General features: G+C 37.4%; 3 protein-coding genes across 7 annotated transcripts; all 3 read left to right on the top strand.

Moving 5' to 3' along the window:
- Window positions 1-33,612: 33,612 nt before the first annotated feature.
- Window positions 33,613-36,849, top strand: LOC138871156 (uncharacterized). The gene is made up of 3 exons (XM_070149016.1): window positions 33,613-34,315; window positions 34,715-34,852; window positions 36,770-36,849. Exons 1-3 carry the CDS (start codon window positions 33,613-33,615, stop codon window positions 36,847-36,849), a joined length of 921 nt encoding a protein of 306 aa, XP_070005117.1.
- Window positions 36,850-47,336: 10,487 nt separating this feature from the next.
- On the top strand, window positions 47,337-52,718 carry LOC104230817 (AP2-like ethylene-responsive transcription factor TOE3). Of its 5 annotated transcripts, none has more exons than XM_070147495.1 (11): window positions 47,357-48,120; window positions 48,572-48,597; window positions 48,723-48,753; window positions 48,857-48,944; window positions 49,096-49,241; window positions 49,399-49,443; window positions 49,556-49,659; window positions 49,748-49,866; window positions 50,136-50,252; window positions 51,197-51,446; window positions 52,690-52,718. In XM_070147495.1, the coding sequence occupies exons 1-10, from the start codon at window positions 47,633-47,635 to the stop codon at window positions 51,431-51,433; spliced, it is 1,401 nt and encodes a 466-aa protein (XP_070003596.1). In that variant the 5' UTR covers window positions 47,357-47,632; the 3' UTR covers window positions 51,434-51,446; window positions 52,690-52,718. The 5 variants fall into 5 exon arrangements, with proteins under 5 accessions (XP_009782007.1, XP_070003596.1, XP_070003595.1 ...); XM_070147494.1 differs by lacking the exon at window positions 52,690-52,718 and adding an exon at window positions 52,621-52,639; XM_009783707.2 differs by lacking the exon at window positions 52,690-52,718 and adding an exon at window positions 52,091-52,571.
- Window positions 52,719-60,257: 7,539 nt separating this feature from the next.
- LOC138871155 (uncharacterized) lies at window positions 60,258-61,593 on the top strand. Its single transcript, XM_070149015.1, has 3 exons — window positions 60,258-60,386; window positions 60,496-60,537; window positions 61,120-61,593. Exons 1-3 carry the CDS (start codon window positions 60,258-60,260, stop codon window positions 61,591-61,593), a joined length of 645 nt encoding a protein of 214 aa, XP_070005116.1.
- The last annotated feature ends 10,496 nt before the right edge of the window (window positions 61,594-72,089 follow it).

Genomic DNA, 72,089 nt, shown 5'->3' with positions numbered 1-72,089 from the left:
TGATTAGGGTGCATTAGGACACCAAAAGAGTTCGATTTGAATAACCAGAGATAAGGTAAGGGCTTGAAACAATTCTAAGAAGAAGGTGTTAGGCACCCTTCAGAATCCACTAGTGTGGTTCGCGGTCAGTCAATTATTATGAATTGAGGTGCAATTAACGTATAAGCAAATAAGGCTCAAATAATAGGGGATTTCAACACATAATGGTTTGAAAGTAAACAAGTTTTGAAAGAACAATTAGAAAAGCTGATTTTTTATAATAAGGAGTTAAATTGCTAAAAGAATAAAGAATAAAGGAAAGGGGGTCCTAGGTTTATTGAAAATATGGATCACCCCACACAACGTCCGGTAATCACTCCTCAATGAGGTGCTACATGTGACAATATCGCGTGGTCATCATATCCATATCTACCCTTCCCAACCCGTTAAGGTATTAAAGCGCGGATTGGTCTCGATTACCTATTGCATGCTATTACTTGTCCCATTCCTATCAATCCCGGAGGCACTTAGGACTACTAATCCTAAAAGGGAGGGATGCGGGGCTTATTTGGAGTTTCAAAGGTAAAAATTCTAAGGCGGCATACAAAAACACATATTGCATAAAAAAAGGGAAACACATAAGCATATTGGCTCAAGTATACCTCCTCGAACAAACACATAAAGTAGCATGTCTTACACATACTGCTTAGGTTTGATTGAAAAGCATTTAAAGACGAGGGAGATGAGATTGTTGAGGCAGTTTTAGTTTATTGCATAACTCAGATACAAAGTTCGAATCAGGCCTGCCTGCTGGTTGTAGTGATTAACAAATTCAGTTTTACAGTTATTATTCTAAGGCTTGCCTAAGTGTTTAGACGGGGTCCTATAGGCATGATATCAACCGAATTTAAAAGGTGATGAGATAGTCGAAGTTTGAAATAAATTATTCAAAATCCTATAAGTAGGCTTTTTAAACCTTGTTAAGCGAGGGAATTAGGTTATTAAGAGAAGCAAAATGAACAAAAAAAACTGAACTGGTTACAGGTTCTACAAGTGGTAGTATCTACTGTTACCGACTTTAATTCCTAAGAGCATGTTATCTAACATTGACGTCGAATGAAAGCGAATCAGATTGATTTAAGAAACCCCTATAGGCATGATTTCTATGCATTACTCATTTTAAACCTTATAGGCATGGCATCTAAATGAAATCTGAATATGCAGAATTAAAAGTACCCTATAGGCAAGTTTTCTACATGAAGTTGACTATGCAGAATTAAAAGTACCCTATAGGCAAGTTTTCTACGTGAAGTTGAAAATGTATCCTATAGGCATGGTCTCTAGGTGAAGTTTGAATTTGTAGGAGTTAAAACACCCTATAGGCATGTTTTCTACCATTGCATGCATAGTTACTCACCCTTTTCACTAGCTAGCCCCAAGTATTTATTACAACTTTTTACAAACCAGAATAACAAACTACATCAGAACAGAAAAATACAAAGCAAGTACTACCAGAGGAGGCCTGATTCTTGACTTCCTCTCTGAGTTATGAGATAAACCAACTCAAAGACCATTGATCCAAAGCCTTTCTCCAATTTGAGTGTGTCAGAGTTCCCTAAGAGACTCAATGGGACTCTGGGCAGTGCTCACACCCAAATTGTATTACCAGAATAGGGACAAGTGTAGTGTGGAAGTGCCAGCCCTCAAGTGTCCTAGTTCAGAGGGAGCTCATGGGTCCCAAGGCAAGGCTCAAAAGAGGGGGGCAGAACTTAAGTCTAAGAGAGAGTGGAAGTGCAGAAACAGAATTTTAAGAACTAAGAAAGTAAAGGAGAGGAAAGAGATGCTGGGAAACAGTTACAAAATTGATAACTTCACATAAAAGGGGTTCAAGGATTGGGAGCTTGCAAAGAGCCTATGTACTTAGGCACTAGTTAATTCTGGACATGCACAGCAATAGGGAGTGCTGTTATGCTTACAAAATCAACCAGAATACACAACATATAGTGGTAACATAGAGGTTTGAGTTATAGACAGCAATACTCAATACTGTCATACGTCAAACAAGCCATCAGTACCAAACACACTGGGGTGGGGGTTTAGGATAAATTTAGAACAGGCAGAATTGCTAAAATAAATACTGAATTAAACACAAGCAGTAGGCAGACAAACAGGTAAAAGGATTAAGTAAACATATTGTTGTGATGCTGAAATCTTAATCAGAACATACCAGTTCAAAGAAGTAAAATATAGTAAAAGCAGGTAGCAGGACTTTGAAGACAGGTCACAGTACAAGTAGCAAGAGAGAATATTTTGAGTGTAAATGATTTCAAAACTAAATGTGTTCGTGTGTGTGTTAATGAAAGAGCAGGGTATTTATAGTTTGAAAACAGGCAGAAAATAAGGCAAGGATTATAGTTTAGCAGTAATTATGGAACTATGTACCAATTAAAATCAAATTAATATAAGGACTTCGTTTAATTAAGGAGTTAAAATCAAACGGTAATGGGCAGAAAATATTTAAGGAAGGAAATCAAGTAAGCATCAGGTGCAGAGTAGACAATTAGGGGTAAGTGCATAGAGGTTTAATTAAGGGAAGAATCTTTGAAATACTCGGTTAGCCAAATAAGGTAAGAAAACAAAGTAAAGTTGTAGCATATGGAGACAATCGAAAATCAGTACATAGCAAATCAGAGAGTCAAGGATTTCAAAATCACTGATTTAAGGAGAGTGACATGGGTTCCCATGAATAAACAAATAAACCAAGTCAGAAATAAGAGAATTGAAAGTCTAAGGAAAGTTTTCAATTCAACCCAAGAAACAGGGGAATCAGTAAGGCGAAACAAGGAAATAGCCAATCACTTAACACATGAATGCAATCAAAATTACACAAGGAGGTTTGAAATCAGTCAAAAATTGAAGGTCATTTCAGAGGAAAAGTTAGCATATAAAAGAGTGCAAAAGTATTAGCCATGCAAGGCTGAATTTATGACAAAGAGAAGCGTCATGCAATCACGAAGTTAGTAAGTAGTGGACTATCGAAACATGGTAGTCACATAGGTCAATCTTAGTAACTCAGTAATAGAGAAAAGAAAGAGTATCAAATAGCATGCAAAGGGGTCAAGTAAAAAAACTTTTCTGAAAACTGTAGTCTAGTTTCAAGGAAGTCAAAATCACATAAAGAAACAAAGGATGAAACAAAAAGATTTCGAATCTAGTCGAGCAACAGATGAGGCAGCTTCAGAAGCTCGAATAGGTCCAAAGAAGTTAGGGTTTTGAAATCAATCGAATTTAGAGCATGACGACCAAGTAAATCACATAGCAAATAGCCTCAGAACTCGATTGAACCCCAAATTTTAGGGTTTTCACCATCAAGTTCTAGAGATGAAAACGAGTAAATTAGACAAATACTAACAAAAGTAGATTCAGAAACCTGAAAAGAAACTAAGACTTTTAACGTGCAAACTCCAGTAGAAGAACAACATCAAGAAACATAGTAGAACATGTTAAAAATCAGAGAAAGCTTCAAAACAACTTTAACAAAACCTAAATTGGAAAAGACAAGGGGTTTTAGAGGCAGAGTTTTGAAAGAAACCTTGAGAAAAGCATTTAGAAGTTTAGAGTAAACACAGATCTAGAACAGATCTAAAGAAATCAGAAGAACCTCAAAGGCTAGGGTTTCAGAAGAACCCCAGATGGTGAGAAAGGCTTGGAAAATCATCGATCATAAGCAGAGAAGTCGAGAGTCAGGCTTCAATGGCCATGGCTGACCGGAGTAAGGTCAAAAGTGACCGGAGACAGCCATAGAACTGAAATCACCAAGGTCTGGACCAAACTTCTTCGAGGTCTGGCCTTGAAACCATAGCAATCGGGCATGTAGGAGCCAAGGGAGGTAGATACAGGCCTTCAATGGCTTTGGAGGCCATAGATTTGGGAGATTTTCAGGTGGTAACTGAGGGCGGCGGCTAGGGTTTGAGAGGGAGTTTGAGAGATAATTAGGATAGGGGGGAATTCAAAGGCGGCAACAGGTGAGAAATGATTAGGTTTAGGGGTTATTTCAGGTTAAAAAAGGAAGCGGCAGTTGTGAGCCGTTGATCTAGGCGACCAACGGCTGAGATTAAAAGGGAATTCGGGCAGGTTATTTAATTGGGTCGTGGGTCGGTTCAAAAAGGGATTGGGTCATGGTAATTGGGTTTAAAATAGGGTCCAATTTGGGGTTCCAAATCCGGCTAAAACTGAAATGAAAAATGGGCTAACATTTAAATAGCCATTTTTCCCTATTTGATTTACAAAAATAGTAAAATAATTTTTGAAAATAAATTAAAGGTACTAAAATGATTAATAGAATATAATTATCAAATTAAAAATATTAGACCTAGTTTTTATAAACATAAACATAATTAAGTCTAAAAAGAGGCTAATATTGTAATTATACGCAATTTAGCTTTAAAAATACTAAATAAATTTGTAAAAATATGAAAAATCAAATTAGCTATATTTTGGCATAACTAGGAGAGTTCTATAAATTAATCACCAAAAATAATAAATTGGGTAATAATTATTGGATTTTTATGGGTAAAATAGGGCAATAATTTAATTTAAAAAATCTTTGAAAATTAGAAAAAATAATAAAACATCTGGACATACTTATATATGCATACATATGTTATTTTGAAAGTATTTTGCATATTAAAAATATATAGAAAAAAATTGGGTATCAACAGTTGCCCCTTTTTACCCGGAAGGATGAAAGAGTTGTTGGGTAAAGACATGATGGCCAATTTTGACTGAACGAAATGGTTCAAGGAGAATTAGGCCATGATCTGGATTCTGAGCTGCCTACATATCCCTGGTCTTACAGGAATCAGGCCATATGTAGTTCAGGATCCGTCGGCGGAGTATGCTGATTGAGACTTTTCAAGAATGGACGCATTATTAATGACGGGGTGAATGGTTGAAGTCTGATAGGGCTGCAGGAACCGGAGTGGGATCGCTCCTGCTGAGATGGCCGTTGCTCGCCGGATTTCCTACAAATAAGCAATACAAGCATATATGGTGCGTAATTTAAATATGATGGAAATTCCCGTCGGACCATGAAGGTTGTCTTTGGGCGGTTAGGATGACGTCCTTAGACCATGATGTCCTGGGACATGAGGCGCATAATAAAGGATTCGCGAGCCATGTGATGATGCTCTCGGTCTATGAGAATGATGCCTCCGAACCATGATGCCTTTAAATAATGATATGCAAAATATTAAAAGGGGTCATCAGGCCAAGGCATGGTGTTCTCGGGCTATGAAAATGGTGCCTCCGAACAATGATGCCTTAGGATAATTTGGTGATCTTTCAGCCCATGAGATGCAGTATTTGGCGATCTTTCATCCCATGCAATGCAGGAGGTGGCGATCGTTTAGTCGTGCAAAATGTAGAGGTGGCGATCTTTCAGCCATGCAAATGTAGAGGCGGCGATCTTTCAGCCATGCAAATGTAGAAGTGGCGATCTTTCAGCCATGCAAATGCAGATAAAGTGGCAGTCTTTTAGCTATGCAAACGTAAATAAGGCGGCTATCTTTCAGCTATGCAAATGTAAATAAAGTGGCGATCTTTTAGCCATGCAAATGTAAATAAGGCGGCGATCTTTCAGCCATGCAAATGTAAATAAAGTGGCGATCTTTCAGCCATGCAAATGCAGATAGAGGTAGAGCTTAACCTCGGAAGGCAAAATGGTAGCCTTATGCAATGCAAAAATACAGATGGAGACAGCGCTTAGTCTCGGAAGGCAGAATGGTAGCCTTATGCAATGCAAGAATGCAGATGGAGGTAGAGTTTAACCTCGGAAGGCAGAATGGTAGTCTTATGCAATGCAGAAATGCAGATAGAGACAACGCTTAGTCTCAGAAGTCAGAATGGTAGCCTTATGCAATGCAAGAATGCAGATGGGGACAGATCTTAGTCTCGGAAGGCAGAATAGTAGCCTTATACAAAAATAAGATAGCAAATAATAATAAAACTTTCTTAGCTCATAGCAGATTGCGATATTGTAACTGCTGGGGATATTGTGCCTGCTGGGGTCACTATTGTGTGTGGATAGCAACTGTGAGTAAGTGCAATGGTTCTGAGAGTTGTATTCCTGAACAGTGTTTGTCTCGTGAGTGTATAGTATATTCGATGATTTTGCAATTCAAGTGCCTGCATCCAAAAAATCATGAGTTTTGTAAAAAGGGGGCGGTTAGTTCATATCCCCCGTTGGCTCTACTTGACCTGCTCGGCTTTGAACTGGTGATACTGTATGTATCATTGGGGTAGCGTTGCTAAACAAGGCAATTTCAGTAATAGACATGCATAATTTAGTAAAAATATGACATAATAATAATAATTTCTTAGATGAACCGATAATTGTGACGTGGTTCAAGATATTGCAACCTCTCTTGCTACGGAATTTTGAGGGTCCTCCTCAAAATTGTACCCCAGTTTAATGGGTTGATGTTTTTGACTGTTGCTTGCGATGATTGGCTGAAATCAACTTCGGAATTTTGAGGGTCCTCCTCAAAATTCTACCCCAGTTTTCAATTGCGGGGGAAAATGGAAATTTTATTGAATTATGACCGAACCCATAGGGCTGCCTACATATCCCCTCTTAAACGGGAATCAGGTCAGGCGTAGTTCAATTACATCATATAAGGAAAACATAAAGATCACACATAGTAATGCTTGACTGCATCTGAATTGATCGGCTTTGGCTAGACTTCTTTGTCCATTTATGCAAGTATGAGGGCTCCTCTTGTCAGGACCCGGTGAACCATGTACAGACCCTGCCAGTTGGGAGAGAACTTCCCTTTTGCTTCATCTTGATACGGGAAAATCTTCTTTAACACCAGTTGCCCCGGTGTGAACTGTCTCGGCTTGACTCTTTTGTTGAAGGCTCTGGACATTCTGTTCTGATAAAGTTGACCATGACAAACTGCATTTATTCTTTTCCCGTCTATAAGGGCTAGTTGCTCATAACGAATTTTCACCCTCTCTGCATCATCGAGCTCAGCTTCTTGTATGATCCTTAGGGAAGGAATTTTTACTTCGACGGGAATGACGACTTCTATACTATAAACCAGCATATAGGGGGTTGCCCCAGTTGATGTGCGGACTGTGGTGCGATACCCCAATAGAGCAAATGAAAACTTCTCGTGCCACTGTTTATGCTTATCTATCATTTTCCTCAATATCTTCTTGATATTCTTGTTGGCGACCTCTACGGCTTCGTTCATTTGAGGTCTGTAGGTTGTAGAATTCTTATGCCTGATCTTGAAAGTTTCACACATGGCTTTCATCAAGTCACTGTTGAGGTTGGAGACATTATCGGTAATGATTGATTCTGGAATCCCGAATCGACAAACGATGCGGTCGCGGACAAAGTCTGCCATGACTTTCTTAGTCTTTGCTCTGTAAGATGCTGCTTCGACCCATTTGGTGAAATAGTCGATTGCTACTAGGATAAATTTGGGCCTGTTGGAGGCGGCAGGCTCGATTGGTCCAATAACATCCATTCCCCAAGCGGCGAACGACCATGGTGAGCTTGTGGCATTAAGCTCGTTTGGAGGTACCTTTATCATGTCTGCATATATCTGGCAGCAGTGGCATTTCTGGACATACTGGATGCAGTTCGTTTCCATAGTCATCCAAAAGTAATCAACTCGGAGTATCTTCTTTGCTAAGACAAAGCCATTCATATGTGGACCACAGGTCCCAGCGTGAATTTCCTCTAGTAGCCTGGATGCTTCCCTTGCATCCACACACCTTAGCAATCCCAAATCAAGAGTCTTCCTATACAGGATTCCTCCGTTGTGGAAGAAATTGTTAGACAACCTCCGAAAGGTGCGTTTTTTAGTAGGATTTGCAAGTTCTGGGTATTCACCCGTTGCCAAATATTTCTTGATGTCATGAAACCAAGGCTTTCCGTCTGCTTTTTCTTCAACATGGGCATAATAAGCTGGCTAATCATGGATCTTTACTGGATTGGGATTAATGAAGTTCTTGTCTGGATGTTGTATCATGGATGAAAAGGTAGCCAATGCATCGGTGAACTCATTTTGGATTATATGAACATGCTGGAATTCGGTCTTTATAAACCTCTTTCTTAATTCTTGTACATTATGCAGATACGGGAGTATCTTGGAGTTTTTGGTTGCCCATTCTTTTCGTACCTGATGTATAAGCAAGTCTGAATCTCCAATCACTAGCAATTCTTGAATGTCCATGTCGATGGACATCTTGAGCCCTAAGATGCAAGCTTCGTATTCGGCCATGTTGTTAGTGCACGGGAATCTGAGTTTGGCAAACACCGGATAATGTTGACCGGTTTCCGATACTAGGACTGCTCCTAGGCCAACTCCTTTGAAATTTGTTGCTCCATCAAAAAACATTCTCCAACCATCATAGGATTCTGCAATGTCTTCTCCTATGAGTGATACCTCTTCGTCGGGAAAATACATTTTTAGGGGTTCGTATTCTCCGTCCACGGGATTTTCAGCAAGGTGATCTGCTAGTGCCTGTCCCTTGATTGCCTTCTGAGACACGTAGACAATGTCAAATTCACTCAATAGGATTTGCCACTTGGCTAGCTTGACAGTGGGCATGGGCTTCTGAAAGATGTACTTTAAAGGATCCATCCTTGATATGAGATATGTAGTGTAAGCACAGAAGTAGTGCCCCAGCTTCTGAGCTACCCAAGTCAAAGCACAGCAGATGCGTTCTAATAGAGAATACCGGGCCTCGTACGGGGTGAACTTCTTACTAAGATAATAGATGGCCTGCTCCTTCCTCCCCGTTTCATCATGCTGCCCCAGAACGCAACCAAAAGCTCTATCCAATACTACAAGGTAGAGTAATAGAGGTCTACCTGGCTCAGGCGGGACCAAAACTTTTGGTGTCGACAGGTATTCCTTGATTTTGTCGAAAGCTTTTTGGCAGTCATCAGTCCATTTGGTAGCGGCGTCTTTCTTTAACATCTTAAAGATTGGCTCACAGATAACTGTAGACTGTGCTATGAGCCGGCTGATGTAATTGAGTCTCCCCAAGAAACTCATCACGTCCTTCTTGTTTTTGGTGGTGGGAATTCTTGAATAGCTTTGAACTTTGATGGATCTAGTTCTATTCCTCGGTGACTCACAATAAACCCAAGTAGCTTTTAGGTAAGAACCCCAAATGCACATTTTGCGGGATTCAGTTTCAGGTTGTACCTTTGCAATCTATTGAAAAACTTCCTCAAATCTTCCATGTGATCAGTGGCTTTCTTGGAATTGATAATAACATCATCTATGTACACCTCTATCTCCTTGTGTATCATATCATAGAAAATGGTAGTCATGGCCCTCATGTAGGTGGCCCTTGCATTCTTTAAACCAAACGGCATCATCTTGTAACAGTACATTCCCCACGGCATAATGAAAGCCGTTTTCTCAGCATCTTCATCATCCATCCAGATCTGATGATACCCAGCGAAACAATCTACAAATGATTGCAACTCATGCTTGGCACAATTGTCAATCAGGATGTGTATGTTTGGCAAGGGGAAGTCGTCTTTCGAACTGGCCCGGTTGTGATCCCGGTAGTCGACATAGACTCTGACCTTTCCGTCCTTCTTTGGTACTGGCACGATGTTGACTAACCATGTTTGGTATTCTACTACCCTGAGAACCTTAGCTTTCACCTACTTAGTGATCTCTTCCTTGATTTTCAAACTCATATCAGGCTTGAATTTCCTGAGCTTTTGCTTTACCAGCGGACATGTCGGATCAGTTGGCAGTTTGTGATCCACAATAGACGTACTTAGACCAGTCATTTCATCATACGACCAGGCGAATATGTCCTCATATTCCTTTAGAAATTTCGTGTATTCCTTCTTTTCTGACGGTGATAAGTGGACGTTGATTCGTGTTTCTTTGACATTTTCTATATCTCCCAAGTTAACAACTTCTGTTTCGTCCAGGTTGGACTTAGGTCTGTTCTCAAAATTCTCTACTTCTTTAACAATTTCTTCTGGTATGTCATCTTCATCTAAATCTATGTCTGTTTGTTGCATTGTATCGTTGCATGTCACAGTTATCAGTTCATCAAGATAAGTAATAGTAATGTTGTATAAGTAAAGTAATGAAAGAAAATAATAGTAATAAGTGTTGATTCATAAGAAAAGTCAAAATGCTTTGATAAATTGCATAATAATTGTTTTGAACATTGGAGATCTTATTACAGGAATTGAAAACATGTGAAAAATAAAAATCTTTTAGTAAATCAAAACAGTGCTTGTTTTAGCCTTGCTACCCCGAGGCTCGTTGGGCCCTGGTTGTTCTGATGGTCCAGTTATTGAGGCATGCTCCTCTGCTTATAGCCTGTACTGAAGGGCCTTCCTCCCCCTCCTCCTCCAGAACAACACAACAATCCATGTCATTGTCCCCTAAGAACAAGTTTTTCACAGCTGCCAGTGCTTCCTCTTCTTCTGACCCATAGATAACATCGGCTGGTTGGAAAGTCTGCTCCAAATATGGTATTGGCTGCTCCAGCAAATAGTAAGGACCGCGCCATGGTGGCGACTAGTTATTGAATTCCTCCTAGGTGTACTCATATCCCAGACCGAAAGTAGTGCCATGCTTCTTGAGCTTTATGGGCTTAGCGATTCCTTGGAGGTTCTTGCCGAGCCCTTTGCCAGGTTTGTACCCACTCCAATTTAGTATACTCTCGATCTTGTTATCCCACCATTTGTCTTTGTCAACAACATTTACCCGTTTGATGTGATGGTAAGTCTCTCCTCCCAGCTTCTTTTTCCCCTCGATTGATGGAATGGTTTGGCGATTGTATATAAGATTGCTACCATTACCATGAATGATAAATTCCTAGTGATTCCATTCAAACTTTACTGCCTGATGCAGTGTTGATGCTATGGCTCCGGCAACGTGAATCCATGGACGTCCCAACAGTAGATTGTAAGATGCTGGCACGTCTATCACCTGGAAATCAACATCGAACCAAGTTGGCCCCATTTGCAAACACAGACTAATCTCCCCAATGGTGGACCTTTGGGAACAGTCGAAAGCTTTCACGTTGATGGTTTCATACTTTATCTCGTGCAGTCCCTTACCCAACTTTTTGAGTGTTACCAGTGGACAAATGTTGAGACTGGAATCCCCGTCGATCAGGATCCTGGTGATGAAGTAGTCCTCGCATTGCACAGTGATGTGCAGTGCTTTGTTGTGTCCCAACCCTTCAGGCGGTAACTCATCTTCATGAAAAGTAATTTTATGACTTTCCAATACTTGTCCGACCATGTTGGCCATTTCCCCGCCAATGATGTTGCTTGGCACGTATGCTTCACTCAGCACCTTCAACAGAGCATTCTTGTGTGCCTCAGAATTTTGTAACAAAGCAAGTATGGAGATCTGCGTCGGTGTTTTGTTCAACTGGTCGATGACTGAGTATTCCTTGGCCTGTATCTTTCTCCAAAGATCGTCTGGACCCGTCTCAATGATGGGTGATAGATTGGAGGCCTGCTTTCTTGACTCAGCTAGGTGTTCCGGGGTATAGATCCTACCAGTTCTCGTCATACCCTGTGCGGCAATAGTTTCCTCGAACCTAACCTTGCCTTTCCTCTTGCCTCAGCTGTATAGTCCCATGGTATAGCCTTTGTGTGGAATGGAGTCATGGTCTACATCTCCACTGGGATTGGCGTGGCTATCTTTACTCCAAATGGAGCATGGGCCTTGGGTGGAAAAACTGCAACTTCGAATGGCGTAGGTGCATTCGCTGGAGACACGAATTCGACCTCAATTGGCGCTGGTGTCTTTGCAGATGGTGTTATTTCAAACTCAAGTGGCACAGACATATTTGCCTCGGTGTTCCCTGAGGGTTGAATCTGGACCACGATCGGATAAGAGTAACTATTGGCTTCTTTGGGGCATCACCTTCTGCGATCAACCCGATAGACCCCTCGGGATCCCAATCATCCTCTATTTCAATCATGTGAATGTCTCCACCCTTATGGTCTAGCAGAGGGTTGTTGCAGACATTCGGAGTGGGTTCCTTTGCCACAATAATTTTGTTGTCAATCAGAGCCTGGATCTTGTCTTTTAGAGAATGACATTCGTCGATGGTGTGTCCTTTCATGCCGGAATGGTATGCACAGGATTTGTTTGGATTAACCCACTGAGAATGGTTCTCAGGAGTTATAGCAGGGATAGGGGTGACATAACCAGCAGCTTTGAGTCTCTCGTATAACTGGCCAATGGGTTCAGCAATGGTTGTATACTGTTTAGGAGGTCTGCGGTCAAAATTTGGTCGAGGTCAAGGGAAGTTTTGGCATGTAGGAGGTGATTGATAGTGGGATGGTTGAACATTGTCGGCTTGGTAAACATGTGAGGGTTGGGAATATATGGGTGAAGTAGGCTGATATATGGGTGGTGGAGATGATTGATAAGTGGGTGGTGGAGTTTGGTAAAAGGGTGAGGGTGCTTAGTAGTTTAGAGTAGGCTGATATGTGAGTGAAGGCATTGGATAGGTTTGGTATTTGATGGGAGATTTGGTTCCCTCTGCCACCATTATGGCTCATACATCCCTTTTCTTGGACACACCACCGGACTGTAAGGCCTTATTTGTAGTTTACAAGGCCTCAAAGTTCGTAATCATACCACTTTTGATGCCCTCTTCGATTCTTTTGCCCAGCTTGATAATGTCGGAAAATTTGTGGCTCTCAATCATCATCAGCCTTTCATAATACTGCGGGTCCTGAGCCCGGACAAAGAATTTGTTCATCTCTTCCTCTTTTAAGGCAGGTCTGACCTTAGCAGCTTCAGACCTCCAACGAGTAGCATGCTCGCAAAACGTTTCTGTAGGTTTCTTCTTTAGATTCTAAATGTAAAACACATCTGGTGCATTCTCCGTGTTGAACCTGAACCTACCCATAAAATCAGACGCCATGCCTACCCAACTTGACCACTTCTTCGGACCTTGGCTAATGTACCAAGATAGAGCATCTCTTTTCAGACTCCTCATGAAAAGCTTCATATGGATTCTCTTGTCTTTCCCTACTCCAACCAGCTTGTCACAGTATGTTCTCAAATGTACCCTTGGATCCCCTGTACCGTCAAACATCTCGAACTTAGGAGGTTTGTACCCCTCAGGTAGTTCGACATCGGGCTGTATGCAAAGATCCTCATAGTTCAGCCCCTCAATTCCCTTGCTTCCTTCAATACCTTGAATCCGACTAGTCAATTTCTTAAGTTCCTCGGCCAGGTTCATGATGAGAAAGTTTTTATCGTCAAACTCGGGTGTGCTTGAGATGGGTTGGGTGGAGTATGGTATGGTCTCCACGTAGATGGGAGTGTTATGGTGGGTGTGAAAGTGGTCATTTGTGGAGTTTTGGAGTTCTGGGATGAGTAGCGGAGTGTATTTTGGGGTATGGCAAGTATTGCATTGGATCTTTGGTGGAACAGTGTGGGGAGCAGGATGATTCTGTTGCTTTGGGATATTTTGAGGTGGTGTAGGGTTTTGAGTATTGGGAAAGGTGATATCCGGGGTGCTGAGGAAAATGACAAGCTTTCCAGATTCCGAACCTGATCGAGGTCTTCTTAGAATTTCAATAATTTCTGTTCAAGTTGGGATACATTTTCCTTAGGAACCTGAGTACTATGACCATTGGTGGCCTCTACTCGTTTAGTTGCATTCTCCCTTCTGACTTTGTTCAAATCTTTCATTTTGCCTTTGTTCTTGTTTTTTACAGGACTAAGAGGAGGAGTAGGTGGAGGGCCCCTAAATCTCGTGGAATAGGATGATGTTGCCAGAGTGCACGGACTAACCTTTGGGGAGGGGAATAATAAAAACAAAAACAAATAATAAAACAAAAGGTAACCAAGTTAGTGAGGATCATAAAAAGTATTGCAGTATTTAAACACATAGTGCAGGAATTTAAATCATGTCCTAATTTAGGGACCTCTTTGTGCCCGAGGTAGGCCTAGCGACAAATTGTTTTGGAGAACTTAGAATGCTAAATGCCTCATTTTATTGATAGAAATAGACGAATCCCAAATCGGCACTAAATAAACAAGAAGTAAAAGTCACCAATGGCCATGGCCTTATTACAAACGAAAAGATAAACTCCTATTTATTTGGTCCCAGAAGGACCTTCCTCAGGTTGAATGCTCTCATTGATCAAATCCTCCAACTCGCATAGGTTCACCAGTAAAAATGCCTTTGCCAGGTGTTCTCCTTCGTTTTTCTCAGCGTTCTGGCAGTCGACGACTCTCTTCCTCACTTTTCCTTCCAATTCTAGCAGACTGTATTCTAGATATTCCAACTTTTTGCTAGCTTTGGCGGCCCTCTCTTTCCACTCATTGATTTGATCATTTGATGGAAGACTCCTCCACCAGTTTAGCAAAAGTGAGGGTGTGCTAACCATACCGAAGCTGGGGACCTCGTTCTTCAATTTTTTCAAAACAAAAGGGTTAAGACTATACCCCCACCGGACTCGACTTTTTAATATCAACAATTAGCATGAAAACATTTAGTTCTCCAAATTAATGCACATAACGTGGTAGTATTCATTTGGGTTTTGGGGAAACCCAGTGGACTCTGGACAAGGCTATCTTAAAGAGTAATTATGCGGGGCACATAACTGACTCGGCTAGGTTTGACCATGATGCATGCATAGTTTAAACACAGTAAGGTTTCTATGGGGTTTTAGACTGGTACCCTTGAGTGAACAACTCAAGGGGGAAAGACACGGAACCGTCGACTACACCGTTGATCGACTGGTTCGGATTTAGGGGGTGATAATATCGGAAGAGCGCAACCACTCATTATGAACGTTGTTATGGTATTTGTTTGACACGAGTGGAATATGATGTTGAGCATAGTTATGCAATAATTAAAAGCATGTTGGCACGTATTTTCACGTTAAGAAAGCAGTAAATACAGCAGTTTCATAATTTAAAGCAGTAGTAAGGAAAGAAACAAAGAAGACAAGTCAGTTTTGCAGTTGAAAAGAGAATTAAATGCTTAAAAGAAATAAACAAATAATTGCACATAAAGAGGTATAAATCCACAATAATAGTCTAAAATGGTAAAAGCCTAAAGATCCCCAGCATAGTCGCCATGCTGTCGCGCCCCCTTTTTTTCCTAAGCGGAAATCGGGTTTATGACATTTGGAGAGACAGCTCATTCCTTTTGGGAACTGGGTTTAAATTTGGAGAGTCGCCACCTAATGATTAGGGTGCATTAGGACACCAAAAGAGTCCGATTTGAATAACCAGAGATAGGGTAAGGGCTTGAAATTATTCTAAGGGGAAGATGTTAGGCACCCCTCAGAATCCATTAGTGTGGTTTCCGACCAATCAATTATTGTGAATTGAGGTGCAATTAACGTATAAGCAAATAAGGCTCAAATAATAGGGGATTTCAACACATAATGGTTTGAAAGTAAACAAGTTTTGAAAGAACAATTAGAAAAACTGATTTTTTAGAATAAGGAGTAAAATTGCTAAAAGAATAAAGAATAAAGGAAAGGGTGTCCTAGGTTTATTGAAAATATGGATCACCCCACACAATGTCCGGTAATCACTCCTCAATGAAGGGATACACGTGACATTATCGCGAGGTCATCATATCCAAATCTACCCTTCCCACCCCGTTAAGGTATTAAAGCGCGGATTGGTCTCGATTACCTATTGCATGCTATTACCTGTCCCATTCCTATCAATCCCGGAGGCACTTAGGACTACTAATCCTAAAAGGGAGGGATGCTGGGCTTATTTGGAGTTTCAAAGGTAAAAATTCTAAGGCGGCATACAAAAACACATATTGCATATAAAAGGGGAAACACATAAGCATATAGGCTCAAGTATACCTCCTCGAACAAACACATAAAGTAGCATGTCTTACACATACTGCTTAGGTCTGATTGAAAAGCATTTAAAGACGAGAGAGATGAGATTGTTGAGGCAGTTTTAGTTTATTGCATAACTCATATAAGAAGTCCGAATCAGGCCTGCCTGCTGGTTATAGTGATTAACAGATTCAGTTTTGCAGTTATTATTCTAAGGCTTGCCTAAGTGTTTAGACGGGGTCCTGTAGGCATGATATCTACCGAATTTAAAAGGTGATGAGATAGTAGAAGCTTGAAATAAATTATTTGAAATCCTATAAGCATGCTTGTTAAACCTTGCTAAGCGAGGGAATTAGGTTATTAAGAGAAGTAGAATGAACAAAAAAAACGAATTGGTTACAGGTTCTGCAGGTGGTAGTATCTACTATTATCGACTTTAATTCCTAGGAGCATGTTATCTAACATTGACTGTGAATGAAAGCGAATCAGATTGATTTAAGAAACCGCTATAGGCATGATTTCTATGCATTACTCGTTTTAAACCTTATAGGCATGACATCTAAATGAAGTATGAATATGCATAATTAAAAGTACCTTATAGGCAGGTTTTCTACATGAAGTTGAATATGCAGAATTAAAAGTACCCTATAGGCAAGTTTTCTATGTGAAGTTGAAAAAGTATCCTATAGGCATGGTCTCTAGGAGAAGTTCGAATATGCAGGAGTTAAAACACCCTATAGGCATGTTTTCTACCCTTGCATGCATAGTCACCCACCCTTTTCACTAGCCAACCCCAAGTGTTTATTACAACTTGTTACAAACCAGAATAACAAACTACATCAGAACAGAAAAATACAAAGCAAGCACTACCAGAGGAGGCCTGATTCTTGACTTCCTCTCTGAGTTACGAGATAAACCAACTCAAAGACCATTGATCCAAAGCCTTTCTCCAATTTGAGTGTGTCAGAGTTCCCTAAGAGACTCAATGGGACTCCGGGCAGTGCTTATACCCAAATTGTATTACCCGAATAGGGACAAGTGCAGTGTGGAAGTGTCATCCCTAAAGTGTCTAAGTTGAGAGGGGAGCTCATGGGTCCCAAGGCAAGGCTCATAAGAGGGGACAGAACTTAAGTCTAAGAGAGAGTGGAAATGCAGAAACAGAATTTTAAGAACTAAGGAAGTAAAGGAGAGGAAAGAGGTGCTGGAAAATAGTTACAAAATTGATAACTTCACATAAAAGGGGTTCAGGGATTGGGAGCTTGTAAAGAGCCTATGTACTTAGGCACTAGTTAATTCTGGGCATGCACAACAATAGGGAGTGATGTTATGCTTATAAAATCAACCAGAATACACAACATATAGTGGTAACATAGAGGTTTGAGTCATAGACAGAAGCCATCAGTACCAAACACATTGGGGTGGGGGTTTAGGATAAATTTAGAACAGGCAGAATTGCTAAAATAAGTACTGAATTAAACACAAGCAGTAGGCAGACAAACAGGTAAAAGGATTAAGTAAACATATTGTTGTGACGCTGAAATCTTAATCAGAACATACCAGTTCAAAGAAGCAAAATATAGTAAAAGTAGGTAGCAGGACTTTGAAGACATGCCACAGTACAAGTAGCAAGAGAGAATATTTTGAGTGTAAGTGATTTCAAAACGTATTCATGTGTGTGTTAATGAAAGTGCAGGGTATTTATAGTTTGAAAACAGGCAGAAAATAAGGCAAGGATTATAGTTTAGCAGTAATTATGGAACTATGTACCAATTAAAATCAAATTAGTATAAGGACTTCCTTTAATTAAGGAGTTAAAATCAAACGGTAATGGGCAGAAAACATTTAAGGAAGGAAATCAAGTAAGCATCGGGTGCAGAGTAGACAATTAGGGGTAAGTGCATAGAGGTTTAATTAATGGAAGAATCTTTGAAATACTCGGTTATCCAAATAAGGTAAGAAAACAAAGTAAAGTTGCAGCATATGGAGACAATCGAAAATCAGTACATAGCAAATCAGGGAGTCAAGGATTTCAAAATCATTGATTTAAGGAGAGTGACATGGATTCCCATGAATAAACAAATAAACCAAGTCAAAAATGGGAGAATTGAAAGTTTAAGGAAAGTTTTCAAATCAACCCAAGAAACATGGGAATCAGTAAGGCGAAACAAGGAAAGAGCCAATCACTTAACACATGAATGCAATCAAAATTACACAAGGAGGTTTGAAATCAGTCCAAAATTGAAGGTCATTTAAGAGGGAAATTCAGCATATAAAAGAGTGCATAAGTATTAGGCATGCAAGGCTGAATTTAGGACAAAGAGAAGCGTCATGCAATCACGAAGTTAGTAAGTAGTGGACTATCGAAACATGGTAGTCACATAGGTCAATCTTAGTAGCTCAGTGATAGAGAAAAGAGAGAGTATCAAATAACATGCAAAGGGGTCAAGTAAAAAGACTTTTGTGAAAACTGTAGTCTAGTTTCAAGGAAGTCAAAATCACATAAAGAAACAATGGATGAAACAAAAAGATTTCGAATCTAGTCGAGCAACAGATGAGGCAGCTTCAGAAGCTCGAATAGGTCCAAAGAAGTTAGGGTTTTGAAATCAATCGAATTTAGAGCATGATGACCAAGTAAATCACATAGCAAATAGCCTCAGAACTCGATTGAACCCCAAATTTTAGGGTTTTCACCATCAATTCGAGTTCTAGAGATGAAAACGAGTAAATTAGACAAATACTAACCAAAGTAGATTCAGAAACCTCAAAAGAAACTAAGACTTTTAACGTGCAAACTCCAGTAGAAGAACAACATAATGAAACACAGTAGAACATGTTAAAAATCAGAGAAAGCTTCAAAACAACTTTAACTAAACCTAACTCGGAAAAGACAAGGGGTTTTAGAGGCAGAGTTTTGAAAGAAACCTTGAGAAAAGCGTTTAGAAGTATAGAGTAAACACAGATCTAGAACAGATCTAAAGAAATCGGAAGAACCTCAAAGGCTAGGGTTTCGGAAGAACCCCAGATGGTGAGAAAGACTTGGAAAATCATCGATCTTAAGCAGAGAAGTCGAGAGTCAAGCTTCAATGGCCATGGCTGGCCGGAGTAAGGTCGAAAGTGACCGGAGACAGCCATAGAACTGAAATCACCAAGGTCTGGACCAAACTTCTTCGAGGTCTGGCCTTGAAACCATAGCAATCGGGCATGTAGGAGCCAAGGTAGGTAGATACAGGCCTTCAATGGCTTCGAAGGCCATAGATTTGAGAGATTTTTAGGTGGTAACTAAGGGCGGCGGCTAGGGTTTGAAAGGGAGTTTGAGAGAGAATTGGGAGAGGGTGGAATTCAAAGGCGGCTACAGGTGAGAAATGATTAGGTTTAGGGGTTAGTTCAGGTTAAAAAAGGAAGGGGCAGATGTGAGCCGTTGATCTAGGCGACCAACGACTGGGATCAAAAGGGAATCTGGGCCGGTTATTTAATTGGGTCGTGGATCGGTTCAGACAGGGATTGGGTCATGGTAATTGGGTTTAAAATTGGGTCCAATTGGGGTGCCAAATCCGGCTAAAACTGAAATGAAAAATGGGCTAACATTTAAATAGCCATTTTCCTTATTTGATTTACAAAAATAGTAAAATAATTTCTGAAAATTAATTAAAGATACTAAAATGATTAATAGTATATAATTATCAAATTAAAAATATTAGACCTAGTTTTTATAGGCATAAACGTAATTAAATCTAAAAAAGGCTAATATTGCAATTATATACAATTTAACTTTAAAAATACTAAATAAATTTGTAAAAATATGCAAAAATCACATTGGCTATATTTTGGCATAAATAGGAGAGTCCTCTAAATTAATCACCAAAAATAATAATTTGGGAATAACTATTGGGTTTTTATGGATAAAATAGGGCAATAAATTAATTTAAAAAAATCTTTGAAAATTAGAAAAAATAATAAAACATTTGGACATACTTATATATGCATACATATGCTATTTTGAAAGTATTTTGCATATTAAAAATATATAGGAAAAAATTGGGTATCAACAGCAGGCTTCCTTTGAACTTGCTCGATCTCTTTCTTGCTTAGGTCTCGATCATGGCAGGTCCCGATTTTGATCGGCCATTGAGCCACGAGCTTACCATTCCATCTTCGCACCATGGTCCGAAATAATCGAGGTCGGGCCTTGATCTTCCACCCCGGTTTTAATTAGTTATACGAAATTAGACAAGCTCGATTTTGACCGTATACAATTTCCAATAACTACGCACAACCTTTATAAGAGCTCCAACTGTCGAGTCAAACCTAAATAAGACTTAATTAAACAATACTTAAAATAAGTCGTTGATAGTACTTGAAAAAACAATTTTTCGAAAAAAATGTTTTCTCCATAATAGACAATAACATATCTTGTCTGAACAAGTGCAATTTCAGAACAAACATGAATTCTCTGAAACTATCAATTCAAAAACTTCCTTATTTAGCATTATAAATATGCACGCGGATACTTAAAACGACCCAATGTTCTAACATTTGAGGTATAGCAGAGCTACATAATGCACATAATATAGAACGTTTATTCTTTGTTTTTCTTGTCTCTTTTGAACAAAAAAAGTTCAAAACCCAAAGAGAGATATGGTATCTGAATTTTCATGGAATATTCTTATCTCGGTTGATATTTCTTAATGGCAAATATATATGTGTGTGTGTGACGTTTTTGACAAGTATGAATGTATAAACAAAGTTATATATTGCTTCTTATCCAACAACTAAGCCTAAATCTTTCAATGATTCCAGATATTGGAGAATTTAAAATTGGTGATCTTTTATTTAAAAATAGGCAAGTGATTATTTCATGATCGACCAGTGTAACAAATTAGTTGTTTGATTATTTGACAATATTTCTAAAATCGATATGAAGAATTATGCTAGTAATTTAATTAAGCTATAACCCAAGAAACAAAGTTACTATAACTAGAAGAAACAATTCCAAAACAGTAACATTCACTCAATTTAACTCATTAGTACTGGAAAAAAGGTAAAATAAAAAATAAAAAGTAGTACTCCAAACAAGTACCACGTTGAAATCCTGTCACAATTTTTATTTTTTGTCAAATACTTGAGATGTAAGCATCACTTGAAAAGTTCTGTTTCTCCTCCATGAAATTATACGAATCTGTTTCTCCTCCACCTGGTTTTGCTTCCCCTCTTTTATCCTTGGAATAGATATGGATGGAATCCATCTAAAAAGAGAAAAAGGTGAAGGCAACAATTATGTCTTAGTCAAAGATGAAAGCAGAGACGTTGAATGAGACATATACCTATTTTGAGAGCGTGCATTAATCTCAAAACTTAGGGCATAGGATCTTAGATCTTTTATTTTAGTTTTTTTTTTTATAAAATAAATCATGATTAAAATATAAAGTTATAGAGAAACAAATTAAAATTCCTTAAAAATACCATATAATGTAAAAAATACCTAGCTAAGAAAAATATAAGTTACGTTCAAACGTTAATCAAATTTTAGCAAAGGAAAATATTTTGTATGACAATAAGAAAACGGATAGTGTGCATACGACAAAAGTTCCAATTAATAAAACATTGCCTCAAAACATATAAAGATTGTCTTGCTCGAAGTAGAGGTGGACTCATGATTTAACGTGATGGGATATTACTATTTTGCTTAATTGGTGCCCCTAAAGATTTTTAGTATTTTAGGATGTGTAAACACCTAATTTTTGATAATATTTTATTTTTTTTTGTCACTTCTTTTATGTAAATATATTAGGGGGTTTTAACATATAAATTTTTAGCTTTGTTATACTTTTTATTATAGGTTAAAAATACAAAATTTTAGAAGGTCAATTATTACTATTAATATTATTTTATTTTTATTCTTATATTTAAATAATAATAAAAAATCCGAAAAATATTAATTTTTTTTTAAAATTTTGGGGAGAGATTTAAAAAAATAAGAAAAAGGGAAGTATGGAATTAAAAAAAGAAGTAAAAGTAGGTGGAATTATCTTTTAAAAAAGTAAAAGAAAGTGAAAAATTAAAAAAATAAAAGTAAAGTTTTGTGGAAATTTTTAAAAATAAAAAGTAAAAGAAAGTTGGAATTAAAAAATAATATAAAGGTAGCTGAAAATTTAAAAAAATTTAAATTAAAATAAAGTAGAATTTTTTAAAGAAAAGTAAAAGAAAGTGGATTGTTTTTTTAAGAAAAGTAAAATAAGTGAAATTCTCTTTTAAAAAAGTAAAAAAAATGGGATTTTAAATAAGATAAAAGTAATTAAAGTTGGAATTTAAAAAATAAAAGTAAAGAAAGGTGGTAATTCTATTTATAAAAAAAGAAAAGCAAAATGTAAGTGGGATTTCTTTTAAATAAAAAAATAAAAAAATAAAAAAAAAATCTGAATTTTTTTGAAAATTCTCCTATAACTAGAAGAGAAATATTTGAAGAAAAGAAGAGAAGAGAAGAGGGAAGAATATTGAGAGAAAACAAATTTTCTTCTTCTATGCTAAAGAGAATTTCTACTAGTTTTATTCTTTCTACCTATTTCTTTCAACAAAAAAAAACATATAGTCATTCATTACCTTGTTTAAAAAAAAATACCTCAAAAACAGGAGCTAAATCACACCAAAAATCAAATCCAAAAGCTTCAAACTCAATTTAAAAGATAGCCCAAAATACTAGCCCGAAGAGGTCGAAGTCGAGTTCGGTTCGAAAGGTTTCCGCTCGTTGCCTCTGATTGTGGTTCATTTGCACATTAAATTTGATGGTTGTTTGCTCCATATGTATTGAATAAGATCTTCATCTATAAAAGGTTCATTCTTTTCTTAACCAATGTTTCCATTATTTTTCTTTCACCGTATTTCCTTTTGATTTGTATATTATATTTTGGTTATCTACCAACTTGAAAGATATGAACAAAAAAAATGAAGGAAGAGCATCAAGAAATAGAATTCGTGAAAGACAGAATGAGTTTCTTCAATGAGATTGTAGTTCATAGGGAAAGATAGGAAAATGTATTCAAAATGGAGAGAGAACGATGTAATAGCTTGGATCCAAATTAAAGGATGTTAAGTCAATAGCAAATTTGATACCGACATGGGTGATTAGGTCCATAATAACTCAAATCATATATTTCTTCAATAATAATTCCATATTCATAAATCATGACCTTGCAATAATCTCAAAGTAGTTTTAGGAAGAAACATAATCATGAATATTTGTAGTTTGCTTTAAATTGAATACAATCCTTTTAGAATAATCGAGGCGCGCCATGCCAAATAAAATCTCAAAACTCATGACCCTCATTTAATTAATTTTAATCCTTAGAAATCGAGGCGTGCCATTTAGTTGAATTTTCCATGGCCCTCGCAAACTTGAAAGTGCGTAGTTGCTTTAGGCGCGCTATTTTTTTTTAAAAAAAATTAATTTCCTAAACTCGGGTGTGCATTTTATGTGACCCAAATCCAAATCTCAACAACGTTAGATAAAATGTGTCGTGGACTGCGGGTGCATTTCATGTGATGTGGTTCAATACGTGTTTTATATGACGTTGAATTTTTCCAAAAAAAATTAATTAAAAGCGGCTAATAAGTTAAAAATATACCATAGGTTGAAACATGTTTTAAAAATCAGATAATAGGCCAATTGTAATAATTTAAGCGACCGTGCTAGAACCACGGAATCCGGGAATGCCTAACACCTTCTCCCGGGTTAACAGAATTCCCTACTCAGAATTTCTGGTTCGCAGACTTCAAAAGGAAAGTCGAAATTTCCTCGATTTGGGATTTAAAATAAATCGGTGACTTGGGACACCAAATAAACTATCCCAAGTGGCGACTCTGAATTGAATAATTAATCTCATTTCGAATTATGTCACTTAAATTGGAAAAACTCCCGTATATACCTTCGGGTGTGTAAAAAGGAGGTGTGACAACTCTGGCGACTCTGCTGGGGATCCAATTTCGAGCTTAGAATAACTGTTATAGTTGGCTTGTTTTATCTGATTTTTACATGTTGAGCCTAATGTGCTAAATGCCGCTTTTATCGCTTTGATATTGTTTGGACTGTATATAAATTGCTACGAAACTCTCCTCTCTCTAAGTCTTCTAAATCATCTGGGAAGTGTGCACTTCGTGTGACTTCTTTTCTATTAGAGTCTTATCCCAATTTTAGAACGAGGTTCTGACAAGTTGCAAAGCCGGTGAAGCTTCTGTATTCCCGGTACGCTGCCCCGCCTCGGCTCGAGCTGTCCGCTCGGGTAAGCCAGGTCTAGAACAATAAACCCAGGTTTTTAAACCTAGTATAACAAGCCTCATGCTGGATCCCTAGTAGGAACGTTTGTTTGCATCATGTGCATTTGACCTTGGAGACTCAACACAGGGGTTGGGTCTGTCTAGGACAGGTGTACCCAAATAAAAAAGACCATCCTGATGCATCTTACGTGCTACTTGTGCATCTGTTTATTTCGGCTTGCATGTTGACCGGCTTCTAGAACAGAGGAAGAAAATCAAAAAAAAATCAAAAAATCAAAAAAAAAATTAAAAATAATAATAATAATATAGGAGTGAGAGGTAGGTATTTAGAAAATTCTGAAACTCTGTCGAAATTCCGGAAAAAAAAAAAGAAGTCACCTCCAAATGAGCCAAAGTTTTCAACTGCCATGTTCTGTCAAAACTGGCGAACTACGCGGGTCTGATTCTCACCGGATGTGAGATACGTAGGCAAACTTCATCGGTTCCGGCCCATAATTTTCAAAAAAAAATCCAAAAATATTTTCCTTTACTTCCTCTCTAGAAAAGTCTTTTTTTTAAACCCCAATATTCAAAAAATCCAAAAAAAAATATTTTCCATTACTTGCTTCTTTAGAAATTAATTGTTTTTTTTAAAAAAAATATATACAAAAATATTTTCTTTTACTGCTTCTTTAGACCCTAATTGTTTTATAAAAAAAATATATATATACAAAAATATTTTCTTTTAATTTCTTCCAAAAATTCAAAAATATTTTCATTCTTCTTTCAAAATTGAAAAGAAAATTCAAAATTCAAAAATATTTCATTTTTAGAAGCAATTCTTTCATAAATTCAAAATAAAATTCCAAAAATATTTTTCTTTCTTCTTTAGAAGTTTTTTTTTCTATAGAAATTCCAAAAAAAAAACAGTAAAAGTCTAAATTAAAAAAAAAATCTTTCTTCCTTTCGAAATTCCCAAAAAAAAAAATTGAAATCAAAAATATTTTCTTTCTTCTTTATAAGTCTTTCTTGCGGAAATTAAAATATTCCAAAAAAAAAGAGTTAGTTTATTTACTTTATTTTTGGTCTTCCCGAACTATGCTAGTTTGATTTTCACCGGATGTGGGATACGTAGGCAACCCCCATCGGGTCCAACTTCATTTTTGTAAAAATAGCCCAAAAAGAACAAAAAATTTTGTTTTGATTGTAAATAAGAAGGTGATGTCATTCTTGTCTAAAATAGTTGAATGTCCCCAAAAGGGCGCCGGAAGGCCGTTTTTGCAAGAACAACCACCTTTAGTAGTTTTTTTAAGGTTTTGGCCGTTTAGCAAACACAGCGTTAAAATCTTCTTCCCCGAAGTGCTGAAAGGCCGGATTTGCAAAGCCGGATTTTTTATGAAAATTTAAAAAAAAAATAGTGATAATCTTTTCTTGAGTCAAAATGAGTCATAACCTTTTAAATTAAATCACCCTAATAAATGTGCAGGATGAGCACAGATGAAAACGAACCCTTCGCAGCTCTTGAAGAGATCCCCTTACAGCTCCACATGTGGTGGAATGACCTAGGAAAAGGTAGCCGAGGAACTGTGATAAAAGTTTTGGGTGGTCTTGTCAGACTTTTGAACATCAAGTCAAGATTGGACGTGATTGAAGCCTTGATACCTTTTTGGGATCCGACTCGCAATGTGTTTCGCTTTTCTGACTTTGAGCTCACACCCACGCTAGAGGAAATTACGGGTTACGCCGGCCTTACCGGAAACTTTAGAAGTTGGTACCCGGTGTCACCGAGACCAGTATCTCCTCACAAGTTTCTGGATATGTTGAGTATTAGCCGGGATATTCAGGATGAGAATTTATCTGAAGGGTTTTGCACTTTCCAGTTCCTGTACCAACGCTATGGCAATCTCTAAGGTTTCAAAGCACCGAATACTGGTCTGACCCATGCCGGAAATAAAGATAAATGGGAGGCAAGGCGGGGTTTGGTTTTTATAGTAGCATTCTTGGGTGTTATAATATGTCCGCGAAAAGACGGCAACATAGAATTGGGCCTCGTGGGAATGGTTGATGTCGCAATCAAGAAAGCTAATGGCACATTAGGTTCCCCTGATCTTATCTGAGATTTACCGAGCTTTGACCATCTGTCGAGAAGGGGGAAAATTCTTCCAAGGCTGCAACTTACTACTACAATTGTGGATACTGGAACATCTCTGCCACCGTGTCGGGTATATGAACTACGGCATGACCGGTTTGGATTGCATCAAAAAATTTGAAAGCCGAGTGGCGGGGGTTGAATTTCCAGAGGGTACCGAAGCTTGTTTTGCCCACTTGAGTTCTTTAACTTCGGATAAAATTGAGTGAACGTTCGGATGGCTCCCTGCCACCGAAGTCATATACATGTCAGCTAAAGTGTGCTACTTTCTCCTAATGGGCATCCGGAGCATCCAGCCATATACTCCTCACAGGGTTTTGCGCCAACTAGGAAGATTTCAAACCGTCCCCCATGACGAAGATTTGAGTGTACGTGTCGTCGAATTGGGCCCAAAGGCTGTATTTCCAGAAGGAAGAGTTCGCCAAGTTTGGAATGAGTGCAGATTTCTCGAACCCAAGACTATGGTGCGGGATCTAGCTAGAGGTGAGGTGGACCCCAATTATATGGTTTGGTTTGGCAAAAGATTTCAAATTCCTCGAGAGCCCGAGAGACCTGCTAAGAGACCTCATGTCCAACAATTCACTAACGACTCACAGGAGCAGTGGGGCTGGTTGGAAAAAGAAGAAAGCTATAGGGCTAAGATAAGTAAATTAGAGGGACAAATCAGGGACCTCAAATTTGGCCACAGTATCCAAGCTGCCGCAGATGAAGGGGAAAAGAAAAAGCTAACTCAGGAAAACGAAGCTCTCAAAGCTCAAATCCATAAAATGAGAATAACTGCTAGAAACCCGGAAAGAAGCCGGGCAGATGAAAGGCTTATAAGCGGTCTGAGAAAGAAAGTACTTGAGCGTCAAGATGACCTAGAAAAATCTGAGGCTATTCTAGCAAAAGTCCGAGCACAATTGGCAGAGAATGGAGAAGGGCGGGCAGAATTTGTGCGACAAATGAAAAGAAAATATGAGGGGACAATCGCCAATTTAAAGAGAAAGCTAATCACCCTTGAAAATGAGGCGGACAAACAGGCCAGGAATTTTAAAGCCGATAAGGAACATTGTTATGCTTTGATGACCCAAATGGACGAAGATATGCAACAATTGCGGAATCAAAATCATCATGACACTCAAGTGTTGGAAGCCCAGAATCAGCAAATCGGGCGTTTACTTCAGGAAAAGGGTATTGTCCGAGAGAGGGTTAGAGTCATTGCCGACTACATCGTCATGAAATGCCACGCATGTGAGGATATGAATCAGACCACTTTCTTCGCTGCTGTAATGACATTTGTCCGCCAGATAATGAGTGATTTGGAGCGGCTTCAAGGGGATCTCGCACGTAGGCCCGCGAGACCGAATGATGTCCCACGGGCCCCAGGAGTCGAAACATTGATGTATTCATGATTTTTCACTTATTGAGTCTGTATTTTGGAAATTATTTTTTAGTCTGTTGGTAGTTTTAAAATTCCAAGAAAATGAGTAGTTTGAAGTCTTTTGGAATAGAAAGTTTAGGAGTTTTATTAATGAAAATTTGAAAATTCCCAAAAAATTGTTTCTTTATTTTTCGCACTTGTTTTTCTTGAACTACGTAATGAACTGATTCACGCGGCGTCGTGATACGTAGGCAATCCTCATCGGATCCGGTCACGATTTTTGTAAATAACTCAAATAAGAGAGGGATGTGAAAAAGAGAGCCAAAGAAAAACCAAAAGAAAAACGAAAAAAAAGGCAAGGAAAGAGAGGAAAGAAAAGAGTGGAAAATGGGAATAAGAGGAGAAGTACAAAAGCCAAAAGTGGAAAGAAAAAGAAAATTGGGAAAATAAGCAGAGCCGGGATGAAACATGCAGCCGTTGCGAAATATGCAGAAACACATTTAATTGTATAGGTGCATCACACCCCAACATGCGATTTCCTATGTGTTAATTGCTTCAAACTAACTGGTTTGTTGTCTACTATTGTAAAGGTTCTATAGTAAGGTGTTGGTTTTGTGGTAATCTGGCTTCACATTCATACTTCACAAGGTCAAAAGGAAGCGTTGAGAAATCTTCGGAAATTCCTCTGCCAACAGTTCCTATTCCAGAGGATAGTCCGATCTCGGCCATCCCAACTTCTGAGTCAGCAACGGCTGAGGAAAATAGAATTCTGTGTCCCCGCATGATGGAAATGTGGGACGCCTGGGCCAATGGAAAAGAACCGCCAAGTGCGATCCCTGGATTCCCTGAGCTTTTTCCCAGAGCAAGTGGGACCTCCAACATCCCCATAAGTTATCCAAATACCCCATTGGGATATCCTACCATTTCAGCCCACTTTGCTGGAACACCTTCTGAGTTTCGCCCCCAGGTGTTAGCTTCAAGTGCGGCTTCAAACATATTCACCGCGGCACCTTGTTCAGCTACGACACAACCTGCTTTACCCAGGCCTAACTTTGATTCATCTTCCTTCACATTTCAAGCACCATCTTTCCCAGTGGAACCTCCTCAGTTTCCAACTTATACTTACCCTCAAGCACCCCAATTTGAGTTCACTGCGGGGCAAGAAAAGACCACCAAAACTCCTGAGCAAGAAGAGATTGTGAGGAAGATGAGGAGTATGGAACAGAGTCTCAAAAGCATACAAGGCTTGAGTGGACAGAAAAGTGTATCCTATGCCGACTTATGCATGTTCCTTCATGTGCACCTACCATTGGGATTCAAAACCCCAAAATTTGAGAAGTACGATGGGCATGGTGATCCTATTGCTCATCTCAAGAGATATTGCAATCAGCTGCGAGGAGCCGGTGGAAAGGAAGTACTACTCATGGCCTATTTCGGAGAAAGTCTGGTTGGCATCGCATCTGAGTGGTATATGGACCAGGATATATCCTGCTGGTACATCTGGGATGATCTTGCTAGAGATTTCGTCAGGCAGTTCCAGTACAACATTGATATTGCTCCAGATAGGAACTCATTGACAAACTTGAAAAAGAAATCCTCAGAAAGCTTCCGAGAGTATGCAGTTAAATGGCGTGAGCAGGCATCCAGGGTAAAGCCTCCGATGGATGAGGTTGAAATGGTCATAGTTTTCCTTCAAGCTCAGGAAGCTGACTACTTCCAAAATATGATGTCCGCAATGGGTAAACCGTTCGCTGAAGCTATCAAGATTGGCGAAATGGTTGAAAATAGGCTGAAAACGGGTCAAATTCTAAGCCAATCCGCTATTAGAGCTACCTCCCAAGCCATTCAGGGTGGGTCTAGAGGAATAGCAAAGGGAAAGAAAAAGGAAGAAACATCCATGGCAGTGTCGGGTGCAAGGAGAAACTGTACTCCCAGATCCTTTTTCTCAGAAAAGACCCCGCAACACTATTACCCTCACCAAGACTTGGCCTATACTCCCCAGCCATACTCGGTCATGAATGCTCAGCCTTATGTCCGGCCACAACAACAAGCCAACATAAATCAAGCTCCATTTCCTAGAAACCAACCTCCTTACCAAACCCACTACAGCCCCCGTCCTCCACAAAATAATTTCCACCCTCGTGAACCGCCCAAGAGGCCAAATTTCACACCAATTGGCGAAACCTACTCCAGCATGTTACCAAAGCTTGTTCAAATGGGTCTGCTACAGCCTGTTCCTCAAACCAGGCAAAACCCAGCATCACCCGCTTACAGAGCCGGTACCCGATGCGCCTATCACTAAGGGGCAGAAGGGCATGACACGGATGATTGCTGGACTCTGAAGAGAGCCATGGAGAACTTGATAAAACAAAGGAAAATAGTGTTGAGGGATGAAGATGTTCCCAATATGACCAACAACCCACTGCCAGCCCACAACAACGGGCCGGTAATTGGAATGATTTGTGAGGATAAGGAATTTGACCCAGCATTGAAGGCCATCATTGCCATTGCTGACGAAGAAAAGAAACCAAAAGCTGCCCCGAAACAAGATAAAGGGGAGAAAAAGAAATAAACCACCCCTCCAAAGTCAGAGAAGAAAATTGAAGTTGAGACCGGGGCAACGCCTCCCAAAGATGTTGTTCTCTACGTCCCTCAAGGCCGTAAAGAAAAGCAGATGACATTGAGTCCTCCAAGGAGATTCGAGCTGAACAAAACAACCCAGATGTATGTGCCCAAGGGGGCTTATGTGATGCAGGGGCCAATTAAGCCATCGAGGCTGAATGAGCCCGTGGTTATTGGACGCGCGCCACAGAAGCCCATGAAAGATCCTACTGTTGTGCCCTGAAACTACAACAAAATGGTGGTGACCTATAAAGGCAAAGAAATCCCAGGAGAAGTTCAAGAAAATAACCCTGTTAAAAAGTATTCCAATTTGGAAGAGGTGAACAACGCTACTAGAAAGCGCTTCCCACTTAAGAAGCTCGTGAGTGCTGAAGAAGCGGAGGCTTTCTTTCAAAACATGAAAATGGCAGATTATGAGGTGATTGACCAGCTTAGAAAATTTCCCGAACAAGTCTCCTTGTTGACTTTGTGGATGAACTCCGCCGAACATCAGAAGGTATTGATCAAGACCCTTAACGAAGCATATGTGCCTGTTGACACTTCTGTAGAGCAGTTGGAGAGAATGGCAGAAAGATTTTTCGCAATCAACCAGATCACTTTCAGCAAAAATGATTTCCCTCAGAAGGGGCCGCACATAACAAAGCCCTGCACCTAACAGTCAAATGCAAAGGGCACTACGTGAAAAGGGTTATGTTGGACGGAGGCTCTAGAGTAGACATTTGCCCACTTTCAACTCTACAGCGCATGGAAATCGGGACCGAAATAATCCGTCCCAACAATGCCTGTGTACGTGCCTTCGATGGCATCAAAAGGGACACAATTGGAGAGATCGATCTAATTCTGACCATCGGCCCAGTAGACTTTGAAGTAACCTTCCAGGTTCTAGACATGGACACATCCTACAACTTTCTTTTGGGGAGGCCATGGATTCATGCAGCGGGGCTGTACCCTCTACTCTTCATCAGATGGTGAAGTTCGAGCATGAGGATCACGAGATTGTGGTCCACGGAGAAGATGAGCAATCAATTTATCGGGACCCATCAGTCCCATGTCTTGAAGCAAGAGAGGGAAGTGAGCACATAGTTTATAAGGCTTTTGAAATTGTGGTTGCAGACCAGTACAAAGAAGGAAACCCTTGCCCCCAACCCTTCCTTTTTAATGCATCAATAATGGTGGCCAAAGAAATGATCCGACATGGATTCAAACTGGGGAAGGGACTTGGGAAATCATTCCAAGGGATAGTTGAACTTATCACCCTGCCCACCAGTGAAAAGTTCTTTGGGGTAGGCTTCTGACCCACTCCAGCTGATATAAGATGGGCAGATGATAGAAAGAATGATGGTTGGGTCTTGCTTCAGCCGGTTCCGCATCTGTACAGAACATTTCTCAAGCCAAAATACCAGAAGAAAGAAGAAGATGAGGCATTTACTGCCGAAGAGATTGAAGAGATCTGTGGGGCAATGAGGAAGATACTATATGAAACCCACATGGTCCAGCCAGGGGAGGGCTCAAGCACCGTTGAGATGCTGTATATGGGACCCAATGCCAAGTTGCAGAATTGGAAGGCTACGCCATTCCCAATCAGGCGGGAGTCCCAGTAGACCTGTCCTGCCACTTTTTCTGCATTGCGAGTTATGTCAGGGTGTAACTCGGATATTTTTCTTTAGTTTCTTGTCTTTTAATTTCCAATGTAAACCCTGTTATCTTCAAATTCAAAGAAATGAAATCATATTTCATCGTCCATCCTTCTTTATTCTTTCTGATTTTGTTATTTTTTCTCTTTTTTCTTTCAGCTCTAATAATGTGGCTTTAAATAACATGACATGCTTGCGGACTTCATGCCCAGATCCAAACACGCTGTCTAACTGCGAAATAATGAACCAAGAACCGGAATATGATGAAGAAGAGGCTTTTAAGGAAATAAATTGAGAATTGGAACAATTTGAGAATAAACCTAAGCCAAACTTAAATGAAACCGAGCCAGTTAATTTGGGTAGCTCTGAAGAAGTCAAAGAAACCAAGATAAGCATTCATACAGATGAAAGAACCAGGGACGCATTGATCCAACTTTTGTTTGAATTCAAAGATGTGTTTGCTTGGTCATACGATGACATGCCAGGATTAAGTGTCGATTTAATGGTCCATAAGTTGCCAACCTACCCCGATTATTCCCATATCCAGCAAAAACACAGGAAGTTCAAAATTGATATCAGTGACAAGATTAAAGAAGAGGTCACAAAACAGTTAAAGGCGGGAGTGATCCGAGTGGTCCGATACACCACATGGCTGGCTAATATAGTTCCTGTGCCAAAGAAAGATGGGAAAATCCGGGTGTGCGTTGAATACCGAGATCTGAATAAAGCAAGCCCCAAGGACAATTTCCCTTTGCCAAACATCCACATCCTTGTTGATAACTGCGCCAAACATGAAATACAGTCTTTTGTGGATTGTTACGCAGGATACCACCAGGTCTTGATGGATAAAGAAGATGCAAAAAAGACAGCTTTTACCACACCTTGGGGCACTTACTCTTATAGAGTCATGCCATTTGGTCTGAAAAATGTCGGGGCAACTTACATGAGGGCCATGACTGCCATTTTTCATGATATGATGCACCAAGAGATAGAGGTGTATGTGGATGATGTAATCATCAAATCCAAAACCCAGGACGACCACGTTCGGGACTTGAGAAAATTCTTTGAGCGGCTGCGCAAATATGATTTGAAGTTGAACCCAGCCAAATGTGCATTTGGGGTACCATCCGGCAAACTCTTGGGATTCATAGTCAGTCGGAGGGGCATCGAGTTAGATCCAACAAAGATAAAGTCTATTCGGGATTTGCCTCCTCCAAGAACCAAGAAAGATGTTATGAGTTTGTTGGGAAGATTGAATTACATCAGTCGTTTCATTGCTCAGTTGACCTCCACGTGTGAACCCATATTTAAGTTGTTAAAGAAAGATGCGGCAATCAAATAGACAGTTGAATGTCAAGAAGCTTTTGATAAAATCAAGGAATATCTGTCAAATCCACCAGTCTTGGTCCCACCTGAGCCAGGGAGGCCTCTGTTCTTGTACCTGACCGTCTTGGAAAATTCTTTTGGCTGTGTCCTCGGGCAACATGACGTGACCGGAAAGAAGGAGCATGCCATTTACTATCTGAGCAAGAAGTTTACTAGTTATTAAGCCAAGTACACTTTATTGGAAAGAACTTGTTGTGCTTTGACATGGGTCGCTCAGAAGCTGAGGCATTATTTGCAAGCTTACACCACCTACCTCATAACCAGGTTGGATCCTTTAAAGTACATATTTCAGAAACCAATGCCCACTGGGAGATTAGCAAAGTGGCAGATCTTGCTCACGGAGTTTGACATAGTCTATGTCACTCGCACGACAATGAAAGCCCAGGCATTAGCGGATCATTTGGCTGAGAACCCGATTGATGATGAGTACCAACCTTTGAGAACTTACTTCCCAGATGAAGACGTAAATTCAATTGAGGCAATATCTGAAGACACTCATGTTTGGAAAATGTTCTTTGATGGGGCGGTAAATGCAAAAGGTGTTGGAATTGGGGCAATTTTGATCTTACCCATTGGTCAGCACTATCCAGCCACAGCTCGGCTTCGGTTCTTCTGTACAAACAACACCGCTGAGTATGAAGCTTGCATTAAGGGTATAAACATGGCAATCGACCAAAATGTCAAAGAGTTGTTGATCATGGGAGACTCAGATCTGATTATCCGGCAAGCCCAAGGAGAATGGGAAACCCGAGATGTTAAGCTTATCCCTTACAAGAAGCATGTGGAAGACCTCAACAAGCGATTCAAGTCAATAGAGTTCAGGTACATTCCTCGTTGTCACAACGAATTAGCCGACGCACTTGCTACTTTGGCCTCAATGCTGCCGTATCTAGGCAATGCTCACATAGATCCCTTGGAAATTCAAATCCTGGAAAGGCATGGTTATTGTAATACAATTGAAGCAGCACCAAATACCCAACCATGGTACCATAACATCAAAAAGTTTCTGAAAACTCAAGAATACCCCGAGCAAGCCAGTGGAGACCAAAAGAGAACCATTAGACGGCACGCGAGTGGTTTCTTTTTGAGTGGGGATGTCTTGTACAAGAGAACTCTAGACCTCAATTTGTTAAGATGTGTTGACGCAAAAGAGGCTAGAAGAATCATGCATGAGGTACATGCGGGAGTATACGGGCCCCACATGAATGGGTATGTTTTAGCAAAGAAAATCCTTCGAGCGGGTTATTACTGGATGACCATGGAAAAGGACTGTTTTAGTTTCGTTCGGAAGTGTCATCAGTGTCAGGTGCACGGTGATTTGATTCATGCACCTCCCACAGAACTGCATCCCATGTCTGTACCTTGGCCATTTGTTGCCTGGGGCATGGACGTCATTGGGCCAATCGAGCCAAAAGCCTCAAATGGACACAGATTCATACTAGTTGCCATTGACTACTTTACAAAATGGGTTGAAGCAATCACTCTCAAGTCTGTCACCAAGAAAGCTGTGGTAGATTTCGTGCACTCCAATCTTATCTGCCGTTTTGGCATTCCTGTAACTATTATCACAGATAATGCTGCAAACTTGAATAGTCATTTGATGGGGGAGATATGTGAGCAATTCAAGATAATGCACCGGAACTCTACTCCTTATCGGCCTAAAGTCAATGGTGTCGTTGAAGCAGCAAACAAAAACATCAAAAAGATTTTGAGAAAGATGATTCAAAGTTCCAGGCAGTGGCATGAAAAGTTGTCGTTTGCACTGTTGGGATATCGCACTACTGTGCGCACATCAATTGGAGCCACCTCGTATCTTTTGGTTTATGGCACGGAAGCCGTAATACCCGCCGAGGTTGAAATCCCCTCTCTCTGAATCATTGTTGAAGCCGAAATTGAAGACAGTAAGTGGGTTAAAACTCGTCTGGAACAATTAACCTTGATCGATGAAAAGCGAATGGTTGCGGTCTGCCACGGGCAGTTGTACCAACAAAGAATGGCTCGTGCCTATAACAAGAAAGTGCGGCCTAGAAGTTTTGAAGTGGGGCAACTCGTTTTAAGGCGTATTCTTCCCCATCACCAGGAAGCAAAAGGAAAATTCGCTCCTAATTGGAAGGGCCCATACGTCATCAGAAAGATATTGCCAAGAGGAGCATTGTATCTGGGCGATATCGAAGGAAATGATCCTGAAGCAGCTGTAAATGCGGATGCAGTCAAAAGGTACTATGTTTAGTCTTTCTGTAACAACAACATTGTCCGATTGGGAGGACGAAGGCTTTTATTCTCGCTACCCAAACACTATCTACCCTTTGTAAACCCATTTGTGTCGGTTACTCTTCTTTGATTGCCCTCTTTAGAACTTGAAAGTGTTATTGAAAAAAAAAGAAATGAAAAAAAAAGATGTTTTCCTGAACTACGTTCGACTTGATTCCGAAAGGATACGTAGGCAGCCTCTCTATGGGGTTCAGTCACACCAAAATAAAAATCCAAATTCCCTTAAAAGTGAAACTGGGGCAGATATTGTAATGGTCATGCGATAATCCCACTTGAATGGTTCCAAAGTTGTAATTCGATCCAAATCATTTTTACCCAAATCCTTTCAAGTCCTTCCGATCAATCGGTGAGAATGTTCAAGGATCAGAGAATACAGCTACTTGGATCCGATGCAATAAAAATGAGAGAAATAAAATGAGAGAGTCTTATTGGTGAAAACCCACACGGGCACCATAAGGCGACGGTGAGCAGAAAAATTGAAAACGAGAGAGCCTGGTTAGTGAAAACTCGTAAAGAGTACTATCAGGCGACGGTGAGAAGAGAAATGAGAGAGGTCGATTGGCGAAAACCCACAAAGGGCGCCGTTGATCGAAAAGAAGACACCCCCACCACTGAAAGAGTCCTGGCCAAGTTTCTCGATTTGGAGATGTGGTTCACAATGAGTTGGATAGTTGTGCATATCGGGTATCCAGTCCAAGAAGCATGTCATGTCTATTGAAGTCTGCATGCACCCCAGATAAGTCCTTCTTTCCCCCAAAAGGGACGTTTCTCCTTAAATTCATTTTTTCTTGTCCTTTCTTTACTTTTCCTTGAATCCCTTTCGGTCTAACTCTGTTTCGAAACTAATATAAAGAAAAGGTGGCAAGATTGGTTTTACAGGGTTTTGTTTAATAAAAGTCAAGTCCAAAGAAAAGTACCTAGCCTCAGTGGGTGCATCAAGTCGATCCCAACTGGCCATGATAGCCGATGCTCTAAAATCAGAGTTATTGAAAATGAAAAGAAATCCAAAGTCAAAAAACCCTAGAAGCAGATTAAAATGAAAGGGCCAAAGCCCTATACGGGTGAGCCGTCATGATAAATTTTGAAAAGTTGAGTTCCTCGGTTTTAGGAGAGAGACCAATCTTTAAGAAAAGCCAGCAAGCGGCAGAGGTTCTCGCCAAAAGAGTTGGGCCGAGATCAAGTGATCAAAAACAATGAAGGCCACAAAACCGACCACCGTTTCAAACTAACAATTGTTCTTTGTTTGAAAATTGAAACAGGTGCAATCCAAAGCAACAGTGCAAGAAACAGGTGTAACCAAAATGGAAAAAGAAATGTGCAAGCGCTAGAAATAGCTTAGCAACAATAATCAACCCAAAAGGGAAATCTCCTCCAAATTCTTTCCTGCATTTTTTTACTAAAAAATGAATTGAAAGAAAATAGATAAGAAGAAGAAAAAAAGAAAAAAAAAGGTAGTTTAGAAGCCCCAAAATCAATCTTTTACCTTTTTGTCAACATTAGGGCTCCAATCCCTGAGTTGAGATTTTAGACATAGGGCCTTCGTTCCCTAGTCGCATTTTGCCAACATTAGGGCTCCAATCCCTGAGTTGAGATTTTTAGACATAGGGCCTCCGTTCCCTAATCGCATTTTGCCAACATTAGGGCTCCAATCCCTGAGTTGAGATTTTTAGACATAGGGCCTCCGTTCCCTAGTCGCATTTTGCCAACATTAGGGCTCCAATCCCTGAGTTGAGATTTTTAGACATAGGGCCTCCATTCTCTCGTCGCCTTTTGCCAACATTAGGGCCTCAATCCCTAAGTTGAGATTTTAGACATATGGTCTCCATTCCCTAGTCGCCTTTTGCCAACATTAGGGCTCCAATCCCTAAGTTGAGATTTTTTAGACATAGGACCTCCATCTCCTAGTCGCCTTTTGCCAATGTTAGGGCTCTAATCCCTAAGTTGATATTTTAGACATAGGGCCTCCATTCCCTAGTCGTCTTTATTTCCAACATTAGGGCTCCAATCCCTGAGTTGAGATTTTTAGACATAGGGCCTCCATTCCCTAGTTGTCTTTTACCAACATTAGGGCTCCAATCCCTGAGTTGAGATTTTTAGACATAGGGCCTCCATTCCCTAGTCACATTTTTTGCCAACATTAGGGCTCCAGTCCCTAAGTTGAGATTTTTAGACATAGGGCCTCCATTCCCTCGCCTTTTTGCCGACATTAGGGCTTAAATCCCTAAGTTGAGATTTTTAGACATAGTTCCTTCATTCCCTAGTTGCCTTTTGTCAACATTAGGGCTCCAATCCCTGAGTTGAGATTTTTAGACATAGGGCCTCCATTCCCTAGTCGCCTTTTGCCAACTTTACGACTCCAATCCCTAGTTGAGATTTTAGACATAGGGCCTCCATTCCCTAGTCGCCTTTCTTTTCCAACATTAGGGCTCCAATCCTTGAGTTGAGATTTTTAGACATAGGGCCTCCATTCCCTAGTCGCCTTTTTGCCAACATAGGGTATCCACTCCCTAGTCGAGGTTAATTTAGATATAGGGCTCCATTCCCTAATCTCTTCCTCCTAAAGACACACAATCCTTATTTTACCGCTTTAAAAACAAAACAAAAAAAAATGTTTAGATTTTAGTTACAAATAACTTACGAAATTTTTCTAGTGAAAACTGGGGCAGAAAAATTTCGTTCGTTTGTTTGTTTTGGTGTCTGAGCAGGTTTGGCCTCGAGGCACAAGGTCTGAGACAACCAAAAGAATGAGTCTCAATCCAAAATAAAGAAAAGAAGAAAAGGAGCAAAAAGAAATGAACTCAAAGTGTTGATGTGGAGAAAGATGTGGATTGTTCAAGATATGATTGAAGTCACAAGTTTCGCATGTCCCGCCTTGATCCGAAAAGCTGAAGAAGAATGAACCAGCAGTTGCAGCTAACGAGCATCAAGATTCAGATCAGAGTCTGCAGGAAGAACCATTCAAGATCAAGGACAAGTTTCACAAGACTCATAGATATGAATCTTGTAACTCATAGCTGATAGGCTTGTTTAGTTTCTCTTTGATTTTTGATATAATAATAGGATCGCGGACCGGAGCTTCGACGGAACCTCATTCGACTCCTCAACTCATCATTCCATCATTTTTCTTGAACTACACGTGACCTGATTCCCTTATAACCCGGGATATGTAGGTTGTCCAAAACCAAGACTCGGTTGCACCCTTTCTCTTTTCTCTTATCCTTATTTCTTCTCTTTTGAATAAAGATATGTTCAAAAATTAGTCACATGGCTCACCTTATCTTTGCTTGAAAACTCTTCATGTTTTCAAGCAAAGAGGGGCAGCTGTGAACACTTAATTTTTGATAATATTTAAATTTTTTTTGTCACTTCTTCTATATAAATATTTTAGGGGGTTTTAACATACAAATTTTTAGCTTTGTTATACTTTTTATTATAGGTTAAAAATACAAAATTTTAGAAGGTGAATTATTACTATTAATATTATTTTATTTTTATTCTTATTTTTAAATAATAATAAAAAAATCCAAAAAATATTAATTTTTTTAAAATTTTCGGGAGAGATTTAAAAAAATAAGAAAAAGGGAAGTATGGAATTAAAAAAAAAGTAAAAGTAGGTGGAATTCTCTTTTAAAAAAGTAAAAGAAAGTGAAAAATTAAAAAAATAAAAGTAAAGTTTTGTGGAAATTTTTCAAAATAAAAATTAAAAGAAAGTTGGAATTAAAAAATAATATAAACGTACCTGAAAATTTAAAAAATTTAAATTAAAATAAAGTAGAATTCTTTAAAGAAAAGTAAAAGAAAGTGGATTGTTTTTTTAAGAAAAGTAAAATAAGTGGAATTCTCTTTTAAGAAAAGTAAAAAAAGTGGGATTTTAAAAAAGATAAAAGTAATTAAAGTTGGAATTTAAAAAATAAAAGTAAAGAAATGTGGTAATTCTTTTTATAAAAAAAAAGAAAAGCAAAATGTAAGTGGGATTTCTTTTAAATAAAAAAATAAAAAAATTAAAAAAAAACTGATTTTTTTTGAAAATTCTCCCATAAATAGAAGAGAAATATTTGAAGAAAAGAAGAGAAGAGAAGAGGGAAGAATATTGAGAGAAAACAAATTTTCTTCTTCTATGCTAAAGAGAATTTCTACTAGTTTTATTCTTTCTACCTATTTCTTTCAACAAAAAAAAAACATATAGTCATTCATTACCTTGTTTAAAAAAAAATACCTCAAAAACAGGAGCTAAATCACACCAAAAATCAAATCCAAAAGCTTCAAACTCAATTTAAAAGATAGCCCAAAATACTAGCCCGAAGAGGTCGAAGTCGAGTTCGGTTCGAAAGGTTTCCGCTCGTTGCCTCTGATTGTGGTTCATTTGCACATTAAATTTGATGGTTGTTTGCTCCATATGTATTGAATAAGATCTTCATCTATAAAAGGTTCATTCTTTTCTTAACCAATGTTTCCATTATTTTTCTTTCACCGTATTTCCTTTTGATTTGTATATTATATTTTGGTTATCTACCAACTTGAAAGATATGAACAAAAAAATGAAGGAAGAGCATCAAGAAATAGAATTCGTGAAAGACAGAATGAGTTTCTTCAATGAGATTGTAGTTCATAGGGAAAGATAGGAAAATGTATTCAAAATGGAGAGAGAACGATGTAATAGCTTGGATCCAAATTAAAGGATGTTAAGTCAATAGCAAATTTGATACCGACATGGGTGATTAGGTCCATAATAACTCAAATCATATATTTCTTCAATAATAATTCCATATTCATAAATCATGACCTTGCAATAATCTCAAAGTAGTTTTAGGAAGAAACATAATCATGAATATTTGTAGTTTGCTTTAAATTGAATACAATCCTTTTAGAATAATCGAGGCGCGTCATGCCAAATAAAATCTCAAAACTCATGACCCTCATTTAATTAATTTTAATCCTTAGAAATCGAGGCATGCCATTTAGTTGAATTTTTCATGGCCCTCGCAAACTTGAAAGTGCGTAGTTGCTTTAGGCGCGCTATTTTTTTAAAAAAAAATTAATTTCCTAAACTCGGGTGTGCATTTTATGTGACCCAAATCCAAATCTCAACAACGTTAGATAAAATGTGTCGTGGACCGCGGGTGCATTTCATGTGACGTGGTTCAATACGTGTTTTATATGACGGTGAATTTTTCCAAAAAAAAATAAATAATTAAAAGCGGCTAATAAGTTAAAAATATACCATAGGTTGAAACATGTTTTAAAAATCAGATAATAGGCCAATTGTAATAGTTTAAGCGACCGTGCTAGAACCACGGAATCCGGGAATGCCTAACACCTTCTCCCGGGTTAACAGAATTCCCTACTCAGAATTTCTGGTTCGCAGACTTCAAAAGGAAAGTCGAAATTTCCTCGATTTGGGATTTAAAATAAATCGGTGACTTGGGACACCAAATAAACTATCCCAAATGGCGACTCTGAATTGAATAATTAATCCTATTTCGAATAATGTCACTTAAATTGGAAAAATTCCCTTATATAGCTTCGGGTGTGTAAAAAGGAGGTGTGATAGGATGTCTAAGTAATTTATATACTCGTATTTAAAGTATACACATATATATACATAAATTCTTTTACCAATGTTTACATAGCTAGATAACTCCTCAATAGGATATATAGGTCCGCTTCCGGCTCGAGGGACAAGTTTCAATGAAATAGGAAACTAACTTTGCCTTTTAATATTGATAGTTTTAGGCAATAATTTTATTATTATTATTTTCATTTTTTTTTTCATTTTATATCAGAGATTTTTCAGAATTTCTGGTGGAATTCTTTATACGTAAAGTTATTGGTCTAAGATATCGGGGCACTGAGAACTTGGGAGGGGGCCACATGTTATTCAACTTTCAATGTCAAGAAACGTGGTAACTTGTTGTCCTAGGAAATATAGTTTTCTTTGGGAAACATGATAAGGTGGGAATAAGGCTCGTGCAGAATGGAGAAGAGCTACATATCCAACAAAAGGTCATATTCCAACGGTTCATCACACTCCATTTGTCAGTTACTGCTCCCTCCGACCAATTTTTATTGATTCGTTTGAAAAAAAATATTTTTTATTTTATTTTTGATGATATATTTTTTTAGTTATAAAAATCTAATGACATTATTGAAATTACAAGTTCATCTTAAATTTGTATCCTTATTATATTTGTATTAATTATGCCACATAAATTGAAAATAATAGAATAATATTTTTAATATCGCACATGGGTAACGCTGTCACTTCATGTTAGGCAATGAAAGAAAATTTCGGCTTTCTTGTTTACAAAACCTTTCTTATTGTAAAGAAAACAACAACAACAATAACCCAGTATAATCCCACAAGTGAGATTTGTGGAGGATAATATATACGCAGACCTTACCCTTACCCCGAGGGGCAGAGAGACTGTTTCCAGGAGACCCTCGGCTCAAGAGAGCAACAAGAGACGATATATTAGTACTATCAATAAACTCATAATAAAATAACATAAAATACATAACATAAAATAACAAAATAACAGCAATATAAGAAATATGGGAAATACGAAAAGGATGGAAAGTATACTAATATCCAGCAGATAAAGCCCTGCATCAGTAGCATCCTAAGACTAACTCCTAACTGGCTAGTCTCACTCTAGTGCGCTGTAGAAATATTCACAACTTCCCCCTAACCTACAACCTTAATGCTCGACCTCCACAATTCCCTATCAAGGGTCATGTCCTCAGTAATCCTAAGTCGTGTCATGTCCTTCCTGATCACCTCTCCCCAATACTTCTTAGGTCTCCCTCTACCTCTCCTCGTGCCCACCACAGCCAGTCGCTCATACCTCCTCACTGGTGCATCAGTGCTCCTCCTCTGAATGTGCCCGAACCATCTGAGTCTTGCTTCCGCATCTTGTCCTCTATGGGGGCCTTGCCCACCTTCTCTCGAATATCTTCATTCCTAATCTCATCTATCCTTGTATGCCCACACATCCATCTCAGCATCCTCATCTCTGCTACTTTCATCTTCTGGATGTGTGAGTTCTTAACCGGCCAACACTCGGTCCCATACAACATAGCAGGTCTAACCACTGCTCTATAAAACTTACCTTTTAGTGACATAGCAGGCCTGACCACAGTGTGTGATATCCTCGTCGATCTCCCCGATCCCCTGAATAACTGACCCAAAGTACTTGAAACTACCCCTCTTAGGGATGACTTGAGAGTCAAGCCTCACTTCCATTCCTGCTTCCTTCGGCTCGGCCCCAAATTTGCACTCGAGGTATTCCGTCTTCGTCCTGCTCAACCTGAAACCTTTAGACTCAAGGGCATGTCTCCAAACCTCTAGCCTCTCGTTGACGCTGCGTTGTGTCTCGTCAATTAGGACTATGTCATCAGCAAATAGCATGCACCATGCCATTAAATCTGGTGAATAGCATGTAAAGAAAATAGCACGCACCATGTAAAGAAAAAAAAACTGGCGATTAAATCTTTCAATAAAAGGAACACCACTGGTGTTTCATTCCCATCAGATTCATGCATACTCTCTTATAAAAAAAAAGGAAAAATGACACGCTATAACTGCTCTTAAAATAATAATCGAAAATATTTATATTTTTCGTATATTTTTTTGTATATATATACATTCTGTATGTTATATACAAAACTTATATAAATTTTATACACTTTTTCGACTATCGAATATAAATAGTTTTTGGCGCGGGCTAAGAGTAAAAAAAGTCCTATAAAATAAGGTTCACCTAAATGCGATCCATATGTGGGCTTCAGCTATCACTACTACAAATTCGGTCAAAATCATTCGCGGCCGACTGATTGACTTAGGTCTTTTTTTTTTTCGATCGAATTCGGTCTTTTTTTTGCGCCATAATGCGAGAAATTATTTTTGCTTCTCGGGAAGTTTATTTTTAAGAAACCGACCAACTTCGGTCGATATTTTATTTAAAATAAATTAAAATTATTATTCAGATAACCGACTGAAATCAGCTGGTCATTTTTAATTTCAGTAAGCGACTTTATTTTTTTGACAAAGTTGATCGAAATCAGTTGGTTATTTCTATGCAAAATTGCACTTACTGAGTATAAATAAAATAAAAGAAAGTCTTAAACTAAAAAGCACCAACGGTCTAGTAGTAGAATAGTATTTTGTTACAGTACAAACCCCAATTTGATTATCAGATGGTGCATTTTATAATTACATAATTTAAAAAAAAACGATCGAAATGGGTCAGTTTTTACGATCGTCCTTTTTCTTTTGGATCGGTGTAGAGTTTAATTGACCGACCAAAATCGTTCGGTTGGCTCCACTGACCTAACGACTTTCGACCGCTACTAATCAATCGCTTTTTAGTCGGTTCTTGCCAATTACTGACCGATATCAATCAATTTTTTTGGTTGGTTTTGACCAAATTTCTAATAGTGTATAAGGAGGGAAATGAGTAATAATGTTCTTTTTTGGGAGAATTACATCCCTTGTCACTTGGCCCAACAACCCATCAGAAAATGACCCATGTTTGAAGTATTTACCCAGTATAGCCTAGGTTGTACATAACCTGAAAATTACTTTTCACTGGTTAGCCCATTTTTTCTTCGTTCCAGTTGCATCCCTTGTCACTCCCCTTTTTTCTTCGTTCCAGTTAGCCCACCTTCTTCTTCTTCTCCTTCCCAAGTCAGCCTTTACATCGCAATTTTTTTTTACTATTGTTATTCTCCTTCAATTCTTTTCTGGATTCCAATGGTTAATTAAGGATTTGAAAAATAAAAGTCACCATTACAGGTGGTTCGAAGATTCGATTTCAAAAATTGAGTTTTTCGATTTGTTAGTTGTTTGGAATGAGTGTTGTCTTAATTGATTGGAATCATCAAGATGAGTTTAAAAACTTAAATTTCAAGTGATTTGGAGTAGATTTAGGTTATATTTGAGTTAAATTTCAGAAATTGAGTTTTCTGATATGTTAGTTGTTTGGAATGGGTGTTGTCTCAATTGATTGGAATCATCAAGATGAGTTCAAAACTTAAATTTCAAGTGATTTGGAGTAGCTTTAGGTTATATTTGAGTTAAATTTCAGAGGATGTCCAAGGAAGAAGAAGAACACGTGAAACTCCATTGATAGGATTCATTTAATAATGTATAATATTGTATAAATAGTATATAATAGTGTATAAACACAACTTATACACTATTATATCCAAGGTTGTTACAGTATTTACAGGTATTTGGTGAATTTCTCGCATTTTCTTCCTCCTCTTCTTATACACCTATAAACATAGCGTATCAAGAATATTTTCACTCTGTGATTATACATCTTTATACACTTTTATACAACTATATACATACTGTACCTCTTTATATAAAAGTGTATAACATTGTATAAAAGTGTATAAGCATCGCTGACGAAATTTTTGTACGATTTTCACTTGCAATTCTTGTATAAAACTAGTCCAAATCTCCAGCAAATAATTTCAAACTTTGTATACAACCTATTTAGACTATTTCTAATAAGTTCAAATAATACTCACTCCAAATTTCTCACAAGATCATAATCGAAATTTAACAAGATTAGCATTAAAGGAGATGAGATTTTAGGTTTCTCGCGTTTATTTTTGCGTTTTGCAGTTGTGATATGTATGTATAAACCTGAAGATATACAATTCTTTTTTTTTAAAAAAAAAACAGAGAAGTATTGGTTATGGAAGAAGGCACGAATGAGTGTTGACTGAATGGGGAACTAATTTTTCTTTTCAGTTTTGTTTGCATATGATTCTTTTCATTAATTAAATTAAATATTTATGGGTGAAAAATGAGGAGAGAGCTACAATAGGGGTACGTAGGAATAAATGAGGTTGTTATAATTAGAATGAATGGGAAAAGAAAAGATCTTATTGATATTTGGCTATACATTTACAAACTTGTAACTGAGCTAAAATAGTGCAAGGTTAACTTATGAAGTGCATTATTCTTTAATTTTTTCTTCTTTTTTTGGTCAAAGATTAATAATATTAATTCATAACATACATTAGCTATAAGTATTAGAGAAACCTAACTAGGCATATGTAGCCGTTGCAATTATTTATAGTCTCAAGCCTCAAATGCTTTATTTATGCATAGGCAGATAGACTAACCTAATAACCTTTAGTTAAAGTAGTAAAATAAAGACTAAGAGCCCGTTTGGCTTAGCTGATCTAGAGTAACTGATAAACATTAGGTGTTGAAAAACACTTTTAAGTGCTGAAACTGATTTAAAAAATAAGTAGTTATGTGTTTGGATAAAAGTGCTGAAATTAATAATATGCAGCTGAAGAACTGAGTATACGAAGAGTTTTGTTTTAAAAAGAAGTATTTTACGGATAGAATAGTAAATATTTTGGTCAAACTTAAAGTATTTATAAGCTGAAATTTGATAAGTTGGGGGAGACCAACTTATGGCTTTTGGCTTATAAGCACTTTTAATTTTACCAAACGCATAAATAAACCAAAAAATGTTTATAAGCCAGTTTGACCAGCTTATAAGCTTAGCCAAACACCCTCTAACAGTCTACAAGTTGACAATTTCTTTGCATACTGCATTGACACAAATGCTAGAAAGGTAGCTGCTAGAAACAAATTTAAAAATTTCAGTTCAAATTATAATTTACATCCTTTGCATTATGTATTGACACAGACCGTAGATGTGACTAATTATTTCAGTAACACTCCCTCTGGAAGATTTAAAACAGTAATTAAACAATATGCATAATGTCGGGATGCGAAAATGAAGGTTTCAACTGTAAATTAAGAAGCGTAATAGAAAAGGGTCAGAAGACTACTAAATATTTTAAAAAATTACATGTCCGGTCTAAAACAGATATTTTATACCATTATATTAAGTAAGCTTCATCATGGATAACTTTCAGTGACAAATATAATATGGTAACTTAGATATTAATATTTTACTTTAGCTAGTTAAATTATACTGATGATGTAAAAAAATTTTATATTAGAATATCTGAAAAGTAAATATATATACACGTGTGATATTTAACACAGAATTTGAAAGTGCAAAAGAACAAATAGGACAATTTCAAGAAGACTAATTATTCGATTCCATCCAGGAATCCATTATCGTTAACTATTTGCAAGAATAAATTAATATAAAGACCCCTTTAAGAATAAATAAATATAATTAATAAATGGAGCACCAAATGCTTGTTAATTTTCCACAAGATCCTTGCTTGATTTTCGGGTTTCCTAAAGGGGCTATGTAGGACAGATGGTTGTATTAATCGGATCATTGGTGAAATTAGGTCATTAATTAATATCTCTAAACCTTGTGTTCACATAAAGGTTGGTGATCTTTTTCCAAATCATTAATTAGTCTTTATGCTGTGTGATTATCCATATGGTCAAGCAACCTTTTGTAATAAAAGCGTTAAATAATTGATGACTTTGTCTTTAAAATTTGGTCTCCAGTTACTTAGGTACTCTTATTATCTAATACAAAAAGCTTAAGAAGAAAAATATATAAAAAGAAACACAATGACAGCAAAACGAAAAAGCCTATGACCGGTTGGAGAGACCCCGGGTCCACTTTCTGTTTTTGGAAAACGAAAGAGAAAGAAAGGGAAAAATAGATTTTGTAATTTTGCCATATTAAACCATAGTCTTCCCCTAAATAAGAGAAACCAGCAAAAGTACCCTCACAACTCAAACAAAAGTTGCTTCACACGTCCCATCTTTCTTTTCTCTCTTCCCCCCCCCCCCCCAATTTCTCACCCCATGGAATCACGCAGTTCACCATATATCATACAATCTACATATATGAGTGTAGTGAATTAGCTTCAGTACTCACACCATACAAAATTTCCTCTTCTCTGATCAGCCAATTTTTTGTTGAACTTTTCTATATACACTACATTTCAACCCTTTATATAATGTAAACCACGGTTGTATTATTTCTGTTGCTTTTTTTCATTGTTAGTTGAAACATTGTGTTTTTGATTGACGCTTAAATATTAAATACCAGTTGTTTGCAAACTCATTTTGTTTAACTGAAAAGTTTTGTATATACAGAATTACAAATACACATATACTTTGTTTTGTATTATTGGAAAGTGAAGAGAGTAAGATGTTGGATCTCAATGTAAATGTAATCTACGATGAGAATTACATCGTTGACGAGAAGCTTCCGGAAGGTTCTGTAGCTGATCATGAATCAGGGACGTCCAATTCATCATCGTTACGAAATGCGGAGGCTACAAGCAGTGCCGGAGGCGACGACGACACGTGTTCAACACGCGCCGGCAACTTGTTCGCATTCAATTTCGACATCCTCAAATTTGGAGGAGTTGATGCAACTAGCAGGAGCAACGCGTTTGTGACTCGGCAGCTGTTTCCGGTTCATGACGGAGAGTTGAACCGGCCGGGACAGACCGATCGGGTCAATTTCTCCTCCGGTCGATCCGGTTTTGGAGATGAGCGAACAGTACTACAACAACAACCGCAGCAAGAGAAACCGCAAGTGAAGAAGAGTAGGAGAGGGCCAAGGTCCAGAAGTTCACAGTACAGAGGCGTTACTTTTTACAGAAGAACTGGTAGATGGGAATCACATATTTGGTTAGTTCTCCACCTGTAAAACTTTTGGCTAGATCATACTTCATTTATTATCAAAATGATATTTACCTAATCAGATTGCTTATTAGGTACTTACATGTATCTCTTGATAAACATTAATTGGTACTTTGATAAAAATGTTAACTAACTTAGCTTAAATTTTGTAATAAGATCTCTACACGGTCAGTGAATATAACTTAAATACAATTATCAATAATCAATTTATTAAGGAATTAACTTATATACATTTACATTGTAATGAATGTTTTACATCATCAGTATAATTTAACTTGTTATAGCAATTCACTAACCATTGTTCTAGGATACAAATCAATTATATTATATAGAGTTACCAACAGTTATCTTTTAAATGATTTGATTGTGTAAAACAATTTTGCACTAGTAGTACATAGAACTTAAATTCATGTATTAATATGACTGCTATTGGATGTAGGGACTGTGGAAAACAAGTATATTTAGGTATGAATACTGCTATTTTAACTATTACCAATTTGGTTAATTTAGTTGTTTTTGTGGTTTTTCGTGCTAAATGTTATTCTACTTTTGGTAATTTTTGATTGGTTTTTGTTGTTGGTTTATATTAGGTGGTTTTGATACTGCTCATACAGCAGCAAGGTAAACCAAAAGTCATCTCAAATCTCAGAGTTGTCAGATTTTCAGCTTTACGTTATTTCCCTCCCTTCATTTGGTTGTATCAATTTTCTTCTCCATTGTATAGGGCGTATGACAGAGCTGCAATTAAGTTCCGGGGTGTTGATGCTGATATCAACTTTAGCATAAGTGATTACGAGGAGGATATGAAACAGGTCAGAAATGCAAAGATTCTATTTTGCTAATCTGTTAAGGTGTTGAACCCTTGTCTAGACTGGTTCATAATTGTTTCTGTATTAGTTGGCGTCGATTATGTGAATCATCTGTATGTATTATGAACTATTTGAACTCTCTCTTTTAACACAGATGAAAGACCTTGGTAAAGAGGAATTTGTGCACTTGCTGCGACGCCATAGCAATGGTTTTTCAAGAGGGAGCTCCAAATTCAGAGGAGTGACGCTGCATAAATGTGGCAGATGGGAAGCTCGGATGGGACAGTTCCTCGGAAAAAAGTAAGGAACAAACTCATTGAAATAGCTTGTAGAAGATTACAGCTTAGGATAGTAATTGGTCCAATCTGGGAAACAAATCAGTTAAACATGCCTTTTTGAAGAAGAAATTGATGGTACTATAGTATTCACGGTGGGGATTGCACTGCTTGAATTGCAGGTATATATATCTTGGGCTATTCGACAGTGAAGTAGAAGCTGCAAGGTCCTAATGATCTTGAATTACCCTCTCTCTATTGATGAACTGTTACCTTAAATTCTCAACTTCAATCTTGTGTTATCCAACCTGCATTTCCCTTTTTGTTTTCTGTAAATAGGGCTTATGATAAGGCGGCAATCAAAACTAATGGTAGGGAGGCTGTTACCAACTTTGAGCCAAGTGCATATCAAGGGGAAACAATCTCTGAACCGCAGAAAGAAGGTTTGCTCAAATGCTCTTGCTCATTTTCAAATCTCTGAATCTCTCAACTATATCTTGATCTATCTCATTTGGGATGCCTATGATGCAGGTAGCCAACCTGATCTTGATCTGAACTTGGGGATGTCGACCTCTTCTTCAAAGGAAAATGACAAGTTGGGAGGCTCCTACTATCATCCTTATGATATGCAAGATGCAACAAAATCAAAGGTATTAGCAAAGTAGCTTATATGCTTTTGTGGATTAATGTTCTTTTTCTGTTAGTCTTCTATTTTTCCTCTTTCACAAAGTTCATTTGCAAGAGACTCTTAGAGTAAATTCAAAACTGAGGATATATCACTGGTAATGAACATGAACCTTCTTTTGTTGATTCGATGGCTTTTCCAATTCATGCATAATTGTGAAGAAACATGTCATGAACACCGTTAATCTTTCTTTCTTATAGATTGTAGTAATCAATTTATGCTCTTTAACCACAGATGGATAAACCTGGTCCAGTAATAGTTGGAAGTTCACATCTCAAGGGACTACCAATGACGTCCAAACAAGCTCACTTGTGGAGTGGAGCTTATTCTAATTTCTCTCCCACCTACGAGGTAAGATATTGACTCAACCCTCAGTCAACTATTGGGGCCAAAAGAATTGATGTTCCCATTTAGATTTCTTTTTCTCCACTTGGAACTTCAGGTCAAATATGCATGTCTTCAGTTGCCAAAATAGACATCTTCAAGTCCCCCTTTTTTCCTCAAGTGCTGGGATCATATTTGTGTTGCGTGAAACATTTTACTTTTCTCTTCTCGTCTTTTGGGGCGGAGAATAAGTGACCACTATATGGAAGTGGTGTCTAGCAATGCATGCAGGAATCTAAATGCCCGATGATAGAATTATCTTTAGGTGACATCGAAATACTTTGTTGTACTTTGTCACTTCTATTGGGGTAATGGCTATGTTATTCTGCTTAATTCAGATTACTATGCCTCTGTTGTGCCATTTTGTGCCACTTTCTTAAATTGAACAGATCCCATATGTTGAAACTTCCAATACCCTCTCTTTTATTGACTTAACTAAGATAGAAGTTAAACTAAACAAAGAAAAGAAAATTTGGGAACAGAGAGCAGGGGAGCAGCCTTTTTCTTGCTTTGTTCCTGTCTTCCAGATCTCTCATAGTCATCTTTCTTGTTTGTTTATGTGTTTTGACTTTGTTTTGTTTTTTCATGTCGATAAGATCATAATATAAATAGGAGAGATTCATAAAATTAAATTAGGAGAAGCATGGTAATACTATAAAGTAGTCGAATAAAACATTCTTACACAGGTTAAAAATTAGAGTTTGTTAAAAAACTATATGTATAATAATAATAATAATAATAATAAAAAACTTAATGATGAAAGCCTTATCTTTGCATTTCTCTTTATTTTGTTGGGGGGTTTTAGAAGGTGGATGATGTTAAAGAAGCTACCCTATTAGACATACTACTCGTTGATTTGAAATACATTACATCAGTTAAAGCCTCGTGTCTTAATTAAAATCATTTGGCAGGGAAGAGCATCTGACAAGAGAAAGGATACAGGTTCATCACTAGGACCCTCAAACTGGGCAATGCAAATGCCCACTCAGGTTGATACAGCCCCAGTGTCGATGTTCTACACTGCAGCATCATCAGGATTCTTAACTCCGGCTTCTGCTTTTATCACTTCTTCAGCATCTCCCGTGGCACCCTCAACAAATGCGTCTCAATACTATTACCAGTTCAGCCCCCACGTACCACCTCCATAGCATGTCTTCCTCGGTAAGTACTAGTCATATAGGTAAAAGAAACATAGTCATTGATTTCTTTTGTAACATTCTAATGTCAATTGGATGACATCTTTATGGATTGGATTCCTTTATACTGCTTTTTGGATCTGGAAAGTAAAGATTCAAATTCCTCTTGCAGCATGGCTATAGGATACTTCTGTGCTTTTCTTGTTGCCTTACTGTTATGACCTTTGGTGCAAAGTTCCATTATTGATCGAATTATATCATAAACATATACTGTATAACAGAATCATTCTTCCACGGACTCCATAGTGCTGGAGATATGGTTAGTGGAAGTGCTAAATCCGAACAGATTTAGAAGGGCACATGTACAGTTCCATCAGCTCCTCCTTTTTGATGTTTCATTTAAAAAGAAAACTGGTTTTTGTCACGTTGAAGCAGTAAACATTTTTTTTGAAGGGATTGAAGTAGTAACTTATGAACCTTGTTTTGTTTTTGCTAAAGAAATTATGAACATTAGATAAACTACCAAGAAAAATATCAACAATACACGCCGTGCTTTATATTAGACCCGCTTTTAAAATGGAGTGCAACAAAAGATATTCCCAGCATGCATGTAACCATAAGTTTGTCTATTTCAAGTAACCATAAGTTGGTCTATTTCTCGCTTTACAGGTGATATGTAATCAATGTACAGCACTTCTGGCTAGCAACTACCTCTCTTTTCACCTTTTCTCTCTTTTTTGACCCATTACGCCCTTGGGGTTTCAAATGCTCCTCCATAGAAAGATTCCTAGTGTATCATCTGTAGCAAAACTATGAATGGGAGCTATCAATCCGGACCATATTGAAAAGGTTCTTGAGATACATCATGGAAAAGTAACAATATTAAGAAACGAAGTCCAAGAATGAAGAACAGGTAGAATTACTGAATGAATACGAGTTCCTGTGCTCACTCCTATATAATGTTCCTCAAACAGAGCCTTTGCCTTTGCACTTCCATGACGAATAATATCTACAACTCCAGCACGTATGTCTGCGGTAGGCGGACAGGAACCTAGCTAGGCTTTTTCCCTTTAGCGTGGTGGACCCAAAATCCAGTTGGATTTTAATTGCTCTTAATTCATGTGTATGGTCCCTTTAGAACACTTTTCTTCGTTTTGACTCAAATTTGGTACTGCTGAGGCTTTTCTGCTTTCTGGTAGGTTGCCCTTCATATGGATCTATTGCTTTTAAGTTTTAAACACACATTAAAACTTGTGGTACTATTTCAGACGCCCCATCTGATGAGGAAAAGGCTCGGAACTGAGGAGTCCCTTTATGTTTCATATTGTCTTTTCTGCTCCAAGAATTTTGGCGCTCACTTTGCCTCTCATGCCTATTGTCATTACTTGCTTTTTCTTATTCTTTAAAAGTACAACTAGTATTAGTACCCGTACGATACGCGGACACAATTCATGTCAAATTGTGATTTGGATTATTTGAATTATGTATAAATAACTTTAAAATATAAACCTTCCAGATAAAATTTATAGATAATCATTAGATATTAATTAAGAAGCAAGACATGAAACTATTTCGCAAATCTCATATTGGATAACCTGTTTTCTTTTTCTATATTTATATAATCCAATAGATTAATTTTAGTACTTGAATTTCGTTTCGTTATTAATATTAAAAGTTACTAACTATGTTATGTGGTGATTTGTCTCGTTTAAACATATTAAATTATATTATTTTAATAAAATTCTCAGTATTAGTTTTTTTTTGTCTAAAGCTTAAATAAGTCTTATTCTTTTAAATTTTACACAATTTTTTTTGTTCTTTGCTTATAATTATTAAATTATTTATTATTTAATATTATTATACTTTCATGTGAGTTTTTCGGCTTACTAATTGACTTAATATTTTGCTTATTATCCTTTTAATAATTATCGATAAATATTATTTTTTTATTCTTGAAATTAATAATATTTTACGCTTTTATCCTCTTACTCGAGACTATTTTACTATTTAAATCTATAAATAATATTTTGAAATATTATTCAATTATTTAATTTAATTTATTTTAAATTAATTTAATATATTCTCACATTATATCTATTTTTTTTATACAGTCTCTTCCCTACTAAGAAATTTTTAATTAATATATTACATGTAATCAAAATAATATCATATTTGACTTTAAGTTGTAACTTTGATTAGTATAAAATATTAATATCTTGATTATTATATTGCAAATCTATTAAGTTTTTTTATATTTATTTTTTGTATTACATGCAATAAAAAAATCTCTTTTAGTTTCAAGATACAAAATTTGACTTTTAATTTTAGTTAATAAAATTACTTATATTAGATATTTATTTTATATTTTTAAAATTTTAATTCTTATCTAGTATGACTTTAATTTTTGGTGGCCATATCCATAGTTTGAGCATTCTCATCATAAATTTAAGAACTTTCTAATATTAAGCAAAATAGTCTTTCCCTTTCATTTCTAATATTTAATTTTAATTATTTTTTTTACTTTTGCTATTATGTTATCAAATATTATCACAGTTTCATATGGCTTTTTAATTAATTTGCCACTTTATTTAGTATTATTATCCATTACTATCCTTTAATATAATATAGATAAATTTAGAAAATTTTTAATCTTAAAATAAATATCTATTTTATTTTAAAAATATCGCTTGAATTCTTAAGTTTTTTAAATTTATCAATAGTATTTTAAGTATTTTATTTCACTTTATTTTATTTTCTAAATTCTTAGCATAAATATTCTCACACTATTTTTAATTTATTTTTAATATTTTTAAGTTCTTATTTTATCTGTTAGACATAAGTTATGTGGTATTATCCACAATATCATCTTTCTTATCATAATAGATAAATAACAACTTTCTCATCTCAAATTTAAATAAATTTTATCATTTTTCTTTATGATGAAAATTTTGATTAATTTCTCTCTATTTATTCCTTGTTTTTGCTATTCTATTATTCAATACATAATATTATCACATTGTTATGTGGCTTTTATTAGCTTGTTTAATTTAATATCTATTTCTACCACACTCATTTTATTATTAATCATAAAAATTAATTTCTTATTTGTTTGAACACATTATATCTAATGATAATATTTTCACTATCATTTTATTTCTCCATGTACTATTTCTAAAAATAATAAAATTATGAAATGAAAGAAAAGAGATCAAGTGGTTAGTTAATAATTATATTTGGAAAGCTATCAAAATTTATTTAGTATAAGAATGTGATTCAATTTAATTGATTTCTACCATAAATTAAATTTGATCAAATCTAAATTGTTTTAATCTTTATTAAATTTGTCTAAAAATCTATTTAGATTATGTCTTAAAAATACTAAGTAGAAATATTTCTATTTAGATTATTTCTCCATGTACTATTTCTAAGTGACATTTTTTGAATATGCCACTTGGCTTAATGTCATGCCTCACTACATATCTTTTAATAGAATATATATATATATATATATATATATATATTATATATATATATATATATATAATATTTAAGTTTTTTCTTATCTTATAAATAACTTTATACTTTATGTAAGATCTTATTTTACTGCTTGAATTTTTTTAATTTTTGAAGTCAATAAATCTTTAATATCTTAAGTAAGTTTTATTTTATATTTTAACTTACTTCAAAGTATAAATAGTCATAGGTTATCTCAATTTATGTCTTTCTATATTTTTTTATTTTTTTCTATATATATATATATATATATATATATATATAAAGAGAGAGAGAGATTAGATTTATCTAAGATATATTTAGATTATGTATAAGATTCATTAAACTACTTCCTTTAATTATGTTTCCATTTATAATTTCTAATAATTAATGTTGTCCTACAATTCTCAAGTGGCTTCATTTTAGCTCGCCACTTGGTTTAACCACAATACATACTACTCTCCTTTTAATATAATAAAGATAACAATAGTTATGCCTCAATTTCAAATAAATTGAGATATAGATTATACAAATATTACTATCCATGTTTAAGAGTCTTTACGAGAAATCAAATTATCACATTTGAACAAAAAGTCTAAGTGAAATCAATTTGAAAAATGGGTGTTGTGGTATCTAACTATCTATATGCATATTGATATATGTATCTGCTCTTATAAACATCTTTTTAGAAATTTTAATTGTATTTTTACATAATTTCGTTTTCTCTTTCCATCTTGAGCTAATGAAATTTGGTAAACGGAGCAATGCATATTGATATATGTATCTGCTCATATCAGCATTCTTTTAAGAAATTTTAATTGTATTTTTACATAATTTCATTCTCTTTTTCCATCTTTAGCTAATGACATTTCGTATAAGGAGCAGCACATTTATTTCCCTGCTTCTTTAAACAAGCACGCTTCAGTAAATATATCTTCATTGACTTTTTTGAGATGATATATATCTTCACTGACTTCTCTTCCCAATTATACTAACAATCAAGTAAACAAGGCTAGGCGGAGTAGTTGCTCTGGAGCAGGTTCTTCGACTGGACCATGCATTTATGAACCCTAAAAAAATCCCAAGGTCCAGCAAACGAATGCATACAGGCCTCGTCTTACATCTAATTCAAACAAGCTACAACCTTTTTTTAATAAACAAAAACTAGCTTTGTTTGTTTGCAATTTTTTCAACCAGTATGAAACTAAGACCTGATTCTCACGCCCATCCAAGAAGACAAGAGTATCAGCCGCAAATTAAAAAAAGCATGCATTCTATCTAAACCACTGTGCTGAGCCTCATCTCAAGTTCTCAACTTTCACCTGGAAATGGAATCATAAAAGGCAAGATAGCAATTAATGCATATGAATAGACATAATCAAACATGAATAACATTCCAATCGTGAAACTGAAAACAACAGTTTCAGGCAACCATGTCAGCACTCAGTAGAAGAGGCAGTGAAATAGAAGGAACTAATCTCTCTCAAGCTTATCAAATAGGAGTAATTAATTAGGTCAACGTGGTTACGAAATAATCTTAGAATGGATGATCTTCCAACACCACTTCTGAGCAAACGGTACCCTACTGGTTCAATGAAATGGGTATATATCTTATAAATATCTATTAATTGATTGTCAAAGCAACCATAATTAATAACCAAACAAAACAACCTTAAGACCAGCAAGATTTCACCGCACATCTTTTTTTTCAAATTAGTCCAAGTTAGCTCGCATACACCTCAATTTAAACCACCCTGCCTGCACCTGCTACCTTTCCACCAGCACATATATCATCTTCCCACCAGGGTTTAGAAAGGGGAGAATTAACTAGCAAAGCCTCCGCTAGGTTTGTCACCAACTCTTTAGTCCATAGGCCACCCCACTGAGGACGACTTCATAACATATCTAAGGCAAAATTAGTCAAGCTGAGATCAGCTATATGGTATAGCATTCGCAGGAAAATTCATGATAAAGATCTAAATCATGATGATTGGAAAAACCACTGTATGTACTGCAGATTGCTGGTTCTGCCACCTTACTCCATTTATGATACTAGAAAGTGTTTTTATCGCGTATACTTATCCGTGCTGCAGACAAGATAGTAAACTCAATTGGGAAGTGCCAACCTGTTGGTTCCTGGACACCCTGTTTTAGAGTCTTTGATCCTTCACCAAACTGAAAGCAGCTTCAATCAGACAATCCTGTAGCAGATTCGCCTTTCGGAATGCCAGTCTGTCATGTTTCCTCACAGATGTTTGCCAGTTATATTTCATGCCAGTTAGTAGCACATGACCTTTCTGATTCATTCTTCTGCAATAACTATCCACGCCCAACAGACCTCTAATTATATTCCAAATGCTCTATTATATAGATTGCCTGAATTGGACATGCAGATATTTGAATCCTCATATCCAGTGAAGAACTTGTTAAAGCCCAGCCTTTCATTTCGAAGGAGTTCCGCCACATCCAAAATATTTCCACTCTGAACGCGATTCCACCCATTCCCACTGGCCATTAGACATGACAGAGTTACTACTCTGAGGAAAACTGCGATGTGAAAATGTGGTCAGATTGTTGACCAAAGTTTGCTCAACAACCCTGGAAGAAATCCCATAATCATTCGTGAATGGAGAAAAGTTGTCCCTCACATCAACAGATCTCTGATTCTGATGTGGAGATAGAGATCTTTGCATCAGTAATTGAAGTCTTGCTCATTTTCAATAGTACTTAATTGTGGAGGAAAACTTGGAGACGTCTAAGTTAGATATGTTAAGGCCATTTTGAACCCTTCCTCTACCAACTGCCAAAATTGCAGGATCAAACTCAGTATCCCCGTTGCTGACATTTCCAATTGAAGGAGTCTGAAATTGATTGTGAAAGAAGGATGTCAAGCATGTGGCCTGCAAAATAAAAACGATTTTTAAGTACCAGAATCACCTTACAGTCATGTCCAACAGGGTAGAAAAACTGAAAAGCCAGAATTACTTACCAGAGAAAGAGTCAATATATGCTGTTCCATTCTCTGATGAGAAGTGAACCCTGGGGGTGGTGGTCTCTTTGGTGCTGGAGGCACTAACATCTGGGATCTTGACACTGTTTTAATAATCCACCACAAAACATTAAACTAGAGGCACTTCAAACTTCTCTTTTTTGGGGATAACCTACTTCAAATTAAATTCCGAACAATAAAAGATGAAGATAAGCAAACTAAATATAAGGATGAGTAATAAACTCACCTGATAGCTTGATGGAAGAGACATGAGAATAACAGTTCGGAAAACCATTACTATCTTCTTTATTAGCTAGAGAGAAACCATTCCGAGCATCAAAACTATCAAGTTGATAGCTCCTGTTATTTAATAGATCATGTCCGCAAGAATTTGCTCAATGCAACCATGCAATGATTGAAAATCAGGTGACGGAACAACTTAGCCAAGTTCTGAGTAGAAGATAACGACTCACCCCATGGATCAAAATCGATAGAGAAAATGTTAGAAATTAAATTGTTCTCCCCTGTATTTACAGGAGTACTATGGTCCACACAAGCAGATTCACCTTCAAATGTTTCCAGATGCATCCTCTTACCTTCATTAGACATCAGACAATAACTTTCATCAATCCTTCCCAAATCCGCCGCACAGTTGAATACATTGTTAAGAGTATGACCTTGGTAATGGTCCGATACTAGAAGGTTGTAATATGGAATCAGCTCTTCTGTCTATGATTTTCATGTTGGCTTCAACGTCAGTGAGCAGCGGATAGCCCCTAGCCTGAGCTAAGGAGTGGAAGGTGAGAGGATGGCTTAGTGTGTTGGCTTTTTCAGTAATTACTCCAGGATATCTCTGTCTCTGTTCATCAAAGAATAGTAAATCATCCTCCATTTCACGAGCAGCGTCCTGCATTATTCGAGCTTGTGTCTCTAATCTCATATCAGACTTTACTGTTGAGATACAAATCTCCTGCACAGAAGTCGCAGATTTGCCAGTCATCTCAGAAGGCAAAGGCTCCTTCATTTGCTCAGTGAAGCTATGCTGTGACTTTTGATGTCTACCAGTGTTTAACAATGATATATCTGAGCATATATCCTGGATCTTAACATCTGTCACTGTGGCATCTGGAGTCTTTTGAAAAACCAGGTACATTAGACATCACATGAAGATCAAAGGCATTTGTACTATTGTTTTGCTTTATCATATCTTTATCTTTCTCCTTAGAAGTGGGAGCACTATGAAAGTTCATAGATGAAGCATGCCCTACCAGGATAGTGGGGTTCTCAGAAGTATAGATCTGATGATCTGCTACTATATGCTGCTTACGGTCTCTGTATTCCTCTCATAAATGTTGCCACTTTCTTCACCATGAACTACTTGCTTTCCCACATCAGCAGGTAAAAACGAAACGTCGACTTGTGCTTGCAACAGCGGTAGAAAATCAATGCTGTTATTGGAGCAGCCATCAGCCGGTGGTGGTAAGCGGTAACACACTCGCTGGTCGCAGTTGCAAACTATTAGTGGCACCAGTAATTTGTTGAACTCTACTCCTTTAAAATAACTAGGCAAGTTAGTTGGCAAACTAATTGACATCAATACACATACAAAAGACAACACAGATAATAAAACATACTACCTGTATTTGGGAAAAATTGTATATGAACGTGACGTGTCAAGACACGTGGTCAAATGGTCAAAGAATTACAATTAGCCAAGAGGCACGAGCAGCAACGGAAACGAGCAAAGGCAAAGGAAGAGGCACGGGCAGTTATTCGAATGATTCAGTGCCCGTACCTATTTAAGTCATTTATATCCAAGAATCAAAAGGAATGAGTCTGACAATAGAAAAGAGTGCAGATACAGTATTTAATAGGCATTAAATGCTGAATACGTTAGAGAATTTGTATTGAATATAATGATTATGTAACGTAGCATTCAATATCTTTAATTATTCATAATAGCCTTATTATGATTTGAGCAAAACACATATCTCCAAGATATCTATAAAAGGAAGATATCTGATCAATTGTAAGGACACGAAACACTATTGGAATAAACTTTGGTTTTTTGTTTTTCTCCTGATTATATTCTTGCTACCCAAATTACTCTCTTTTACATATTCTTTCGATTATCAGTAATCCGTGTTCTTCTAAATTCTAGGTTTGACTAAAATGCCATTTTTTGGTTAAACAAATTGGTTCCGTTACCGAGAATTTGATAATCTATTTTCTTTTCGCTTAACTTTCCTTGTTGCATCAACTATGTCGAACAACAATGATAACATTCAAGGAAACCAATAAAACCAAATAAACCAACAACTTCAGAGAGACCCTCAAGATAATAACGCACTGATTATGTCTCCACAAGGCTCTCCTCGGCGATCTCGTGAAGGCACTCCTGAGGGATTTCATACATATGGACAAGCTCAATTCGAAAATGTTGAAGCTATGGTTGAGGCTTTGCAAAAACTTATTACCGCACAGGTCAATAAAGCCGTTTAGGCCTTGGTTAGCCAGTTACCTGCTGCACCACCCACACCTACTCTAAATAACAACACTCTGGAGAACCCTCGTTCTGGGCTTGTTAATTCAGGCAGAGGTGGAACCCCCAGTGAATCGCAAGATGGAGAACCAGGTAATTTAGTTAATTCAGATTTACAAAATTTAGTACTAACTTTGCAGAAACAGCTCAAGGAGCAAAGTGAGCGCATAGAGCAGATACCCGGGGTGCCGCCCATAATCAAAGGGGTAGATATGGATAGATGTTCACAACAACCGTAGAAGCCAAGTGCTGCTCCACTCCCAATTCCAAAAAAGTTCAAAATGCCTGATATTCCAAAATATGATGGAACAACAGACCCACGAGATCATGTGACTGCATTCACAATGGGTGTAAAAGGCAACGATTTGACTAAGCAGGAGATTGAATCAGTATTAGTCAAAATATTTGGTGAAACGCTCACCAAATGAGCGCTAACATGATATTCTCTTTTACTCGAAAATTCTATAAATTCTTTTGCTGAGCTTGCAGATTCTTTCATCAAAGCACACTCGGGAGCTCAAAAAGTAGAGAAAAGAATGGAGGATATTTTCAAAATCAAGCAAGGGGACTCAGAACTGCTTAGAGAATTCGTGGACATAACGCCTCATGAGGGGTTAATACGCCATCTGCATCTGCATTATCCTACTTTAACCGTGAATCCTTTAACCGTGCAAGGGACCTGCAGATGCAGATGGCGTATTAACCCCTCATAACGACGCACTGGTAATATCTTTAATTGTACATGATACTAATGTGAAACTAGTTTTGATTGATCCAGGTAGTTCCGTGAACATTATTTTACTAAGAGTATTATGTGAGACGCAAGCTGAAGTTAAAGTGATACCAAAGGTGCATACTCTATCTGGATTTGATAATTCTAGTGTCCTCACGAAAGAAGAGGTAACACTCACCACATTCGCTGAAGGAGTCGTTAAAGGTACAAAGTCTCAGGTGGCAGATATGAAGATGGCTTACAACATGATTCTTGGGAGACTATGGATTCACAAAATGGATGTTGTTCCTTCAACCTTGCATCAAGTTATTAAATTTCCATCGCCATGGGGAATCTGTCAAATTCATGGAGATCAACATACAACCAGGGCTATCAACTATGTTGCAGATACAAGCACGAGAAATGAAGGTAAATAGCAATCATAGCAGGCAGTTGAGGTCACCACAATACAAACCTCAACTGAACAAGGGCAAACAGATGTAGATTCAAGGCCTGATACCATTCAAGAACCAGAAGAGAATGAAAATATCAAAACAACAATAGAGGAATTAGAGCCTGTCGTGTTATTTGCTCAATGGCTTGATAAAAAAGTCTATGTTGGAGCCAATCTTAGCCAATGTATGAGAGGTAAGTTAATTGAATTTTTGAAAACTAACGTGGACTGCTTTGTTTGGTCCCATTCTGACATGACAGGAATACCACCGGAGGTGATGACTCATAAACTAAATGAAGATCCATCATACCCTCCTGTCAAGCAAAAGAAAAGAAAGCAAGGAACTTTCAAGAATCAGGTGATTTAATAAGAAGTCCAAAAATTGCTAAAAATTGGTTCCATTCGTGAGGTAAAGTATCCTAACTGGTTAGCTAACACTGTTGTAGTTCCAAAGAAGAACGGTAAGTGGCGGGTTTGTGTAGATTACATAGATCTTAATAAAGCCTGCCCTAAAGATTCTTTTCCACTACCACACACAGATCAATTGATTGATGCAACTGCAGGTCACGAACTATTAAGTTTTTTAGATGCATATTCAGGTTATAATCAGATTAAAATAGATCTGGGAGATGAAGAAAAAACTTTATTCATAACAGACAGGGGGACTTACTGTTATAAAGTAATGTCCTTTGGTCTAAAGAATGCAGGTGCAACGTATCAGAGGTTAGTTACCAAAATGTTTCAAGAGCATTTAGGAAAGACTATGGAGGTATATATAGATGATATGCTTGTTAAAACTCAGTATCCAAAAGATCACATATCACACTTATCTGATACATTTTCAATTTTGCGCAAATTTAATATGAAGTTAAATACCGAAAAATGTGCATTTGGCGTTGCATCATGTATGTTTTTGGGTTTTCTTGTTTCTAACCGTGGTATTGAAGTGAATCCTGCACAGATTAAGGCCATTGAGGAAATCCCTGATATACTTTCAAACAAGAAAGAAGTTCAAAGATTAACAGGGAGAATTGCAGCCTTGGGAAGATTCATTTCTAAATCATCAGAGAAGTGTTTTAAATTCTTCTCAGCCCTTAAGAAGCAGGATCATTTTGAATGGAATGAGGAATGTCAATAAGCACTCAGGAATTTGAAAACGTACTTATCAAATCCACCTTTGTTGGCAAAACCAAAGGTTGGGGAAAGACTACTCATTTACCTTGCTGTTTTGGAAGTTGCGGTAAGCGCTGTTTTGGTTCGAGAAGAACAAGGTAAACAATCCCCTATCTACTATGTTAGTAAATCTTTGTTAGATGCGGAGACGCGTTATCCTCAGTTAGAAAAACTTGCACTTGCATTAATCATGGCATCTAGAAAGTTAAGACCTTACTTTCAGTGTCATCCTATCGTTGTAGTAACTGCCTACCCTTTACGTAATATATTACATAAGCATGATTTATCACGTAGGTTAGCTAAGTGGGCAATAGAGTTAAGTGAATACGAAATCACATACCAACCTAGAACTACTATAAAATCACAAGTGTTAGCTGATTTCGTGGCTGATTTTAGCCAAGAGATGCAATTAGAAGTAGAAAAAGAATTACAGGTATTCAATGGAGCTAACCTAGGAACTTGGACTTTATTCACTGATGGCTCATCTAATGTAAAAGGTGCAGGTTTAGGGATTGTCTTGGTACCACCTACGGGTGAGACCATTCGACAAGCTATTAAATGTCACTCCATAACTAACAATGAAGCGGAGTATGAGGCTATGATTGCACATCTAGAATTGGCACGAGAGCTTGGCATAAATCAGATTATAATTAAGAGTGATTCGCAACTCGTGGTTAATCAAATGTTGGGGACTTATACAACTAGGGAAGCAAGGATGCAACAATACTTAGAAAAGGTACGGGAATTGATAAAGCAATTTCAAACCTAGAAAGTTATACAAATACCAAGGGATTAAATGTTGAAGCGAACGCCCTAGCCAATCTCGCATCTACAGCTGATGTGGCAAGCGATGCAAACGCCTCAGTTATACATTTATTTCATTCAGTTCTCGATCTTGATAAGAATGAGGTAAATTTTAATAATTTAACTTGGGATTGGAGGAACGAGATTGTTGCTTTTTTGCAGTATGGTACCGTCCCTGATGATAAGAAAAAAGCTCATGCGCTTCGAAAGAAGGCTACTCGGTACTGCTTAAAGCAAGGAATTTATATCGTAAAATGTTCAGTGGTCCCTTAGCAAAATGCCTCGGACCTTCGCAAATGGAGTATGTAATGAAAGAAATACACGAAGGACATTGCGGGAATCACGCAGGAGGAAGGTCATTGGTAAGAACCTTAATTAGGGCAGGTTATTACTGGCCTAAGATGGAAGAAGAAGCAGAAAGTTTCGTGGCCAAATGTGATAAATGTCAAAGGTACGGTAACAATATGCATAGACCTGCAGAGTTATTACATCCGATCATTGCGCCATGGCCATTTATATAATGGGGAATGGATATCGTGAGTCCATTACCACAAGCAAAAGGACAGGTAAAGTTTCTGCTCGTACTCATTGATTATTTTACTAAATGGGTGGAGGCAGGAGCATTTAAACAGGTGCGAGAAAAGGAAGTCAAAGATTTTATTTGGCGGAATATCATATGCCGATTCGGTGTACCAAAGGAGATCGTGTGTGATAATGGCCCTCAATTTATTGGAGCTCAAATCACGGAATTCTTTCAAAGTTGGCAAATTAAAAGGATTACGTCAACACCTTATCATCCGGTGGGTAATGGGCAAGCAGAATCAACGAACAAGGTTATTATCAATAATTTAAAGAAACGATTAGAGGAATCAAAAGGTAACAGGCCTGAAGTGTTACCTGGAGTTTTATGGGCATATCGCACAACTGCAAAAACAACTACAGAAGAAACACCATTTTCATTGGTTTATGGAGCCGAGACTTTAATTCCAATTGAGATAGGGGAACCAAGTACATGGTTCACACATGCGACACAAGAATCTAATGACGAGGAGATGCAGGTCAATCTAGATTTACTAGAGGGGAGGAGAGAAACCGTATTAATAAGAATGACAACACAAAAGCAAGTCATAGAATGATATTACAACCAAAAAGCACGCCTCAGATTCTTCAAAGTGGGGGACTTCGTGCTTAAAAAGGTTTTTCAATCTACAAAGGCAGCTAACGCGGGTAAGTTAAGTCCAACATGGGAAGGACCCTATAGAGTTCGTGATATTGCAGGAAAGGGAGCGTATGAGCTGGAGACAATGGATGGCAAGATACTACCTTCACATTGGAATGTTGTTCATTTGAAGAGATACTATTTCTAAGGAATACCCACGGTCAGGTATCACCATTTTAAATTTATGTTTTGAATTGTTAAAATTTTACTAACGATTTTAGATGATAGGCAAAAAGCTAACCCGTACTAAATGATGAGTCACGACCTGTAAGGCACACGAAATAACCTAAAATTCCTGGCCTAAGGTTACAATTATTCTAATAGAAATTCAAACGGGTTAAGCAGTCTTCATCTATAATCGCACCTCTGAGTCCTGTATGTTTTTTCTTTTCAGGAAAAGGACCAAATGAGAGAAACTATCAAGTGCTCGAGGCTTTATACTTTAACACTCAAACACTTGGGGGACTATATAATATACACAGACATGTGTATCAAGAAGGCAAAGAAGATTAAGGAAAAATCAAGCCTAAAAAAGTCAAGTGCAGAGTAAAAGTCATAAAGTCACGAGATGGAGTCACGAGCTAAGGCCAAAGAAAAACCTCACTATAGTTAGGGTAAAGGCTATGTACTAAAATGGGTTATAAGGAAAAACCCCATGTCTATTATTCTTCTTTTGAAAAAATCTGTTACAAGAAAAACAGTTACGAGAAAGTTATAGATGTAATTCAAATACATGTAAAGTATTATTCAAAACTTGTCAAAGTTATTTCAAAGAAACATGTGTGTTCCTATTTCTTTTATCGTATGACAACACCATTATGAAATTGAGACGTCTTCTTCATTAAGTGTCGAAATATTAAAGGGTCCTCTTTTATAAAACTCATGTTTAAATTAATTAGTCATGAGGTTAACAGAAGCATTTTCGAAAAAAAGAAATGCAAATTATTCTGTAAGTCCTTAAAAATAAAGGCAAGAATAAAGAAAACAGAAGTTTAAGATAATAACATGAAAAACTTCTTAATATGTAAAAAATCTAAGACTAAGTTCGAACTTAGTCATAAAACTATGAAATTGTTTATACAGATTGCCCCATAAAAGACTTGGGGACTTGCGTTTCCAAAATCAACCCTCAAATGAAGCTAAGGGTTTGATTACAATTTTCTAAAATAAAAACAAAAACAAAATCATTCAAATGATTAAAACTGGTCACTGAGAAGTTTGTGGAACTGAAGCAGGAACATCAATAGCAACGGGCTCAATTTGGGCAGGTGCATCAACAGATGCAGTTTCAACTTGGCTTGCAGCAACATGCTCGATTAGGCTTGAAAGAGTTGGGATACCCGTATCAGCTTCAACATTCACGGGAGCTTCAACCACGGGAGAAGGGAAGTCCTGAGTTTGCTGAGCTTTTTCAATGGTTTCATTAATCTTAGCTAACTCCAACTCCAGGTTGAAGTTTTCTTGTCCAGCTTCAATTAGGGTATCACGACGTGAATTCAAAAATGCTCAACTTACCTCAACAACAGATTTTTCTTCAAGGGTCTCATAATCCTTTTCCCAATCAACAATCTCATTCTTTAGCTCTTCATTTTCAGCCAAGGCGGAGTTGTAAGAAGCTTGAAGAGAGGCATGATAGCTCTCTAAAGCACAAACCTTATCAGATGAGACTCGAAGGTCTTCTTGTGCTTGAGTTAAGCTTTGCACGAGCTCCCCAGCATAAACTTCTTTTTGACTCAAAAGAGCGTTCAACTCTCTGTTCTTTTCGCTGGCCTTAGATAGTTGCTCTGAGAAGGAAGATTCGAGACATTCTTTTTCTTTTTCTGCTTGGCTTGAGGAAGCTTTTACAACTGCCAACTCTGAAGTTAAAGCCCGCACCTGCTGCTCTAAGGTACTCTTGCTCTCTTGTAAATCTTTCATATTAATTTGTGCACTCTCAAATTGTTCCTTCTAATTGATCGCCTCCAACTGAGAATCACGTGCTACCTTCTCCAAGAGGGGGATTCTGTTCATCATTTTTGTGCCGATAAGATTGGCCTAAAAAAAAAGGAAATAATAATCCCAAAGATAAAAATTTTACAAAAAAGAAGGGAGAGAAAGAAAATACCTTCAAAGTGGCATGCACGATATCATTCATTAGAGTTAGGGAACTATGGCTCTCCAGCTTTGCTTTTTCAATTGGGCCAATTAAAGGCTCCAGCCATACATCTGCCTGACCTGACTTCCTCAAAAGACTGCTATCAGTAGGAACTTCAATAGTTACCCTCCTTATAGCGGCACTTCTACTTGAAGAGCCCACTTCCGTATGGTGAACGATAGGAGGGGGAATTGTCGAAGGAGGAGCTGTAGAGGAAGTGAAAACAGTAGAAGAAGGAACAGGAACATCTGGGGCTGGTAAGGAAGGAATCACGGGCACGGGAGTTGAAAAAGAAGATAAGTGTATTTCATCTAAAACAGGCCCTAAACTTCCACTACCAAAACCACTGAAGAAAAGTTGATCAATACACTCATGAGTATCATGGGGAGTGATGTCATCGTCAGGAATTATTACTGGGGTTTCAACAGGTTCGGTAAGAGAAACAGAAAGACGAGGGGAAACTTCAACTTCGTCATCAGAGACGATGCGTCTCCTAGCTCGTGGCCTCGTCACCAGGGAACCCCCATCTTCCTTTTCTTCAGAGTCTTCTTCTTCAACAGTTTTCCTTTTCGCAGAAGAAGAACCCAAGACTATTTCTCGGGCTCTTTCTAAAGAGATACGGGTTCCCGAAGAGACACGAGAGGCCGCAACTGCTTCAGCAGTAACTCCTCGAATAGCAAATCCTGATAAAAAGAAGGATAGAAGTTAGAACAATAAAGGAAAATATAGGCATGAAAGAACAAAATATAAACTCTTACCATGGGTCTTTACTTTCCAACCGAAATGGTTAGAAAGTATTTTCCAAGACCTACCATCCATTGGTGCGGTCTTCAGCAATTTATCTACCCAACCACAAAAATTGGGAACATCCTCCACAACTCCCATGGTTGCTAAAAAAAAAGCAAAATTAGAGAAATTGATAAACTTGAAGGAAAAAGGCACGAGATGGATAAAAGACTTACGTGCAAAATTCCACTTCTCAGGGAAGGGAAGGTTATTCTCACCCACTAAACCAACAGTGGGGGCAATAACAAACCGATTTTCATCTTTAGGGCTCACCAAAACCCTCTTGCTCCTGGCTACTAGTGTAAAAACACCATTGCGAAAAAGTCTAAGAGAGTAAAGATGAATCAGGTGAGGGAAAGTAAAAAGAACTTCAGCTTTAGTGGTTAAATGCCTTAAACAGGCAACATCCCTCTATATGATTAGGCCAATTTGACCCAAACAGACATTGAAGAAGCGGCAAAATTCAAGAATGACTGGGTCAATAGCTGGTTTGAACCCTAAAGTGAAAGGGTATGTGTAAACAAAAGAGAACCCAGTTAAATAAGAAGTAATTCTCTGATTTGGATTGGGGATAATAATGGGAAAATCGTTACTCCAATGGCAGTATTTACGAACTACAAGAGTCAACACTTCTGTAATTTGAGTGGGGTAAGCGTCAACGATCTAAAGTGGAAACCTGATTTCTAAGAGATTCCCTATCATGGTAAAAAGATAGTTCTGTAGGGACTATCTCCTCTACTAAAGGCTCACGTAATGGTTCAGAAGTTTCTTTACACCTAGAAGAAAATTTGTGAGAAAGGGAACCTCTGGTTCTAGAAGAAGGACCAGAACTAGGAGAAGGCATAAACGGACCACCACGAATAGATCCTAAGCTACGAAGCCTACCTCCCCTTCTATGCCTAATGGGGGCATTGAGAAAGGTACCAACAATGGGAACTCTCCTAGGGTTAGGGTTTGGTGAAGACATAGCGAAGAAGAATGATGTGAGGAAGAAATAAATAGAGATTTGGAGAATTAAGTGTTCAATAAACTTTATGAGGTAAAAGACAAGGAAAGAAGTTATAATTTATATCGATAAGCAACCGCCAAAGGTAAAAGTGCAGTGATGGAAGGACCATAATAATGATAACTAGCACTTCGTGAATAGTGGAGCCGTAAAAAGCCTTGAAAAGGGCTGCAAAACTGCAGAACCAATGGAAAAATGACACGTGTACGGAGCATTAAATGGAAGCGACAATTGAAGCATCAATTTTGTCATAACATTAATGGTGACAAAAATTCTCTTTTAATGAAATCCACTTCCCAAATATTCAATTGATGAATAAATGGAAAGTGGGGGGACTATCTGTATTGGAAAAAATTGTATATGAAGGTGACGTGTCAAGACACGTGGACTGGTCAAATGGTCAAAGAATTACAATTAGCCAAGAGGCACGAGCAGCAACGAAAATAAGCAAAGGCAAAGGAAGAGGCACAGGCGGTTATTCGAAGGATTCAGTGCCCGTACCTATTTAAGTCATTTATATCAAAGAATCAAAAGGAATAGATCTGACAATAGAAAAGAGTGCAGATACAGTATTTAATAGGCATTAAATGCTGAATACGTTAGAGAATTTGTATTGAATATAATGATTATGTAACGTAACATTCAATATCTTTAATTATTCATAATAGCCTTATTATAATTTGGGCAAAACACATATCTCCAAGATATCTATAAAAGGGAGATATCTGATCAATTGTAAGGATACGAAATATTATTGGAATAAACTTTGGTTTTTGGTTTTTCTCCTGATTATATTCTTGCTACCCAAATTACTCTCTTTTACATATTCTTTCGATTATCAGTAACCAGTGTTCTTCTAAATTCTAGCTTTGACTAAAATTCCATTTTTTGGTTAAACACTACCTCTGTTCCGTTCCAATTTATATGAACCTGTTTGACTGGACACACAGACTTTTGAAATTTGTAGTCCTAAACAAGCTAAAAAAGGGCCCAGAATATTTGTGTGGTTATAAAAGCTTCTCACTAAGGGTAGAATTATAAGTTTAAGCTAAATTGTTACCAAATTTAAAAAGTGGTCATTCCTTTTGGAACGAACCAAAAAGGAAATAAGTTCACTTAAACTGGTACAGATGGGACTAATTTTTATCTTGACTTCTATGATGTTGTTTCCATGGGCAAAGAGCAAGGTAACAATGTGGAGTATTAAGTGAATCAGCAAAAATCATGGGGGATCATACAGGCAAGCACGTAACAGAAGAAAAAAACTAAAAGAAAAAGAGGACACCTAAAATCATTGCAGAAAATCAAAAGGCCTTTTTGGGAGCTAAGAATCACCTTTGGAGCTTAAAAAAGACATCCATCTTGGTGGATAAAAGATATACAACCTAGTTATTTTTAGGGGCATTTAGCTCTGTCCATTATCTTGTAGTATGTCATGTTTCTTGTGAAATCATGTAGGAACCTAATAATTGAAATTGCACTCATATCTCAGAAAAGGACTTGCATAAATAACTTGGACAAATATAATATGTGAGACATATTTAGTATCTTTACAACTAGTCCAAATGTCAATTTTCTAGTTAGGTAACTAGTATGAGGAACAAAACTTACACACTACATGTATTATTTGCACCAGCAGTTGTATGTAATGCTGTATTCTGGGCCGGGCCCGGGCCTAAATGGGCCAAACGGGCCGGGCTTAACGGGCCTGGGCTTAGCGGTCTCGGGCCTCACGGTCCTGGGCTTCGTGGGCTCAACGGGTGGAACCAGCCCGTGACGGGCCTAAGCCCATATGGTCCTGGGCTAAACGGGCCGGGCTCGTGGGCTTAGCGGGCCTAAGGGGCTTTTTTATTTTCAGGCTTTTTTTTTTTAAATTTTTTTGTTTAAGGCAATTTATTGTAAACCATATCATGGCTATATAAATAATATATATGTAGAAATCTAATTATTAAAGTGCTCGACGAAAAAGTAAAATAACAAAACAATAGTAAAACTAAATTGCCATGCATAATAAATTAATAAGAAAATACAACATGAAGCATAAATACGTCTAATATCAGTAGATAATCACAATCATTACCACTTCTACCAATATCAGTAGTAATAGAAATTCGATTACTTATATGAGTAAATACCGCAAATATTGTTCATATTCATGTTTATATTTATAAATATCGCTCTTAACTATTGCGCGAGGCCATCCTTTATAAGTAGGATTAAAAACTCTTCTAATATAATGCACCCAATTAGGATTAGAGGGAAAAGAATAGGGTAAACACATAACGGTAACCATCTTTGCTAATTCTTCACGATCTCTATTTGGATCGTAATATAAAATACCTCCGGTCACAGTGTTAATTCCTGGTTGAACTAGATTTGAACCTGTACTAGGGTTAACATCAGAATCTACATGTGTTCCCTCTAGCTGCGCTTTCATTTGTAAATATCTAGCTTTATCTCTAGGGTGTGTTTTTATGTGCCTAGTCAAACTACCCGTGCCGCTACGGTCTCCAGTATATTTATGCGCCAGTAATTTCCCACATGTTTTACACTTAGCCTTATTTTGTTCTCTTACTTGAGTAAAAAAATTCCAAACTAATGATGTTTCTAGGCGTTTAGAAGGTTGTCTATTAAAACTAGGGGTTTTTACAGGTGGGTCGGACGGTACATCAGTTGGGTTATTAACAGGACTAATAGGTGTATCATCTAAATTCGGTTGAGTTTCATCTTCATCCTCATTTTCCTCATCATTTTCAAAGATAGTTTCATTAGGATAAAGAGCATTCATAGTTTCATCATCTAAATTTTGACCTGGTACAACATTATGGCAAAATTGACTATCGAAAAATTGAAAACAGGGGTCATCACTATCAAGAGTAATAGGAGCAGCAGGACGTCTACCAGGTCTGGGTCGGGGAGCCAGGGGAAGGGTAGTAGGTTGGTCACTACTTTCACCAATTTTAGCTTTACCCTTACCACCAAAAATATTTTTTAAAGAAAATGTCATATTAATTATAATTATACTAAATAAAACTAACAAAACTATAATATTAAAACTTAAGAGTTGGAACGCATTTACCGAATTGCCGAACAACTTCTTGAAAATTGAAAATCGTTGAAAACTTGAATACTTCAATTCACCAACTTCACAATTTTTCACGAAATTTCAACAATAAAATAAGCAATTATAGTAGAGAGATTGAGAGAGATTGATGAATTGGTGAGTAAAAATGAAAGAATGAGGGGGTATTTATAGTTGAGAATTGGGAAAAAGTGTAATTATATAAAGTTTGGGGGCCAAATGACTATTTTTTAAACTTCCAAACGGTCAAAATTGCAGCCCAACGGCTATAATTT

Source organism: Nicotiana sylvestris, chromosome 6, assembly GCF_000393655.2.
Source record: "Nicotiana sylvestris chromosome 6, ASM39365v2, whole genome shotgun sequence".
NCBI classification, from domain to species: Eukaryota; Viridiplantae; Streptophyta; class Magnoliopsida; order Solanales; family Solanaceae; genus Nicotiana; species Nicotiana sylvestris.
Note: the sequence above shows the minus strand (reverse complement) of the source record. Positions and strands in the feature narration are given on the sequence as shown.

What these genes read in the sequence shown, in the direction of transcription:
- LOC138871156 (XM_070149016.1), top strand. Translation starts at nt 33,613, where the DNA reads ATGAAAGCCCAGGCATTAGCGGATCATTTGGCTGAGAACCCGATTGAT. An exon ending in CATTAGACGGCACGCGAGTG is followed by an intron (nt 34,316 to 34,714) that starts GTTTCTTTTTGA and finishes AATGGGTTGAAG; the next exon opens with CAATCACTCTCAAGTCTGTC. An exon ending in TCATTTGATGGGGGAGATAT is followed by an intron (nt 34,853 to 36,769) that starts GTGAGCAATTCA and finishes AAATTGAAACAG; the next exon opens with GTGCAATCCAAAGCAACAGT.
- LOC104230817 (XM_070147495.1), top strand. Translation starts at nt 47,633, where the DNA reads ATGTTGGATCTCAATGTAAATGTAATCTACGATGAGAATTACATCGTT. An exon ending in TGGAAAACAAGTATATTTAG is followed by an intron (nt 48,598 to 48,722) that starts GTATGAATACTG and finishes GGTTTATATTAG; the next exon opens with GTGGTTTTGATACTGCTCAT. An exon ending in ACTGCTCATACAGCAGCAAG is followed by an intron (nt 48,754 to 48,856) that starts GTAAACCAAAAG and finishes TCCATTGTATAG; the next exon opens with GGCGTATGACAGAGCTGCAA.
- LOC138871155 (XM_070149015.1), top strand. Translation starts at nt 60,258, where the DNA reads ATGTCTCCACAAGGCTCTCCTCGGCGATCTCGTGAAGGCACTCCTGAG. An exon ending in AAAAACTTATTACCGCACAG is followed by an intron (nt 60,387 to 60,495) that starts GTCAATAAAGCC and finishes TTGTTAATTCAG; the next exon opens with GCAGAGGTGGAACCCCCAGT. An exon ending in ATCGCAAGATGGAGAACCAG is followed by an intron (nt 60,538 to 61,119) that starts GTAATTTAGTTA and finishes TAACCGTGCAAG; the next exon opens with GGACCTGCAGATGCAGATGG.